This window comes from Nelumbo nucifera, chromosome 4 (genome assembly GCF_055504915.1).
Source record: "Nelumbo nucifera cultivar China Antique chromosome 4, China Antique-T2T, whole genome shotgun sequence".
In the NCBI taxonomy this organism is placed as follows: Eukaryota; Viridiplantae; Streptophyta; class Magnoliopsida; order Proteales; family Nelumbonaceae; genus Nelumbo; species Nelumbo nucifera.
In genome coordinates this window covers 35,425,246-35,486,193 of record NC_142652.1, presented here as the reverse complement: position 1 = coordinate 35,486,193, position 60,948 = coordinate 35,425,246, and the positions used below count along the sequence as shown (strand labels likewise).

The following is a 60,948-nucleotide window of genomic DNA, read 5'->3' as shown; positions in this document are numbered from 1 at the left end:
CTGTAGAATTGCTTCAATTGGAAAAAGGTCCCCTAATTGGGTCAATTAGGGGCACTCCCTAGCCAATTTTTATGTAGGAGAATGTTGTGGCAGATCAAATTGTTAATATTATAAGTTATCTTAAGTTCTTAACCATATGATTATACCCTGGATCATATTACTGACCCAATATTGGATTAATTTCCAAGTAATATGAATCATCCAAATTTTCAATATTTTAATAGGGGAAGAAAACCCAAAAAGAGGGCATATTCGGTGCACCTGGAAAATGATTTTTAAGTTGTAATAATTCCCATGAATAGAGCAAAGTGAGACTAGTTGGCTATTTAAAAAGGAGGCACGCTTTCAAGTGACTAGGAATGATTCTCCTCCAGTAGACAACACTTTCTGGTGTTTCTTCCTAAGCAGACAGGTAGGCAAGCATCGACAATAAGTTTGATCATCACCAAGAAATAAAAAAAAGATTTGCAAGAAATTCTCAACCTATACATTTTTAAGTTCAGCTGTCTATCTGAAACAAAATTATATTACTAACGCAGGGGCTGGAATGGAACCGTTGATCCGTTGACCCATTGACCTGGTCTTTGGTCAAAAACCTTTGAATTAATCAACGATTCATTGATCCGAGCGGTCGAACCATCGAGCCATTGACTCGTTCAATGGGTTTTGGATGTTTTTTTTTATATTTTTTTAATTGGTAACCATCTAGGCAACCGGTTCCATTTTACCCTAATCTCGGTCCCTGGCAAAAAATCATTGAATCGGTCAACGATTCATTGACCCAGGCGGTCGAACCGTTGACCCGTTTAATGGTTTTTGGTCATTTTTTTTATTTTTTTTAATTTTTGTTGTCATAATTGGCCATCCTTTTGAATCAAGCAGTCAAACCGTTGACCCAAATACTGGTGGCCAGGACGGTTCCACTTTTAGGTCGTATGAGTCACATGCTCGAATGACATAACACGTATGGTAGTGCTTTATGGACCTCACACACCCAATTTTTTGCCTATAATTTTTGTTGTTAGAACGGGTTGTCCGCTTTTTTATTTTTTTAATTGGAAACTGTCTAGGCAATCAGTTCCGTTTTACCCCAATCCCGGTCCCTGGCCAAAAACCGTTGAATCAGTCAATGAGCCATTGACTTGAGTGGTCGAACCATCAACATGTTGACCCGTTCAATGATTTTTGGCTTTTTTTATTTTTTAAAATTTTTGTTGTTAGAATGGGCCATCCGTTCAAACCGGATGATCAAACCGTCAACCCGAGAAACGGTGGCCAAAATGGTTTCATTTTTGGGTCGTATGAGTCACACACTCGAATGACATAACATGTATGATACTACTCAATGGACCTCACACACTCAATTTTTTGCTTGTATTTTTTGTTGTCAGAATGGGTCGTCCGTTCGAACTGGATGATCGAACCGTCAACTCGAAAACCAGTGGCCAGAACGGTTCCATAATTTTTTGCTTGTAATTTTTTGTTGTCAGAATGGGCCGTCCGTTCAAACCATTGACCCAGAAACTGGTGGCTAGAATGGTTTCGTGTGAAGTCACGTGTAATGATTCCATTGGTTCCATGATGTCATGATGTCAACTGCATGTGAAGTCACGTGTAAACTTACAGAGCAACGATGAAAACTTGGTCCAATGATTCCATTGGCAGGAGAGGTTTAATTCCTTTGAAAAAAGAAAGGGGAGGTTTTAGCATTTATCATAATCTTTAGGGAGGCTTTAAGTCTTTTATTAAAAAAAGCACTTTCAACCCACCAAAATTGAGATCGATTTCGGTCAGGGAAAGCCGATGTTCACACTGTCCCCACAGCCTCTTACAACCTTGCATTAGGAATATCTCCTTGTCAAATAAATCACATAATTATAGAAATATTCCCAATGCAAAGTTGTAAAGACTATTAGAATGGGTGTTGCCCTGACTAGACCTGTTCATGGGCCGGGTAGCCCGATGGCCCGGCTCGGCCCGGCCCGCACCTTGTCGGGCTTGGTCATATAATTAGGCCTGCGGGCCTAACCTCGGGCCTAACACAATAAGTCCGACTGTGTTTCGGGCCGAGCTCGGGATTTGTCAAAAAAGCCCAATCCGAGCCCGGCCCGGCCCAACTTAATATTATATATTTTATAAAATATATAATATGTATTTTATATATTATATAAAATATATAAATAATATAATATTTATTAAAATATATATATTTTTTATTCTTTTCTTTATAATTTCAATCTCTCTCTCTCTCTATTCAGCCGCTTCAACATTAATAATAGTAATAGTATAGGCTAAATTTCGGGCCCGGGCCCGGGCCCAGGCTCGGGCTTCAGGCTTTTTATGAGGGCTAGGCTTGGGCCCAAGTTGTAGGCCCGATGGTCGGGCCGGGCTCGGGCTCGGGTCTTAGACAAATTTATTAATACACAGTAAAAGCCCGGCCCGAACCCAACCCGGCCCCGCCCATGAACAGGTCTAGCCCTGACCAAAGCTGAATTCACCAAAACCATTCAACAACATTAGTAATTCAACTATTAAGATGAAATGGATAAACTCATGATGTGATAATTAATTAATTAATTAATAAAATATAATAAGTAGATTAAATATAGAAAATTACCTGAAAAGTATACAAAGTTTGTATAAAAAGTGTTATACTTATAATATTAGACAAAAATAAATTTGATGAATAAGAATTAGTTTTTTTAATGACAAAAAAAAGGCTAAAATGACAAAAGCAAAGAAAGAGAGTTCATATTTGAGTCATGACGTACTGAGCAGATCAAATGGTTTAGTGGTTTAATCGATTGAGTCATATGGGTGAACCTGTCATATGACGAAAGTATAAAAAATTTATAAATTTTTGTAAAATAAATTGAATATACCATAAATATTATATATTCATCATATTAAACAAAAATGTGTAATAAATAAGAATAATTTTTATAATTATGAAAATGGATAAAAAATATAATAAATAGATAAAAATACAAAAAATTATAGAAACATTGTAAAAAAAGGACATACCTCTAATATTAAATATTCATAATATTAAACAAAAATAAGCTTAATAAATAAGAAATATTTTTAATGATAAAAAGGCATACAAAAAAGGAAAGTAAATTAATATTTGACCTCTAACATGCTAGTAGGGTAAAATGGTGCATTGGTTCAACCAACAAAGCCATTGGTTTGTTGGTTGAGTCAATGGTTTTTATAGAAAGAAGTTCAATGGTGGAAAAGACCCAAAATTTTGGCCTAGTGTTAGGCCAACCAGTTTGATCAATTGGTTCAACCATGTGTTGAAAACACTATTTTGTTACGATGGCTGATGCCTCCTACTATTTTCCCTTTACAATCAGACAATGGAACATGAAAAATTTATACCCACTTTCTCTTTCTCATCCAACCCCATTCCTTCCCAAAAATATTCCAACAAATCAAATGGAAAGGGAACATCAATCACATAGAGGAAGATTATTGCAAAGACCAAAATGAGGGTTAATGTGTCCAATGATCCAATATTTGAGATGGCCACTCAACATCCTCCAAGTTTGGAGGTCAAGGATCAAACACTTGCCATCCTCACCCCCTTAAATGGAGTTCCATTGCTTGCATATGCAGTGGTAGCAGAATTGAGTGGAGATGTGAAGATGGATCAGGAACCTCTTAATTCTTGCTGCTGATAGAGGAGGGATATATTTTCACCATTTTCTGATTTTTTCTTCTTCGTTTTTTGAGAATGGCATGTAAAAAACAAAGAAACCCTATACAAGATTGGGTTCTAGAGGAGAAGAGGAAGAACATGGTAGTGCGCTTTCCTAATTGTCTCACCATTGATTAGCAAGGATTGTTGTTTGCTGCACTTTTCTCCACTGACCAGCAAGAATGCTGATTGAAGAGACAAAACAGGGTTGATCATGGGCCAGACCCTAGCAAGCTGGGTGTAGCACCTATGCTAAGGGCTTTAGTCTAGGCTTGGGCTTGGTTTTGAGCCTATGATTTCAAATGTATTATAGTCGAGGCTTGGAACATTCAGAGTCCTATATGATAATTATACCATTTCAGCTAAGAAAAATTATATAAAATAGTTGAAAGACCAGATAGATTGTATGGTGTAAAGCGCTGGGAAATTAAGAAATAATATATCCATAAAATGGGTGTTGCAAAAATGTTAATGTTTAGATGGATGAGTGGTAAAACCAAGAAGGATAGGATTATGAATGAAGTCATATGAAAGAACCTAAGAATAGCTCCAATAAGTTATAATATGAGAGGAAGTAGATAGAGATGGTTCGGGCATAGAAGACCATCTAATGCACCCGTTAGATAAAGTTATATATTACAGGCTGAAAGGGACTAGTAAAGCTAAGGATAAATAAAAAAGAACTTGGCTAGAAGTTACAAGAAATTATTGAAGTATCCATAATTTAATAATCGACTTAACATATCTTACGAAGGTTAGATTTGGGATAATCAATTGAGAGACTAATTTACCCTTCATTATGTTCAAGTTTTCAAAGAGAAACATCAAGAAAACAAAACCCCACTTTCAACTCCATCAAACTCTCCTACCATCTCTCTTAGGCAATAGAAATTTGTTTTACATTTGTAGAAGAGAGCTTAGAATGCAACGTAGTGGAAACCAAATGTAATCAACACTTGAAACAAAGAAAAGAGCTCAAACTCCAATTGTTATTTAACCACTTCCGTGCTTATTACCCACCCAACATCGGATTTCCTGTTCCCACAAATTCTGCCCACGTCTACCCACATAACATTGCAGCTACACATAGAGAGCGTCTCATCCTCCTATATAGTATTATACAGGGATAAATGTTCTCAATTCATGGGAATAGTGTGTTGTGGATAGATGTGGGCAAAAGATCTGGAGTCCCAACAAGCTCAATTTCAAGTGGGAATTCATATTCTATTCACTCAAATTCACTCCCATGACAAGATCATAATCAGACATTCCAGCCTCAGCAGCACAAACACATCGGACATGTATGTTCCCCTCTTGCCTAGAGGGATTCAATTAAAGTCAGATCTACAGTTCTGAAGGAATTGTAGAACTGTGCATTTGCAGCTAAAACTGAAACCCTACTATCCTCATGGAGAAGTAAGTCCAGCTTCTTTGCTCATCCAAAACGATGCCTTCACTACTCAAAGTTCCCTTTGAATTCTCACTTTTAAATTGGGACATTCTTCATGAATGGGAGTAAGTTCATCCTTGGAGTGCTACTTCGGCACCAACATTTGATCACAGAATGGGAGTGATTCGACTTGCACCAAAACACTACTTGAAGCATACTTATGGATTTTGTACTCGAAAACTTCAGTGTCTGTATAAGTTAATTCAAGAAACCTCAAAAGTATAACTAATGTAGAGATGGCCGAGTTGTTCTAAGGGTGTGGGTTCAAATCCCACTCTCAACAACAAAAGGAAATCTTGCGATTTTGTATTTATTTGCTTGCTAAAATGGCTCAACAACTTTTTAAGTCAAAGAATATATTTAGAAATTAAAATTTTTGGGCCGAGCCCCAAGCCGACACAGAAGTTAGGCCCAACTCTCAAGCCTAAAAATTGATCACCCCTACATAAAACCCCAGTTTCTTCGTTTCTTTCATTTTTTTAATAGAAAAAAAAGATGAGCTATACAAGCCGGGGGTAGCTCTTCCCCAAGAATCCGAAAAACAAATCTGATTAAGGTCCCAAGTCTACCAGAAAGTATGCTATGAGCGAGCCAATCCACCGCTTGATTTACTTCCTGGAATGTATGACAGAAGGTGACGATAGAGCTGAAACATGCTGAAACGCTAAGGCACTCATTGATGATGGCGACGAAATTCCACGGAGCTTTCATTCTCTTTCTGAGACAATCAACCACGAGATTTGAATTGCCCTGAGCAATGACTGGGCAAATTAATAGAGACGAAACCAATAATATACGCTTCGAAATCAAGAACTGAACCCAATCGAGCATCAACTATCCGAATTACGGGATGCATCAAAGTTAAACCTTGATTGTCCCACGTCCTGGGTTACACCTCCCAATCGTCTTCCAATCTTTATTTCATAAAAGCCTTAAATCGCTAATATTTTCTTTAAAAACCATATTTATGAAAAAAATATAATTTCACTCTTAAAAATAGATCAGATTGACAGTGAAATTATATTTAATAAACTTTTAATATGTTGACTTTTGTTTGGAGTCCAAACGAAAAATTCCTTTGATCCTGAGACCTGACTAGGCCTGATAATAAGCCATGTAGCCGGCCGGCCTTGGGTTCGGACATTTTAAATAAGCCTATCCCGTCCATCCATCCCAATAATATCATAAATAATCAAATATATATTAGCCAGTAATAGATATTAGGTAATAACTTGTATTTTGTATGATTTTATTTATATATATATATATATATATATATATAAGACAAACTTTATATTAAGACCAGCCCAGACCATGAAAAAGTTTAATCCTGACTGAAAAAGGAGGGAAATGATTTCATTTATTGAATACTTTTGAGTTGCTTAGGGGCCCTCCTATTGGTTTGAAGTTTGAGCTCTAATAATAAAAAAAAGCTTTGAAAGAAAATGCTTTGAAAATTTGTGATTTTCTGTTTTGTTTGATATTTGAATGCAAAGAATGTTGTTTTCAAATGTCAATTCTGAATTCTTTAACGGGATCATTTATCATTTTGCCCCTAAAATACTTCAGATCAACCTACAACTAGGAGTTTCAAATGGACTAGATTTTAACCAACCTCGTCCAATCCGATATGAGTCCATTAAAAGAATGCAAAGAAAATACTTTGAAAAATTTGTGATTTTCTGTTTTGTTTGATATTTGAATGCAAAGAATGCTGTTTTCAAATGTCAATTCTGAATTCTTTAAAAGGATCATTTATCATTTTACCCCTAAAATACTTCAGAACACTACGACTAGGAGTTTCAAATGGACTAGATTTCAACCAATTTGGTCCAATCCAATATGAGTCCATTAAAATGGATCAGGTCCAGTCTAATCCGAGGAATACTCTGGACCGTTTTGGAGCAGTCCAATTTAATGCCTGGACCATCCAACTGTTCAAATTGGTTGCAATTTTGATTGGTTCCAATCCAAACCTGGCCCATTGAGAATTGTATTTAGGGGTGGCAATTTTTCACCCAACGCACTAAACCCACCCAACCCACCCAGAATCTAACCCACCCAATCCGCCTATTTATTTGGTGGTTGTGTGATCAACCCGTCACCCAACTTGTCCATTTAATGGGTTGGGTTGTGGATAGCCGTTGGATTAACCAATATAGATATTAGTATTAATTCCTTAGCCTTTTTTTCTTCATTTGAATTAAATAATTTATAATTAATGCATTAATTTTCTATTAATTATTGACTAAATTTAGTTTTGTCTTGAATCAACACACTTCACCCAACATAAATCCAAATCAATTTGACCCAAGTCTGGACCAGTTCAACGCGGTTTGACCCGATCCAACATATACCAATCCGATCGACCCGAATTCGAAATAGACCTCGGATGGGATGGCTCGACACCACTTGTTTTGCCTGGTTTGGGTTGCTTGGTACAACCATTATCCACAGAGCCTGGCTTGACCCGGTACAAGCTGGTCCAGGTCAACCCTAATCCAAAACGGGTCGGACCGGGTGGAGTCCGAACCCTAAACCGCCCTGCTTGCTTTGCCCGGTTTGGATCTTCAGTTTGGCCCCAAACTTGTGCACAAACCTGATATGAGCCGACCCAAGTCAATCCACCATCTGGCTGAACCGGCCCGGTTTGGTTTGATTGGATCGAATCGGCCCATTTGGGGTTTGGTTTGATCGAACTAAACTGGTTTGGGCGGGGTCTACTCTGACCGGATTGACTCGAATATAAATGGTTCAACAACTCTTGAACTTGATGTGATTACCCTGAAGATAATCCAATTAGATAGTTCAAGTTGGTCTGACCGGTTTGAACCTATGTGGTTCATCAAATCCAAAACCCGAACATAGTTAAATGACTTTGGTGCTTGTATAAAAATAACATGCATGTAATGTGATTTGAACCTTCACCACTTGTATAAATAGCAACTACTATTACCACTAAGCTTTGACTAACTTATTTAATAAAAAGGAGTTAGTTTTTTGTTTTAAGTACATAAATATAAGATTAATGGGTTTGGGTGGGTTGGATTGGATTGGGTTAAAGTGGGTTTGGATTGAACCCAACCCATTTAATTTTATATAACTGGGTTGTTAACGGGCTGACGGGTTAAATGGGTTGGGTTGAAACTCAACCCAAACCAAACCCAACCCAACCCGCCCAATTGCCACCACTAATTGTATTCTTATCTTTTATCAATGGATTGGATATTGGATCAATCCGATGCAATCCAATATAAATCCATTATAGATGAAACATGTCCAATCCAATCCGATAAATACTTTGTACCATAAAGTCTAGAGTGGTCCAATTCAATATGTATTATTTATCTGTACAATCCGTCCAAATTGACACCTCTCCCTACAATTCCACTCTAGGTTAAAAGACAGGGTGGTGTCTTCCAACGTCATAGCATGCATGATTATAATGGTCGCTGAAAAATAATAATCCTATGCATGGCAAAGCAACCTGTCAAGGATATTTACACTGCACAAAGAACCAATTTGATTATAGTTATGGTATGAATAAATTTCTAGGTTATATTTGTTCAAATTAATGGGCTCTTAGAAGATTTGTTCAAATCTTTCAAGCGTAATTTCTGATTATAGTCGATTATCCTCATAATTGGGCCTTCATAATGACAGAATAATTGAATCAGTAATTGATTCAATTATTAAATGGATCATTTTTTTTATTGATACGGTTCCTTTAATTCCAAATGGATATTCGGATCCATGTTGTTGATTCTATATAGTTGGGACAAGATTTGGATGATGATGATGATTGGAATCTCACTTAATCAGTTTGGGTTCAAAAAAATCATAATCCAATTCATTTACAGCCCTAGTAACAATTGATGGAGGAAATGGTTTTACTGGGTGTGTATATTTTGTTAGCTAAAGAGGTCTTTTTCTCATTGTATGGATCTCTCCATCCTTTTTTAAAGATTGGTTTATATGAATTCATAAATTGCAAATGATTGCATTAATGAAATTGATTCATTTATAATTGGATCAAATATATATAAATATTGATCCACCCTATTTGATCCTATGATATATTTATATATACATGCTTTTATGTATATAAAGAATTTGTATTTTGTCAATATTTGAATGTTGTATATTTACTACTAATCGAGGGCTGGCTCGTTGATGCTTTAACTGGTTTTTTCCAACGTTGATGTGGAATCAAATTCTACAACCAGCATTTTGAAGAAAAAAGGGTCAGAGGGAAGTTATTAATGGGGTGCAAAGCACCGAATACCGAAAAAAGTCTCATTGAAGTTTTCATTTCCTTTTAATCATGATATACACTATTTGGTATTTTCTAATAATATTATGATATTATGATTATTTTTATTTTAATTTAATTTGATCTGAACATGAAAACCCAATGGATAAGATTTAATTCTGAAATTTGCAGGAAGAGTAGCCTTACCATGCCGGCTTCCATATCATTGAACTCATACAAACAAATGATAGGGTTTCATGTGAATGGAAAGAACAATTGGAACATGAATTACTACATTTAGCAATACGAGTTGTTAAGTTCCTAACTATCATGTGGAAGAACACTGATGGATGTTCATGCATAATGTATTCATGTAAGCGAATAGTTACATGTGGACCACATCAATGCTCTTAACATAACAGGCTTTATCAGTCTCACAAAAAGCCTTCATTTACCTCATACAATACAGTAATGAGAGCTTAACCTGCTAGATATAACTCAACAACATCTAGGCCACATTTTCAATTGTCTCTTGCAACCCACAAACCATGTTTGCAGGGACTGCCTTATCTATCAACCTTGACTATGGTAGGTTCAGATCTGTATGGCAATCAATTTACCCTTAAAAGTTAGCAGTTGAATGGTAGATTATCATATTGCATGTAATCTACAATAATAACATAGTGTGTCTCAGTCACAGGCTTGCAAGGTAATTGAAAACTTACTTTTCATGATTTTCTTGAATGTTTCCTGAAAGGAAAAGAAATCAAACATGGAAAATGTTTAGACATTAGATAATGGGTTAAAGTAAAGAATATGAGGAGAAGAAAAGAAAAACAAGAACTTGCAGAAGAAAAATAGCAAGGAATATCTTCCTACTAAGTGCATAAAATTATGTTCATTCTTTCTTTCTTTATTTTTCCTTTTTCTTTTTGTTTTCTGCATCATAGGCCAATGTTCCCCCTGATCATCGTAAAAGGGTTCTATGTTTCAAATTTACTCCCTTGATTTGTTTTGGTTCTTTGTAGCTATTTCTCTTAGTATTTTGTATGTTACATAAAAGAACCAATCAAAGAGAGGGGTACAAGTGACCAACTAAACTACTAGGTCATCTATAACAAAGCCATGCTTCTAGGGCCAGAGCTAGGATTGGTTTGGAGAGAGAGAGAGAGTTGGATGGGGATATTGCACACACTTGATAAATTAAACTAAAATGATTAAACAATTATGCATGCATTGTTTTCTGAGAATTGAACTAATAATTCTAATAAAAATACATGTATTGTTTTTTTTTGAAAACTTAAAAAAAAAATTAATGCATCCAATAATGCTTAGAAAACAGAACATGAAAATACAAACAACAATAAAAGTCCCAATAAAAACGCTAGGAAATAGAGATAAGTCCATCACTTGGAATAAACCAAACCATTGAAACAAAGAGACAACAAATTGAACACCAGGATAGAACCTCACGAGACCTCTACAAATATCATAAAGAAATTAGAAACACTAAAAAGGGGGTGTTGGTATTGTGTCTTATTGTACTGCAAGTGGGGTCATAAAAACCACAGATGGTTGAATTGTCCTAATGAAGGGTGAAAAGTTCAAGGGCTTGTGTCATTTGGTTGGGAGTACAACAATTCCCAAGACCTCGATAAATTGCTAGAAGCAGAACGTACAAGGTAGTGTGGTTACAGGGAGAGTCTCGTTCATAGTTAAAGCAGAGACAAAGTGCTATAAATTTTTAAGATTATAGGAAGAAAGAAAGGATTGAAGTCTCTCTCTGGAGTTAATTAAGATTATTAACTTGGGTTTAACTAGATAAATACACTGGTCATTTTTATTTGTAAAAAGTTGAGTCAGGATTAAGTTGTTTAGGTTATGTGTAGCTAGTGCTGTTTTTTCAAGGCCAATCGATGCAGCTAGTTGTCTCTAAATAGAATAAGGAAACAAGTAACACTATCCTCTAGGTTTTGCAATATGTTGAGGTAGTGACCTTAGCTTCTACTTTTTAGATAGGGGTATGGATTTAGGGCTCTATTGCTCTAAAACAAGACTAATAGGAAGGAAGAGATAAATGCCTAAAGGTAAAACTAAATCAACTTCTGTTCAAAATTATCTAAGATATGATGTCTAATACAAGGAAAACGTATCCTTTTATACTATTAAACTCAAAAATGCTACAACTTTTAGTGTCAATACGTTATTACAAAAATAGCTAAACAATAAGAAAGATAAACTATGCTGACACTTGAAAGTTAAGAATGAAAACTGAAATTTCAAGTGTTTGAAAGTTTTACTCGTATATGATTGGGTGGTTGCAGGCTGATTTGTGTTGACGATAGAAGACCAAGTCAACATTTATTATAAGCCTTGAAGTGAGGTCAGGTCACAAGGTGGAGTGAAATGATCTTGTAGTCCTAGGCCTTGTGAGATTCGTAATTTGGAGAGGTTTGATCTTGCAGTTGAGCCCCTAGCAATGTGAGTCCGTGTTGTAGGGAGCATTGCAAGACAAGAACAATCAGTGGTCTCTCCACATTTTTGACGGTATCACAACCTCATGGGATTGCTTCTTCTAGGATTCAAAGAACTTGATCTTGCTCCCTTAGAAGTTGGAACTTGCAAACTTGAGGTTGCTTTCTTGAATCTCAAAGATTGGATTTTCTTTCTCAGTTATTGTGGGAAGTAATCTTGCTCTTAACCCATGCTCCCTTATGTCTCTAGTTTTGTCTGCAATATCACAAGCTATATCATCCTCCTCGAGTTCAAAAGAGCTAAACCTTGAGTTTGAGATTTCAAATGGTTTATTTTCTCCATTATATGGATACTAATGTTTAATATCGAATGCGCTTGATATCTTAAATTGCGAGGGAAGTTCAACTCAATAGGCATTGTACAATTTGTGACATCTTTCAATAGGGAACTACTGTTGAAGAAAGAGCATAACCCAGAGTAAGCCTCCTATATCAAAGGTCACCTTTCTTCTATGCTTATTTACTTGGCTTTATAATAGGACTTAGAAAATTCCAACTAGGTCTTGACTCTAGAGTAGATATCCTTGTATTGGGGTTAGCATGTCATCCACCTTAGCAAGAGGTTTTATTGGAGTAGGCAACTTTGTAATCTCTAGGAGACTTAAAGGGTTGAACCCATAGACCATTTGATAAGGGTTTAGCTGAATGCTATGTGGGGACCCTTGTAGTAGAGTTCAACTAATGACACGATGTGTCCCATGCATGATTGGGGGAACTTTCCCAACTTTGTTTATAGAAGTTTTCCAACTCTACAATTTATTAGTTTGGTTTGGTCATCGGTTTTTAAGTGGTACGAGCTATTGAACTTGAGCTTGGTGTTTTCTTGTTTAAAGGCATCTCTACAAGTGTTCTACAAACTCACGAAATCAATCTGAGACAATGAATTTAGGAACCCCAAGTAACTTTATCACCTTCCTTAGTACAAGTTGGGTCGTGTGGGATGTGTGGTTTAGTATACTATCCATGACTAACAGTATACTATCAATGCCTCCGGAGATGCACAGTAAACCAAGGATAAAATCTAGTTCGATGCCCTCCAAGGGTGAGCTTGATGTTCTCCAATGCTTGACATATCTCTCCACACCTCTGTTTGCCTTGATCATTAGATATTTATCATGCAAATGATAGCTAGTATGTTCAACATTACCTATAAATTGAAAAATGAAAGAAAAATCAAAGTCATCAATGTACGCGCTACTAAAATAATCAAAACTGAACATCTTTAGTTGTGGCATCGTAATGAGGGATACACACCTGTTAAAAGCATTGATCACTTTATTCTATTCTTTAACCTTGCGCTTCAACAAGAACATGAACTCTTGGATGTAGTCATCCATTTGGCATGTCTTGCATTCAAATGGCTTTGTAATTTTAAGTGTTTAAAGATTCATGATCAAAGTAGAAGACATTTTGTGGAGATGAAGTATTGACACTAATGCTTAAGATATAGAACTTCACGTCATAGGTGCTTTAGCTTAGCTAAGATCCTATCGACTTTTCATCGAAGTAGGTCACATATTGCTTTAATTGCACCAAGATTTTTTTTTATTCCAACCTTGAACGTGTCACAGTAAAACTAGAACAAAATGTTGATGTTGGGGAGTGCAAGTGCAAGGACTATGTAGGAGGGATTACTAAGCTATGTGGGAGGGCACAACTTAAGTTCAAGATAGTATAATGGTTCCTCGAGATAGAGGGTTCAAATTGAGTTTAAGATTCTAATCCACTCAATGTTGAGATGGTTGTGAAGTATTTCTTATATTGAGTAGGTGTAGGTTCAAAACTAGAAGGGTAGTTTCTACATGCTATGTAATGATAAACAGACACTTTTTTAAGTTGCAGTATGTCTTGGAACTAATTGAATTTGGTTTTAAAACACAAAATATCATAAAATTGAAATACATCAAAATCTCATGTTTCAAAGCACACCAAACCTATGACATTCAATAAACATTGACTTAAAATATTTTAATAAAAATTTATGTTTTAAATCTAAATGTTTTGAATCAAACTACACCACCACAATGTCCACAACATTACTAAAAATGTTGCAATTTTCAAAATCTACCATACTAAATTCACCATAATAGGGTTCAATAGATTGCAATATATCATATTTTTGTTCTATAAGACTGAATGCCTCTTAAGTTTAACATATTACACCTAGTATTAAAATTTAGCATATTACACTTAGTATATAAATCAACAATAAAAAACACAAAGATATAATAAATATACTCAACGAGATAAATAGGCAAACGTAACAAGAGTAAAGCTTAGAAAAAATTTTAATATAAAAAATTAATCACTATAAGTTAAAAATTATGTGATTGAACACTACAAGTAATAGGATTTTTAATGATCAGAAAAATTGTCATTAGAAGTCCAAATTCGGTCATTAAAAGTCTTTAACGATGATAATATATGTTGTCACCATTCATCGTTAAAGGCCTTGCCACTAAAAGTCTAGGAGACAAGTTGAAAGTTTTAGTCGCTAAAATTTTTTAATGATAGAGATACAACCTTTCATTAAAAGTTCTACAATATTGATAAGAATAACTTGTCGCTATTAACTCAAAACCATTAACGATAACTAATATTTTCGTCGTTATTAATTCAAAACCATTAATGACAATTAATATTCTCGTCACTATTAATTCAAAACCACTAATGACAACTAATATTCTCGTTGCTATTAATTCAGAACCATTAACTACAATTCATGTTTTCGTCGTTATTAATTTAAACCATTAACGACAAGTCATGCCGTCACTATTGTAGTTGTCACTAATGATTTGAGAACTATTAGTGATAACACATTATGTCACGAAATATTATAATGATTAAAAATACCATCATCACTAGATTTAAAATGAATAACAACCAATATATATTGTTGCCATTCATTTTATTTTTGATTGTAATGCAATTATAATAATGATCACTTTATAGTGTCATAGATTAAATGGAATTTACCCAAACTACAAATAATTGACAGATATAATAGTTGAATTTGTTTTTATATAAACATGTGCAAAATTAGTAAAAAAAATCATTAATAATTATAACCTCAAGAATCACAAAATTAGAACACATTTATGATGCAGGTTCATTGGTCACCAAAAAAATTTCTTATAAATGCTAATTACTTCATTTGAGAGAAACATAAACAAGCTATGGGAGTATGGGGTTCTAGGGATCTATTATAGAAAATGCATGTCTGCAATTCCTTAAAAAGCAAATCAACCTATAAAAAATTGGTCAATTACATGATTTTGATCATATTCTAGAATGAGCTATATTATTGTTCCTGCCACTTAATAACTACTACAATTATTACAACTCCCACTATTACCACCACTATTGTTCATGTTGTTGCTGCTACTAATACTAGCATTATTACCATATTTGTAGAAGTACCATATTACTACCATTACTATGGCAGAACAGATATACTACATTCACCACCATTAGTAGCCTTATAGTATGATGTTTCCCTACTCAATTGACATCAAGACCACAAGTACTTGGTATCAATACCAACCACTTCTATTATGACAACTACTTATCATACTAGGTGAGAGATTGGATAGTTTAAGGGATTTTGTACGTTTCGATCTAGAACATTGGGGTTTGACACCAAAGGTGTGGAGATGACAAGGCATTTCTTACTAGAATCAAGGATTAAGATATCAATACGAAATTCCCGATATGGGGTGTATCGTATCCGTATCCATGATCATGGATATAGGATACGTATCCTATGAGTTGTGCCTATCGGTACGATATGCCTTTGTATCGGGCCGGGTGGGTTCTACGATTGGATACGTGTCTAGTTTGATTAAATTGTACATTGAGTGCTTTTGGATTGTTTTTCATATTTAATACAAGTTAAAAAATAGTATTATGAAAACTAAAATAAATAATTCAAGATTTAATTTTCCCAAAAAAATTAATAAAAACTAAAAATGATAAAAATAATATATTTCATCTACCTTAGATGATTTATATATTTTATTTTACACATAATTTTATGTTAAAAATGAAAACATAGTTATTATTTGAAAAAATAGAGTTATTATATAAAAATACTAAATAAATAAATTTTTCCAACAAAATTAATGGAAAACAGAAAATTAGAATTATAAAAACTAAAATGAATAATTTAAGATTTAATTTTCCTAAAAAATTAATAAAAACTGAAAATTAAATATAATTTATTTTATGTACCTTAAATGATTTATTTGTTTTATTTTACAATTATTTGTGAAATAATAACATTATATGTTAAAAACGAAAACATATTTATTGTTTAAAAAATAGTTGTTATTTAAATAAAATACTAAATTAATAAATATTTCCAAATTTAATAAAAATTGAAAACTATAATTATAAAATTGAAAGAGTGATAATTACTGCACAATGTTTGAATGTTCTAGAGTCCCGGTATTGTTAACTGTAATATTTCTCTTCATATAACCTATTGAATTATTCATTTCTCATGTGTTTATATTTTATTCATAGATAATTCAGCTTTTGGTTTAGTATGATTAATGTATTTATGTGATTTGTATGCAATTAACTAGCATATCCAAGCGTTTCTATATCTTGCATTCGTATCCATGCGTTTTCAAAGAGTATCCATATCCCTATCCGGATCTGAATTATCCGATATGGTACCTAATACCGATACTTTGATCTTTGACTAGAATGCCTTAACTACACATGTAGATACATTCTTGTTGGTTTGTTAAATATCATTCTTCAACGACTCAACTGGAGGCCTCCTAGCTACTTTGGTCGTGATGACCTTGAGTCCTTAATGGCCTTTGATTCTGCAGCTCTGACTAGATTTGGATCTCTGAGATGTTGTTGCTTGGGAAGGTTCCATCTAGCTTCACATTCACTTCAAAACAAAAATCTAATGCTTATGACCAAGCAGAAAAGGGTAACTTCTTTTTTTTTTTGGAAATTGACCAAGTAAATAATAGAGCATGAAAATGGATTTGAAAATGATGTTTAGGTGCACCTCAATTTTCATTTCCTTATATTTCAGCTTTGTGTCAATCTAGACTTTTGAGATGCTCGGTAAGCTGCTAAGCTGACATATTATGTAGGGTGAGAAATTGAAAATACTGATGGAAGGAAACAATGACTATAACCCTGTTTGGCAAATCTTTTTGAAAGATCTAATGGGCTTTTAGAAGCTCAGAAGACCAAGATCGGTCTTTTTATGTTTGGCTAGTAAAAGCCTGCTAGACTAGAAGACAAAACTCCAAAAAGACCATAAAAGCCCATAATGGTGTATATTTGATAAGCTACAAATGAGGCTTATTGTCTTTTCGGGCTTCCCAGCTTCCTAATGTGTCTGCCAAAAATTCCAAATGGTCGATTGAAACTCCTGATACTTCTGCGACACAAGTATGTTCTTCTCATTTTCTTCTTCTTCTTCTTCTTCTTCTTCTTCTTCTTCTAATTGAAACGGGTTGCAGCGACAAGAGGGAGAAGAGGAAGGAAATGGTTCGGACTTTGGAGGAAGTGATTTCTATCTAATCCGCCATTGCAACGACTTGCAGCGACAATGACAGAACAAGGGAGGGAATGTCAGAAGAAGAAGAAGAAGAAGAAGAAGAAAAGAAAAATAATAATTAGAGAGAGAGCCAAAGATCGGCAGAAGAGTCGAAGCCGGGTTCAGATCTATCGCCGCTACAAGAAGAGAGTGGGGAAGGGAGGCTGGAGGTGGAGATCGATCTGGGTTCACCGCCACTTATGGTTCAAAGGAGGCAGATAATGAATAGTGATATGAAAAATTTAAGAGTTTTATATAGGTAGGGTTAAGGGCAGTTTTGTAAATTTCGGAAAATCTAGGGTACTTTTATAATTTTGAAAAATTGGTGGCATAGTAAACTTGGTCAAACTGGGTCCAGGGGTTGAACCAAGTCTTTGGTCCAATAGTGGGTGGTTTTGGGTCAAAAAATGGAGGATTAAAATGGGTCTGACCAAAGAGTGGGTTTGTGTGTGGACCCATGAGATTGACCAAAATGGAATATTTTTAGATGAAAGGGTAAATGAGGGTATTTTTGACTGAAGTTTCACAAGGTGGGGTTTTCGGACATTCTGAATTGATTGGTAAGATCAAATTGGCTTGACTAGGCTTGGATTGGGCAGATCCAGAAAGGGCTTGATTCGGTTAATCTGGAGCCTCGAAATAGAATCTGTGTGTAATCGAGGGGCAAACAAATGTGTTTGGGCTGAAATTTTATAGGTGGGTATTTGAAGGTGTTTGGGATATGATAGTGATGCTTGATTTGTTTTAGGGGGTCAAGTTCTTAGGAATTTGGGTCAACAAGATATTTCAGAATGGAATCTTAGTTTGATAGAAGGGCAAATAGGGGAATCTGGGGTTGAAACCTTGTGGGTAGGTGTTTTAATGTACTCAAAGTTTAATGGTGCAATCTGATCGGTTCAGATGTTCTAAGATGAAGGGGATATGGGTTATGAGTGTTTAGGCTAATGAGAGGCGTTGGAATGAAATCTTCGTTTGATGAGTGGGTAAACATGGGAATCGTGAGTTGAAATTTTACGGGTAGGTGTTTGGGGAGGTTTTGGGTCTGATGGTTGTGTTTGATCTAATGGTTGAGGTATAAGTGGGGGTCGATCGTGGTCATCAAATAGGTATCGTGTAGGTTTAACGATGGATTTGAGGGTTTTCAAGGTGAAATTTGGGTTTCTTGGGTTTTTAGGTGTTTCAGAGAGATCAAAAGTGTTTGATTATGAATATGGGGTGAATTGGGGTTCAGGCGGTGAACCGAGCAAAAATCGAGTGTTGACACTTATTGGCGTGGAACACCAATTATTGTGAAAAGCAATAATTCTTCCATCTCTTTGAGACGCCCAAATAATGATGTAAGATACTATTTGATGCAATAGTTCCCTAATCAGTAAAGCAGTAGTTCATTTCCTAAACTTTGACATGTATGTTGGGGGAGTCTAGATCTGCTATCGGGTTTTTGCAAGCATGTGCAATCCTCTCAATCGCATACCTTTGTACTGTTATGTTCCCAAAGGATATACCTTCCAAGAGAGATGCCATAACAATGATGGGGGATACAAAACTTTGGAGGAAAAGTATGTGGGACCTATAACTGCTAAATGCACATTTGGATGTATCAGTGGGTCCACCCATGGCATTTCATAGGTGCATTTTCATTTAGATGTTAAACACTTGTTTGTTATGCTAGGTATGTTTACCAAATAGTCTTTTTGTCTTTTCAGCTTATAAGAAGATCTATTAAAATATTGCAACCAAATGGTCTTTGGTCTTTAAAGATCTATCCATGAAAGTTAGTAAGTCTTTTAAGGTCTTAAAATATTGCAACCAACCGGTGAAGTTTGCTTCCTTGTTCATGTAGGATACTCCTTAGTCGTACTTTCCCGTCAGATGTGGTGCTGATGTGGCTTGAGAGAGGGTGACCGCGGAGGTTGCCACATGGCATTCTTGACCAACTCAACCATGACCGGAATAGGAAAAGGACAATAAGAGGGCTAGAACTTGCTTGTTAACTTTTATGGAACCTAATATAGAGGTTGTTTTTAAGGAATATAGTAATGCTAAAGACATGTTTGAAGCCACTAAAGAAACATATGGAAAAATAACTAAAACCTATGTTCAACTTCTAATTAAGAAATATTATGGTTGTGAAATGAGAGAGGAAGATTCTGCAATGGATCATGTTAGTAAAATAAATGTGATTGCCAAAGAGTTGGTAGCCATTGGTAACCCCATTCCTAAGAAAATTCAGGTCTCCACTATCCTCAACAGCCTCCCACCTTTTTGGGATTTTGTAGTAACAACTCTAAACCTATTTGGAAGAGAAGTTAGCATAGAAAACTTACCTACTTTGCTAGGCTTAAAGGCTGAAAAAAAGAGCAAGGAATTGCCAAGTTTACCTCTATTAGAATTCTAATGTCCTTAGTTTCCTTTTTGAACTTTGAATTATGCCAACCAAATGTTAAAATTGTTTTCCTTAATGGAAAGCTGAATGAAGAAATAAATATGACTCAACCCATAAGCTATGTAATAGAGGGACAAGAAAGCAAAGTATATAAATATATAGCTTTTCAAAGTTGCTTTCCTTAAAGAAATATACAACTTTTCAAAGTTGTTTTCCTTAAAGTGTATAAACCCATTGAAATATACAACTTTTCAAAGTTGCTTTCCTTAAAGAAATCATTGTATGGTTTAAAATAGTTCTCTAGGATGTGGTACCATACTTTTCATGAAGCAATATCTAAACTTGGATTTGTTCCTAATAAATTTGATCATTGTGTTACTCTTTGAATAGTGAAGGTAGTTTTGTTGCTTTTCATTTTGTAGATGATCTTCTTATTGCTAGAAATGATGTGCCTATGACTAATGAAAATAAAGATTGGTGAAAAACCAACTTTGAAATGAAAGACATGGTAATGCTAGCTACGTAATTGATCAATCAATGTGGGGATTGTTGGATTTTAATCTCATAAGAGATTAAATCCAATGGGTTTGATTGGTCAATTACATGAGAAATTGCACTTGCACACTTGATTGAAAAATTAGTTTTTCTCTTACAAAACCCAGTTTTGAACTTGTCCCACATTGGAAAATTATAACCTTTGTTTTCAACATTTTAATAGAAGTTGATTTACACTCCTTAGAAATAGAAGATGAGAGTATGGGGGTTTGATACCGTGCAATGCACACGCACGCGTGTGTGCGGCTCAATGAGGCACTTTAGAGGTGCACTTTGCTCACACTTTGTGCACACCTGCGTTGCTCGCGAAGGACAACTTTGGTTTTGGTGCGATGCTGAGCATTGATCACTGTTGATGACATCAATGGTCACCATTCAATCTGGTGTGATCAAGATGCACAATTCAAAATTAACAGTCATTAACTGTTATCTACCTTTTAAACAATGTTCAAAGTGCCTTCTCTAAACTAGCACCTACCTTTTCATCATACATCTTCATAAACTATTTAAGGAGCATGAATTAGACTTCAAAAACACACATATTCGAAATCAACTTTCTCTTTCTCAGTCTAGTCTGCTACAGTCTCACAAAAGTTTTCTTCAGAGATTCTTCAACTTTTCTAGTTACAGATTCTCGCCCAAGGCTATGTTGTATCTTGGGAACGGATTTGCCTGTAACCCAACAGTAAACTCAGTGAAACTGAGTGGGGGCAAATAACATTCTAAGGATAGTGTCTTTAGACGTGCCTCGGAGCTTTTCCTCTAAAGTTACAGTGACCCCATTTACCAACAGATGTTAGCTGTCAAGTGTCTCTGGATGGCATCACCATGTATGATACGCTGGCATTTTCCATGAATCATTTATGCCGGTTAGTGATTGTTGGGATTTTGGTAAGCATTATCTTTTGGTGATTGATGGACTTGGCATTTTTGTTATGGAAGGAAAATGAAGCAAGTATACTAATGTTACTTTCCTTTAGTCTGGACTCTGGACTTTCTTGGGACAGCTGAAGTGGCTGAACTGAAAAGCTTATTGCTTTATCTTTTAGTGAATAAGTTTTTAAGAAGGTTGTGTGCTCCTTGTGGCTGAAGCTGAAGTTGAATAGCTTTCTATACCCTTAAATATTTTATTGTTATTTATTGGCAAAGCAATAAGTCATTCAGTTTAGCAACTTCAGTCATTCTCAAATATCCCCTTTGTATGGTATGCGTTGTTCTTTCTGCCCTTGAAAGGCCAATCGGGTGCTATTTGCCCCCAATTAATCATATATGTTATTGTCTGGTGAAATGGAGGTAGATTTTGGGGGGATCTTGATAGGGAGAAGTTTTATGGTCTGACCAGTATTGTCAGACCTGGACCAGATCGGACAGTTGAAGCAGTGAGAAATTGAGCCTTCTGATTCTTGAATTTGGGTGGTTTTGAGTCTTTTGATAGGCTGACAATTACAATATTGGTCAACCTGGTAAACCAGTGATTTTGTGAGCTTTCTGGTCTTTATGTCTGCTTCGTTGACAACGCTGTGTTTGCGAGATGCCCTGGACTTATAATTGAGGCTCTCTCTTGTATCCATTCTTTAACAAGTACGAATAAATTGAGTTATTTATCCCAAAGAATGAGGTAACATAGAATTAGTGTAAATGGCTAAAGTTCGATTTTTAATTGAAAATTATATTAACTTTTTCCTTCATTTTTAATCTCCCGATTATTCAATAAAGAATTATTAAAAATTGTATCGTTGCCTTGGAATTTGCTCGTGCTCAGCACAGGCCCTTTCTACTAGTGCACATGTAAAAGCATAGCATGATAAAATCCATGATAATGATGTATATAACATTTAACCAACTACATTTAAAAAATGGATGACATTAGGAATAGAGCAAGTACATGATCAAAATGCAATAGGTTTTGATGGAGGACGGTTTGACCCGACCTATGAAACAGTGATATGTGGACACTGACTCAGCACCAGTAACATCTCAGTATTATAGCCTAGTGTCGGGCCCATAAGGCAACTCGCTGTATCGTAGCCCACAACAGGAGAAGCTTGCCACGACGCGAGCTCCGGGTTCCCCGAGCACCCTCTGAAGGAATACCCCGAGGCAACTTTAGCTTGCGAATGAGCCGCCTGGCCAGCATCCCCTTCCCAGGGCTAAGGCACCCCGAGCTGCTTCCGAGCTCGGGGTCCCCTGACCTTTCCTAATACTCGAGCTCCTCCCAATGGACCTCGGGTCACCCCCAGACAGGAACGCACCGATCCGCCTATAAACACCCAAGGTGAAAACACCCCAGGCCAGACAGCTCGGCTCAGCTTGCCACAGGCAGCTCGCCGCTTACAAGATAGCCCAACACGGGGTAACTCGCGAAAGGATAGTCGGACATATCGTAGGAAGACCTCTTGCCCGACCGCCGTACTTGTCAAATCTGGTGATAGCAGCCATGTCCCCCGTCAGGCAGCGTCGTGCCTGCCACCTTTAGAGGGTGTCTTACACCTGACAGGCACGTACCCTGCGATGACGGCCCCGTGCGTGCCACCTCAGCCCTGCCAGTAACAGCTGCGGCAGGTTGACAGTGGCGGTTATACCCGCCCTGTCAGAGGCCAAGGGGCTAGGGGCAACCAATTTCTGCTATAAGGAGTTTAGTATCAAGGAGAACAGGTATGATCTTGATTATCTTCATCCTCAATACTTGCGCTATCTGCACTCTTAGCCTTCATCTTCTCCTTGCTTCTCCTACCGAGTACTAACTTAATCATCGGAGTGTTCCCGCCGGGTAACTCCCCCCAGGATTCTCCTTCTTCTCAGGTATCTTTCAGGAGCCACGTGAGTGCCAGCTAGGAGTGACCGGATTGCGCTACATCATTTGGCGCCGTTTGTGGGAAACTCTTCGAAAAGCCTTTCTCTAAACCTTTACAGCTCTTTCTCCTTCAAAAACTCAACACTCATGGCATCCTCAAGCAACATCAGACGAAGCATGGAGATGGATAACTCCAGGGAACAGCCCCAGCTTCCTACTATCTCCATCGGACAGTTTACCGTCCCCCTCTCAGCGGACGGGATCCCCAGTTTGAACGTGCCTCTTACAGGGGCACCCATCATTGCTCCACTCCCTACTACAGTCGGAGCCACCTTCACTGAACCCTCGGTTGTGCCCCCATTGGCCAACCCAAACCAACTGGAGGACTTGGTGCAGTGCATGCGGGCCATGCAGGCTCAAATGCAACAGTTTCAACAATTCCAGCTCTATCAGCAACAGGTGCTACACCAGGTCTCCCAGTATCAGTATTAGCAGCAATTTCCCCAACTGCCTCAACCTCAGCTTCAGCAATCGCAGCTCCCTCCTCGGCACCCAGCCTCGCAGCGAGCTAGGTCTCGCCGTTAGGAGGAGCACCTTTCTTGCCAAGGAGAGGCCCCCTAGAACCCTCCTAGGAGCCAGGCCTCCTCCCGCGGCGGACAAGAAAGACTGGCCACTCTGGTCTCACCGTGGGTGGTCAGGTTGGGAGGACCTCAGCTTGCCAGGTCCACGTCGTCTCAGCCCTCCAAGCCCGATACCCCATTCTTAGAGAACCGGTTCGAGATTCTGGCTGCAGGCTCTAAGCAGGATCCCTCTATCCGTAGTCACCACCAACGGCCCGAGCTACTTTCTACACACACCGTCATGGACAGCACAGAGGTAAGTAGTACAAACGCCGAGCCCGCCAAGAAGCAGAGACACCGCCGCCGAGCTCGCCGGTCTGCCACCCACGACCTTCCCGAGCTCGGAGGCAAAGAAGAAGTAAGCTTGGGCGAAGTCTAGGCTCCCATCCTTTCAATTCAATCCCCCTATCTCCCGAGCTCCTGGCAGTCCCAATGTCTAAAGATTTCAAGCTCCCCCCTCTTGACAAGTACGATGGGTCGTTCGACCCAAATGATCACGTAGATGCCTTCCAATCGTAGATACACCTGACGAGATCTAGCGAGTCGTGCATGTGCGTGGCCTTCTCCACCACTTTCAGGGGAGCAGCCCGCACATGTTACCGGAACCTGGCGCCCAGATCAATAAGAAGTTGGGCGCAGTTCGCGCAAGCCTTCGCGTCCCACTTCATTACCAGCAAGCGGTGACCGCGGACCGAAGAAAGCCTCCTCAACATAGTGCAGAGAGAGGGAGAGTCCATCCGGAGCTACATCAAGCGGTTCAACAATGCTTGCATGCAGATACTGGTACATGGTCGTCAACCAACTGTGCGCCTCGCAGCGGCCAAGAAAGCCGTGTGCCTCGCAGCGGCCAAGAAAGGCATGACGCATAAAGAGTTCAAGTGGTACATGGTCGTCAACCAACCGATGACCATAACCGAATTTCTTAAGCTCGCGGACAGGTTCATAGCCACCGAAGAGTAGATCAACTAGAAGGGCAAGGGCGTGCCCGAAAAGAGGAAGAGGGAAGGAGAGCCTTCCAGTCAAGGGGATAGCCGAAAGAAGAAGGATGCAGCTCGGGGGGCAAAGCCAGGTTAGTCGTTTCGAGCTCCTATAGCGGACCGAACTGATTACACCCCATTGAACGCAAAGCGGGCCAAAATCCTGACGGCAATCAAGGACGCCCCGTATGTGAAGTGGCCACCCCGTTTGAGGGGAAATCCCAGTGAGAGAAATAAGAATCTATACTACAGTTTTCACAGAGATCACGGTCATAGTATCCAAAATTGTAAAAACCTCCACGACGAGATTGAAGAGCTCATCTGTCGCGGATATCTAAGGAACTTTGTACAAAATAATAATAATAGTAATAAAACAGGTCGGCAAGGGGAGCACGGTAAGGATGCTCCCGAGTCCAGCAGCAGGCCGACCGAATAGTCGTAGAGGTAGCCTCTGGAAGAGAGGCCAGTTCGGGGCACCATCCACTTGATAGTGGGAGGTTCGATCGTCGCGGGTTGTACTTTAGCAGCAGCTCAGACATCAGTTCGTGAAGCCGCCCGGGAAAAACCGAATCCTCCGAAGCGGCCGAGGAGGGAAGAGCCAATTTTCTTCACAGAAGATGATGCGCGAGGGGTCCACTACCCCCACGATGACGCACTCGTGATAAAGCTGAGAATCAACGACTTCGAGGTCAGGTGTGTACTCGTTGACTCGGGCAGCTCGGCTGACATCCTCTTCAAAGCCGTGTTCGATCAGCTTCAATTGCAGAGAAGTGACTTGAAGCCTGCGGACACTCCTTTGGTGGGCTTCAGCGGAGAAGAAGTTCGGCCCCTTGAAAGTAACAGTACCTGTGGAAGTTGGCACATGGCCTTACGTAGTCAGACTCAGCCGCGACTTCCTGGTGGTCGCGACCCCCTCCCCATACAATGCCATAATAGGCCGACCGATCACCCATGTCTTGTGGGTGGTGGTCTCCACCTATCATCTGGCTATGAAGTTCCCGACAGACTTCGGTGTAGGGGTAGCGCGGGGCAACCAGCTTGAGTCCCGCAAGTGCTATGTCGCCGCCCTGAAGGGAAAGACCAAGGTGGCCGATGACCTCAAACTGGAGCGGCCTACGGAGCAAGGCGAAGAACGAGCCGCACCCACGGAAGAAACAATCGCAATCCCGACCTCAGTAGCAGACCCAACCCAGACACTTCAGATCGGTGCTTCCGTCCAGAAAACTCTACGATCCGAACTGGTAAGCTTCTTACTTTAAAATTTAGATATTTTTGCAAGGTCCGCGGCAGAGATGCCCGGTATAGACCCCGACCTTATAACTCACAAGCTGAATACTGATCTTGTAGTTAAGCCCGTTAGACAGAAGAAACACAACCTAGCCCCGGAGCGGTGGAAAGCGGTCGGCGAGGAGGTCGAGAAGCTCCTCGCAGCTGACTTCATAAGAGAAGTCCACTACCCTAGCTGGGTAGCCAACCCCGTCCTGTTAAAGAAGGCCAACGGCAAGTGGCGCATGTGCGTCGACTACACCGACCTAAACCGGGCTTGCCCAAAAGACTGCTTCCCGCTCCCTAGAATTGACCGCTTGGTGGATGCGACCTTAGGGCACGAGTTGCTAAGTTTCTTGGACGCCTATTTGGGCTATAACCAAATCAAGATGGACCCAACGGTCGAAGAAAAGACTGCCTTCATCACGGAGTTCGGTCTATACTGTTACAAGGTTATGCCCTTTGGGTTGAAAAACGCAGGGGCAACCTTTCAAAGACTTGTAAATAAGTTGTTTGCGCCATTCATTGGCAAAAAAGTAGAATGTTATGTAGACGACATGGTCGTCAAAACTCAATTTTCACATGAATTAATACAAGACTTGAAGTTTGTTTTCGAAATTTTGCGTAAGTTTAATATGAGATTGAACCCAAACAAGTGTGTATTCGGTGTGACCTCGGGCAAGTTCCTATGATACATCATTAACCGGCGTGGCATTGAAGCCAACCCAGATAAGGTTAAGGCCATCATAGATATAGGACCACCCTGGAAGTTGAAGGAGGTTCAGAGGTTGAATGGCCGCATAGCCGCCATGAGCCGCTTCATGTCCAAATCGGTGGACCGCTGTCTGCCGTTCTTTAAGGCAATCAAGAGCAAATGGTTCGAATGGACCCAAGACTATCAGCTCGCGTTCGACGATTTCAAGAAATACCTCGCTAGTGTGCCGATCTTAACCTGGCCCGAGGAGGGCGATGTTTTAGAACTGTACCTCTCGGCAAGCGACGAAGTGGTCAGTTCGGTACTAATAAAAGAGGTGGATCGGGTTCAACGACCCATCTATTATGTTAGTAAAGTATTGTAGGGAGTAGAGACGAGATACCCAGAGATAGAAAAGTTAGCATACGCGCTGGTAATTGCAGCTCGGAAGCTCCGCCCGTACTTCCAGGCTCACACTGTTATTGTTCTCACCGACAAACCTCTGAGGCTAGTCTTACTTAAGCCCGAGGTCTCTGGCCGGCTGATGAAGTGGGCCGTTGAGCTCAGCGAGTACGGCCTCCAGTAAAAGCCGCGAACTTCCATCAATGCCCAAGCCTTAGCAGATTTCATTGTCGAGTGCGCATTCAACTCCGAAGTCCCCAGGCCGGTTGAACACAAGGCTCCCAGCTCGGGTGACCCCGAAGCTCTCAGGCCAGTCGAGTTCGAGCCCCGTGAGGTAGCAGCCTATGTGGCATCTCTCCTAGTTCGGCCAAGCGCAAGCTGGGATGAGGAGCCCTGGATCCTTCACATAGATGGCTCCGCGAACCAACAGGGCAGCAGAGCCGGAATAGTTCTGCACGGCCCAAGTGGCACGAAACTGGAGTACACGCTACGCTTCGAGTTTGCGGCATCTAACAATGAAGCGGAGTATAAGGCATTGATAGCTGGACTAGCTTTAGCGATAGAAGTAAAAGCCAAGTACATCGTTATCTGCAGCGACTCCCAGCTCGTGGTCAACCAAGTCACCGGCGAGTACGAAGCTCGTGAGCCAACCATGATCGCCCACTTAGCCAAAGCCAGAGAGGCCCTGCTCAACTTCCAGTCACACTTTATCAGGAAAATCCCAAGGTCGGAGAACGCTGAGGCCGACGCTCTGTCTAGATTAGCCAGCGCCAGTGGCATCACCATGAGAACTGTGTACATAGAAGACTTGCCTCGGCCTAGCATTCTCGGGGGGGGGGGGGGGGGGGGGCAGAGGAGGTCGCTCCTGTCGTTTAAGCAGAGTCGAGCTGGATTGACCCGCTCGCGAGCTTCCTGCTACACGGGACCCTCCTTGCAGATCACAATGCAGCCAGAAGGGTGTAGCGCCAGGCAGCCAAATACGTCATGATAGACGAACGACTGTACTGGAGATCCAAATGCTCCCCTACCTGTGTTGCTTGCGACCTACCGAAGCCGAGCTCGTACTCTATGACACTCATGAGGGGTTGTGCGGCGGGCACTTGGGGGGCAGGGCCCTCGCCCAGAAAGCACTTCGACAGGGGTATTATTGGCCAACAATGAAGGCAGATGCTATTGAGCTTGTTAGAAAATGTGACAAATGCTAGAGACACGCCAATATTCACCACAAACCCGTTTCCGACCTCAAGTATCTCACCAACCCGTGGCCCTTTGCACAGTGGGGCATCGATCTACTCGGGCCATTCCTGCCAGCAACGGGCGGAAGGAAGTTCTTAGTAGTAGCAGTGGACTACTTCACCAAGTGGGTGGAAGCTAAACCCCTTGTAACGATCACAGCCCGGAACGTCCAAAACTTCTTTTGGAAGAACATCGTGTGTCGTTTCGGATTACCTCAGGTATTGATTTCTGACAACGGCAAGGAGTTCGAGGACATCAAATTCCAAGACTGGTGCCAAGACATGGGAATCCGACAGAATTTTACTTCAATCACACACCCTCAAGCAAACAGTCAGGCAGAAGTCACGAACAGAGCCATCCTCTACGGACTAAAGGCACGACTGGACCGAGCTAAAGGATTGTGGGTAGATGAACTACCCAGTGTTCTTTGGGCCTACTGGACCACAGAGAAGACCGCCACGGGAGAATCACCCTTAAATCTCACCTACGGCACCGAAGCTGTGATTCCCGCAGAGATCGAAGTACCTACGCTGCGACTAGAAGCATACAGTGATCAGACAAACGAAGATGAGCTACGTACCAACCTCAATCTACTCGACGAAGTAAAGGACCTCGTGTACATCAGGACCGTAGCCTACCAGGGTCAAGAAGCGGTACTATAACGCCAGGGTCAAGAAGCGGAACCTCCGCGTTGGCGACCTGATCCTTCGTAAAGTTATGGTACCTGAGCCCGGCGCTGGCAAGCTCGGGTCCAACTGGGAAGGTCCTTATCGAGTGAAACTAGTGCTCGGGGAAGGAACGTATGAGCTCGAGACCCTCGAAGGGAAACAAGTACCTCAGGCATGGAATATTGTCAACTTAAGATAATACTATCTATAAGAACTGAGTAGGCCAGGAGCCACTCCCAAAGCTTAAGGGCCAGAATACCGAGCTAACATGACCTCGACACAACAAGACCCAGTCGCCTCTATGGCATGGGCAGACTCCGAGAGTGGGCCATGAGCCACTACCCCAGCCTAAGGGCTAAAACGTCGGGCTAATGACAGGACCTCGACAGCATACAAGACTTAGTCGCCTCATCAGAATGAACTAAGTACTTGCAACGCCCAGGGTGCAGACGGTTCAGGCGCGAACCCTGTAACGAATAGCCCGCCCTAGCATGCAACAAGTTGAACCCGTTAAGGACAACTGATGTCAACTAAACCCGAGTGCAGACAGGTCAGGCATGTACCCTACTATGTCACTCGCCTCGGTGTACATAAGGCTACCCCTACTGAGTATCGGAATGCAGTACGGGACCGCGACAGCCGAGAAGTCCTACTTCGGGTACGTAGCTCTAATAGCTCGGGTGTTGTGATCGCCTTAGCAAAGATAAAGAGTGCACACCACACTTAGGAGAAAAAGAAGAACTTTCATTACCACTTCAAAAAATAAAAATAAACAAAAAAATGAGCTAAAACAACTTGGAAAGGTTCGACAAACACAGGGCACAACCGCCCAACAAAAGACCTTTGAAAGACCGGGTTTATGGCACCCGAAAGCCATCAGAAGTCCAAGAAGAACACCGCCTCCTCATCCTCATCCTCCGGGGAGTCAGGCTCCTCTTCCTCCGCTTGATCTGCCGTCTCATGAGATAGGCCCTTCATCTGCCGTCGAGGTTGAGCCCAGAGAACTTCCGCACCGACCACCGACAGACATTAAACCCGGAGCGGTATGAACTCGAGCCATACTCCACTTGAAGGTCATGGTATTCCTGGGAGTCTTTGAAGTCCCAGACCGCCTTCTCTCGTTCAGCCTCCACCATCTGGTCAAAGTTTTGAGTCTGATCTAGAAGAGTGGACTCCAAATCCCGTACTTGCTGCCGGAGAAGCTCCCTCTCCGCCGCCACCCTCGATGACTCCTCCCAGTAACGCGTGCTCTCTTCAGAAAGCCGGGCAATTTGAGCCTCCTGGTCGCGGACGAGTAGCTCCTGAGACTCACTCCCCTTGCAAGTGTGATGGAGCTCACCCCGGATCCTGTCGAGCTTGCCCTGAAGCTTCTTATTAGTAGCGCGCTAGTCGAGAGCGTCGACGCGGTGGACGCGCGTCTGGAGAGCCATGGCATGGATGGCGGTATTCACCTGCCAATAGAAAGGAAGATGAGAGAACAATAAAAAAAAGAAAAATGGGAAAGGAAGAAAGGCAAAAATCATTTACCACCATGCAGTGGAAGGAAGCGAACGCGGCGAGGTCCCCGGGCTCCATATTCCCCCAGTGAGCGACCTCGTCATTGTTGATCGCCTTCCAGCTCCTCCGACGGGCCACTTGGTAGTCGTTCACCCCCTCCCAGTTCCCCACCGGGAACGGAGGGTAAGGGTGCGGCTGGAGGGGGTTACTGGGAGCTGCCCCCTGCGGAGGGAGCTCGTCTCCCCCGACACCAGCCCCACTAGTTCCCTCAGGCGGAGGGGTCGGGATGTCAGACGGGGTGAAGGTTAAAACCGGCTCGGCGGAACCGAACTCAGTGCCCCCCGAAGGGGGAGTCTGGTCAGGGCGTGATCTCTTCACTTGGCGCCTCTGGTTGCTTGAGAGAAGACGACGCGAGTTGATACCAGACATGATGGCTACGAAGAAGAAACCAATGTTAGTTTGGTAAGAATGAATTATATATGCATGTGAACACAAATGTCGTGACAAAAACCAGGAGGCGTTAAAGGACAACCTACCTGGGCTCAGGCCAGCCTACACGAGCTTCTCCTCGGCCAAGTAGTCCAAACATAGGAAGCCTACCGACGCCCAGGATAGCATCGTTTTCCGAGTTATGGGGTCCAGCTCGGCCCCGGGGTCCTGGATGGCGCCCCTCCAAGAAGTTGGGAAGGGCCACCCCTCGGGGTTACGAACCATAAAGTAATTCCGCTTCCAGGCGGGAATCTTATTCGGTAGCCCATGCAAGAGCTTATAGCTGCGGCGGGGGGAGAGGTAGTAAAAGTGCCTCTCCGGTGGAATCCCGGGAGCGGCATTTTTTATACAAAGAATAGAAGCAAAAATATCAAGGTTCAAGGGAAGACAATACTCATGACACAAAGATATAGTCCCAACTATGTTCCGAATAGCGTTGGGATGAAGCTGGTCAATAGTGACATTGAAGTGGTTTAGCACCTCCACTATCAAGGGGTGCAGAGGGAGACACAAACCAGCATCGAGCTGTTCTTGGTAAATTACTCTGTCATTGGGGCCATGCTCCCACGGAAAGTTACAAGTGGGAAGGCAGTAGAGGAGGTCCCTAGGGAGGTGGAAGTAGCTGATCAGAGCCCTAAGTCTCCCCTCTGTCATGGAGGAAGGGCCAAAAGTATCGGGCTCCCTTCCCAGCGAAGTGGAAGCTCCTTCTCTGGAGAACTCCCTAGCCTCTGGAACCTGCTCCCAAGTTCCCCCCGAGCTTGAGGGAGCATTATCATCATCTTGGTCATTGCTGTGGTGACGGACATGGTACGAGTATCCCGACATGACTGACAATAAGCGAGACTCACCGAAAGGAGGCGGGATGAAATAAGTTGAGGAACTCGGGTAGGCTTGACAGGTGCGCGAGCTCAGAATCCAAAGACAGCAAGCTGGAGTTAGGGGAAACGAGGCCCAGAGGGCCCCCCTATTTATAGCCCTAGTGTCTCTGAAGCGACAGCCCAGATCTAAGCTGGTCCAACGGCTCGCAGGTGTGCTGACCGCTCGCCTTCTGAAGACTGAAGGTGATTGACGGTTCCCTGAAGCGACGACCCAGATTTGAGCAGATACAGTAGCTCGTGGGCGCACTGACCGCACGCTTTCTGAAAACCAAAGGCGATTAGCGGCACGCCTTGCATGATTAAGGCAATGACAGATGCACAACGCTCGAAATTGAAAGTCACTTCTGCACATTTTGGGAATCCAAAAAGTCAGAAAAGTCAAAAAATTTCTTGATTCTCGCGGACGCATTTAACGCGAGTTGTCAATCAAGTTTGAATTTTGGTAAAATCAGTCCATCACGCTTCATGAACTCCTCGCGCAAAGGCAATGCTCTCAGCACAAGGAGTGGGGGGCAATTGATGGAGGACGGTTTCACCCGACCTATGAAACAGTGACACGTGGACACTGACTCAGCAGGAGCAATAGCTCAGCATTATAGCCTAGTGCCGGGCCCATAAGGCAGCTCGCTGTATCGTAGCCCACAATAGGAGAAGCTCGCCACGACGCGAGCTCTGGGTTCACCGAGCACTCTCTGAAGGAATACCCCGAGGCAACTTTAGCTCGCGAATGAGCCGCCCGACCAGCATCCCCTTCCCAGGGCTAAGGCACCCCGAGCTGCTTCCGAGCTCGGGGTCCCCTGTCCTTTCCTAATACCCGAGCTCCTCCCAATGGACCTCGGGTCACCCCCAGACAGGAATGCACCGATCCGCCTATAAACACCCGAGGTGAAAACACCCCGGGCCAGACAGCTCGGCTCAGGTTGCCACAGGAAGCTCGCCGCTTACAAGATAGCCCAGCACAAGGTAACTCGCGAAAGGATAGTCCTGCATATCGTAGGAAGACCTCCTGCCCGACCGCCATACCCGACAAATCTGGTGACAGCAGCCATGTCCCCCGTCAGGCAGCATCGTGCCTACCACCTTTAGAGGGTGTCTTACACCTGACAGGCACGTACCCTATGGTGATGGCCCCGTGCGTGCCACCTCATCCCTGCCAATAACGACTGCGGTAGGTTGACAGTGGCGGTTATACCCACCTTGTCAGAGGCCAAGGGGCCAGGGGCAACCGATTTCTGCTATAAGGAGTTTAGTATCAAGGAGAACAGGTATGATCTTGATTATCTTCATCCTCAATACTTGCGCTATCTGCACTCTTAGCCTTCATCTTCTGCTTGCTTCTCTTACCGAGTACTAACTTAATCATCGGAGTGTTCCCGCCGGGTAAATCTCCCCGAATTCTCCTTCTTCTCAGGTATCTTTCAGGAGGCACGTAAGTACCAAATAGGAGTGACCGGATTGTGCTACATTAGGTTTCAATATAAATATTAATCTGACTGAAAAACCAAAACCAATAAAACACATTTCATGTAATTTTCAAAGTTGGTCTGTCAATCAGAGAAGCTTCCTCCAGGTTTATGACGATGATCAGAATACATCAAGTCATCACCTGTATTCAAGGATTCCAATCTGCTAACGCCTATGAAATACAAACATGGGATCCTTTGCTCAGCAACAAAAGGATTGAATATTTCTTACATATTCCATGTGGCAATGCATAATGACTGGGAATTTCACAGTTGTGCCAAATCATGAACATGGGCATGCATCCCACAAACAGGATCTCAAATGCCTTGGATTCGGGACGAAAATCCCCAGTCATGAACACATATTCCTTGGCAGATGAAAATCCCCATCTTCATCTCTAATTAATAGGAATTGCACATTTTCACTGGAATTTGCAATTATAAAATGTTAGCAGATGGCCAAAAATAAGAGAACAAAATTTTCAGTGGAGCTCCTAGTTCTAGAAAGCTGACAAGTATTCAAGAACTAGCATCCTATTTAGCAAAACAGAAGGTGTCAACAGAAAAAACTGCAAGGACCCATTTGATTAACCATGCTGGTTGATGAAGGATTTAGCTCCCTATAGAAATGCAAAATTGCAATGTTTCCGCTCCTTCTGTTGATCCCAAGCATTTTGACCCTTGAGTGTAGTTAATTAAACACTCCAAAGTGTGTATGGGAAGGATATTGCAGTAAAGCATTAAAATCAGAGTATCATATTCTTATTTTATTTATTTTTTGGTATTATTCTCTTTGACCCCTTTTTCCCCAAAGTGCAGGATGTAGGATTCGATTCTACATAACACTGGAATTCATGGATTCTTGAATTCATCAGAATGTAAACTCCATAACCACTTATGTATGAAAAACCTTATTCATGTTTTGTGCACTTGTGATCTCAAGAGTACTCTCCCCTAATGCTATAACTGCTCTAATATGGAATGCCGATGAAAGTAATTAAAATGAAGCCAGCAAGTTGTTTAGAGTGCTTGAAACCATGCATCTACAGATGAAATCCTCTTATTCAAGTGTATTTAGTAATTCCAACCATATATTTTAGCCTCAACAACACAGTACGGCTGTCCCGTAAGGGAAAATTCTTAATTAACAACTAGTCTCTGTAATAAATATTTTTATACACAACACAGTATAAAAATAATTGATTCATGATAAAAGGATGCACTTTGGCTACTAATTAATTACAGAAAACTGGAAAGAAAAAGGAAATGATATCTTACCTCCTGGCTTTCCCAATCTGAGCATATATGCGTAGTGAAAATGAGTAGGGAAACACCAGAAACATGAGCTGGGGAAGACAAGCAACAAGCTTTTCTGTGATGGGTGTTTACTGGGTTTGACAGGGTCACATGATTGATGAGGTTGAATGCTAGCTCCATACGTGTGTTCATATCAACAGCCAGCAAATTCAATGCAACTGAAGTTGGGCCCTGTTTCAAATGAAAAGCAATCAATAAATTGTGGGGACTTGTTTTAATAAAAAACAGTCAAAATCCACATTTAAATTTGCTTTGTTTATGATAGATTGAAAGTAATTAAGGTGTTACTAGGATTTCAACGTTGTGTATAAATTGATTGATGGGTGTGAACGTGTGAAGTTAAAGGTTTATCCAATCAATTCCCACATAAAGATTATATAAGATGATTAGGATTATAATTTGCAAAGTATTAGCAGTGTAGTAAAATAATGATGACATTCAAATAGATCCAAGGTGATAATGATGAAACAATACAGAAACCAATTGGTTTAAAGGTTCTCTTATTTTTATTTATTTATACGCATCTGCAATAAATCCCCTTGCAAAAAAAATTCAAAATAATGCGACAGCAGTGGTGTTTACTGTTAGACAGTTTTGTATGCCCTTAGCTTCAATCATTTTGATGTACTTTTGTTATCTAGTGGAAATAAATAAAGTGCATGTTTGATTCATGTTGTTTGGTTTAATTCTGTGTAAAACCCTAAAACTGGACATTTGTAGAGACTCATGTTAGTTTTAAATGTTCACAGCCGTTGGATAAGTCTGGGGAGATTTATCCTTCCAAGGCTGATACTGGTGTGCCACCAAGTGTTGGGATGGCCTGTCTCAGCCATCAGGGTAAGACCCGAGGCACATACAGCATGGGATTACTTGAATCCTTGAACCGGACCAGATTTCCAGTCTTGCCCTGGACCTTGGAGATAGATGGGCAAAACTGGAAAGTTACACCTGACCCCTAGACTCGATTATGACACTTCACTAGGTGCTGGATCAGCCTGCCTTTGATATGCCAATCAGTGAGATCCTTAGTGGGGATCAAAACCTGGGTATGTAGGGGCAGTTTGAGAATTCATCTGAGTGGGTGGTCATAGTGACAGAATCAGCCACTTTGTCGGACAAAGGGTAATGATCGGGAATGCACTCTCTTTGATGGAAATCAAACTGCCGGCAGTTGATTTCAATCGTTGGAATTTTGTTTTTGCAAGATTAATATATTTACATATATTTGTACGGTTTCAAAATGTTTGCAAATGGTTTTAATTCCCGGGATCCATGTAAGAGAAGAGTGCGGCACTGTTCCTTGCAGCCGAGGGAGAGGTCCTCTCTTGTCGGGCAGTGCTTGATCATTAAGGGCTGAGAGGTTAAGTGTAAGACCATTTAGGAGAATACCTGATGGGTTAATCTTGCACCTGCACACAGTCCCTGGGTTTTTATAAGATGGCTTGGCCCAGGGATCACTTAATGTAAGTGTTGGGCCCATAGGGTTCATACGATGGACTCAAGGGGTTCATTGAGTTTTTCAGTGAATTCGGCTGGGCCTTGTATTAAAGGCTGGGCTGAACCCATGTGGCTGGTGTGTAGATCAATGCTTGGGTCCCACGCCATACAAAGAAGCCCAACTGGGCAGCAGATTGGAAACTAATTAAACACTGAATACTTAATGGGCCAAAAGCCCATTTTGAGGTGGGCTGATATGATCACCCATCAATGGGGCGAATTTGAGATTGAAGTTAGCAAAAAGGATTGGGCTCTTAGCCTTATCCACTCTTAGAGACCAAATTCAAATCAGATTTGAATCTGGTAACCTCCTGATAAGATCAGGAGTAAGCTAACTCTATCTGGGAAAGGGATTAAGATTATCCCCTATCCAAATACTGATTTGGATTGGGATAACTCCTAATTAGGAGATTTTTCTTAATCAAGAAGAAAAGGGAGGAGATTTTCGAATGAACCAAGAGAGAAATAAGATTTCGATCCAAGAGGTTTTGGTAAGCAAGAAGGGTTCCTGCGAATTGAGATTAGATCTCATTCTCTCCAGAAAAGAAAATAGTTCAGCCTTTTCGTTTCTGGAAATCTCCTCCTGCCGCCGCCATCTGCATTGTTGCAAGATTTGATCTTTGCAGAAAAGAAAGTCAAGAAACCAGTTCTTGACATCAGTCTTGCAAGAAAGACTGAAAGAATTAGGTGTTTAGTACATCCAGGGGATTCTTGTGAAGGATCCAGTGTGTAGGACGCACCCTGCTGGTTCTGTTCCATCCACAGCTGTGTCATCTTCAGCGGGGACAGATCTTGGAGCATTCTTTGGGCGTGAACACCAACTTTGGGAGATACTGCTTCTCCGGATCAGGTATAATCCTCCCATTTATCTTTTGGTACAGATCTGATTTGATTAGGGTTCAAGTAGATCCTTGAATATTGTATTCTAAATTCAGGGAATATGATTCCCAGTTGGGAGAACGTAGGAAATTTTTGAAATTCGCCCCACCCATTCCGCAACCTTTATGGCGTCCATTAGATGGATCCTACCATTCTTTCATTTACATCTTACCCATACCCAACTAATTTCAATTTGCATGTAGATGATGTCTATATAAAATAAAAACCGTTGGAAATCTGCCACCAACCAATTAATAAGAACAACATCAATATTAATACTATTGGAGCAACTCCAAGGATCGATGGATTGGAGGAGCTACCAGTGATACATAAATAGTTTAATGGAATTGAAAACATATATACAGGGTCTCGGAGAAGCGAAGAGTCACGCATACCTATTCTGCCAGCTTCAGGTTCAGGTTCACGGCCGATGGGCAGCTCATCATCCTTGCAACTCTGGCAATGATTGAAGCATAAGACAATTGGTGATTTCCAAATCCTCAAGAGATGCAAGACCTTGTAACTCTGGCAATGATTGAAGCATAGGACAATTGGTGATTTCCAAATACTTAAGAGATGCAAGACCTTGTAACTCTGGCAATGATTGAAGCATAGGACAATTGGTGATTTTCAATTTCCTAAGAGATGCAAGACCTTGTAACTCTGGCAATGATTGAGGCATAGGACAATTGGTGATTTCCAAATCCTCAAGAGATGCAAGACCTTGTAACTCTGGCAATGATTGAAGCATAGGACAATTGGTGATTCCCAAATACTTAAGAGATGCAAGACCTTGTAACTCTAGCAATGATTGAAGCATAGGACAATTGGTGATTTTCAGATATGCAAGACCTTGTAACTGTGGCAATGATTGAAGCATAGGACAATCATTGATTTCCAAATAGTCAAGGGATGTAAGACCTTGTAACTCTGGCAATGATTGAAGCATAGGACAATTGGTGATTTCCAATTCCCAAAGAGATGCAAGACCTTGTAACTCTGGCAATGATTGAAGCATAGGACAATTGGTGATTTCCAAATCCTCAGGAGATGCAAGACCTTGTAACTCTGGCAATGATTGAAGCATAGGACAATTGGTGATTCCCAAATACTTAAGAGATGCAAGACCTTGTAACTCTGGCAATGATTGAAGCATTGGACAATTGGTGATTCCCAAATACTTAAGAGATGCAAGACCTTGTAACTCTAGCAATGATTGAAGCATAGGACAATTGGTGATTTCCAAATCCTCAAGAGATGCAAGACCTTGTAACTCTGGCAATGATTGAAGCATAGGACAATTTGTGATTCCCAAATACCAAAGAGATGCAAGACCTTGTAACTCTGGCAATGATGGAAGCATAGGACAATTTGTGATTTCCAATTCCCAAAGAGATGCAAGACCTTGTAACTCTGGCAATGATGGAAGCATAGGACAATTTGTGATTTCCAATTCCCAAAGAGATGCAAGACCTTGTAACTCTGGCAATGATTGAAGCATAGGACAATTGGTGATTTTCAATTTCCACAGAGATGCAAGACCTTGTAACTCTGGCAATGATTGAAGCATAGGACAATTGGTGATTTTCAATTTCCAAAGAGATGCAAGACCTTGTAACTCTGGCAATGATTGAAGCATAGGACAATTTGTGATTTCCAAATACTTAAGAGATGCAAGACCTTGTAACTCTGGCAATGATTGAAGCATAGGACAATTGGTGATTTTCAATTTCCAAAGAGATGCAAGACCTTGTAACTCTGGCAATGATTGAGGCATAGGACAATTGGTGATTTCCAAATCCTCAAGAGATGCAAGACCTTGTAACTCTGGCAATGATTGAAGCATAGGACAATTGGTGATTTTCAATTTCCAAAGAGATGCAAGACCTTGTAACTCCGGCAATGATTGAAGCATAGGACAATTGGTGATTTCCAAATCCTTAAGAGATGCAAGACCTTGTAACTCTGGCAATGATTGAAGCTTAGGACAATCATTGATTTCCAAATACTGAAGGGATGTAAGACCTTGTAACTCTGGCAATGATTGAAGCATAGGACAATCATTGATTTCCAAATAGTCAAGGGATGTAAGACCTTGTAACTCTGGCAATGATTGAAGCATAGGACAATTGGTGATTTTCAAATTCTCAAGAGATGTAAGACCTTGTAACTCTGGCAATGATTGAAGCATAGGACAATCATTGATTATCAAAGTCTCAAGAGATGCAAGACCATGTAACTCTGACAATGATTGAAGCATAGGACAATTTGTGACTTTCCGAAGAAGTCTTGGAAAAGAAGTCACCATATCACATTCTTTGATTTCTACTAGTTTCACGGTAGGAAAGAGAGGGGGCAATTTGATCAATTTGGGACAATCATAGATGCGAAGGTTTTCAAGGCAAGGAAATTCACCTTCTTCTCCCCACCATTCCTTCAAACCACTCATACATGAGAGAGAGAAAATCTCCAGCTTTGGAAATCCCAGCTTCTTATTGTTGTTATCACCATATCCATAAAATTCTTTTCCTATATGTTCCACTTCCTTCATTTCAGATATATGCAATACTTTGAGCGAGGGTAGATTTCCAAAAGGAGGGAGCAATTTGCACTTGTTGCAATTCCTTAGTTGTATTGTGGTCAACATATCATAGCACGCGATCATCATCATCATCCATTTTGGAAAACTTATGCCACCATAATTAACTATTTGGAGTTCCTTCAACCCCATGTGTGGTTTCAAGCCCTCTAGTACACCCTCCATGCTACCTCTTTCATTATTACACCCTCCATAATTAACTATTTGGAGTTCCTTCAACCCCATGTGTGGTTTCAAGCCCTCTACTACACCCTCCATGCTACCTCTTTCATTTTTATCATTCCATTCCAACTCCAACCTATCAATCCGATGCTTATCGAAGAGGTTAGCCTCCTTGGCCTCCTCAAAGTCAGCCACCTTCTCTAGCCCCCTAATACGAATACATCCTTGGAGATGACGTAATTCTTTTAGCTCTCCTATTGTACTTTTGTTGCCATTGCTCTTTTGCATGATCACCTCAAACTTACTTAATGTCCTCAAAAAATGTAATCTCCCAATTCCTCTTATTGGTTTGAAAACATACCACCTGTCATCTCCCATCACTATGTATTGGAGGTTGATTAGGTTTCCCATGTGTATAGGAAATTCAATGAGACGTCTACAATTTTCAAGCATCAAAACTTGCAAATGGTAGAGGTTGCACAATGACTCAGGTAACACTTTAATGCCTGTCCTGTTGAGGTTAAGCAACCGTAGATGTTTTAAGTTGCCAATTGAATTTGGCAAATTGACCAATTCATAATTTTCACTCAAATCCAGTACACGTAGGCATCGGTTTTGTTCAAATAAGTCACCTAGGATATGCCCATCCCTTGTTGACGGCAAAATCAACAACAAAGTTGACAATTCCTTGAATTTACATAATTCCTTCTCCATTGCGTACTGATCTGGTTGGAAGTGAAACATTGATACGTAATGAACCATTTTAAGATTGCCACTGTTGTTGTGATGCGATTTGCCCTCCTCCATCCTAAAATACATGCCTGCCGAAACCGACTCTGCTAAGTCATGCATCAGATCATGTATAACAAATCTGTTTACAGATTTAGAGTACTTTTGAAAAAAGGACCGATTGAACAAGTCATCAAAGTATTCGCCTCCAAGGTCTTCTTCCAGAATGTTAATTCTCTTAGATGAAACAAAACCTTCTGCTATCCAAAGCTGGACTAGAGTTTCCTTATCAAATTCATGGTCTTTAGGAAACAAAGAGCAATATGCAAAGCATAATTTTAAATGTGCTGGCAAGTAATAATAACTCAAACGTAGAGCTGACATTGTTGTCTCCTCTGCTTCAACCTCCCACATCTTACTTTCTAAGACAGATTTCCACCTTTTCGCATCCAGATCATCGTATAGAAGTCCTCCTATTGATTTCACTGCTAGTGGCATTCCTCTGCATTTTTTAACAATTTCCTGTCCAATTTCTTTCAAGCTTGGATGTTTATCACAGATTTTGTCATCAACAAAAGCCTTCCTTTTGAATAATTTCCAGCAATGTTCATCTGGCAAGGTTTCCAAATCAATTTTTTTTATGGAGCTCATAATAGAGGAAACTCTATTAATCCGAGTGGTCACTATTATTCTGCTTCCTTTTTCTGCTGCAACATTAATTGGGACCCTTACCGCATCCCACGTTCTGCGGTCATCGCTCCATATATCATCAAGAACAAGTAGAAATTTCTTTCCCTGTAACCATTTCTTGAGTTCTTGTTGAAGTGGTTCCAGTCGTTCCAATGGTGGTTGTCCATTGGATATCGACTCAAGAATTGATGTAGTTATTTTTGTAACATCAGAATCTTGGGAAACACATACCCATGCTCTCGCATCAAAATGCTTAACTACGTTTTCATCATTGTAAATGAGTTGAGCCAGAGTGGTCTTGCCAATACCCCCAGTACCAACTATTGAAACAACAGGAACTTTTTCCTCATAGTTTTTATCAGATAATAATAGCTCTTTTATATCATTTGCCTCTACCCTCCTACCAAAAATTCTACCATCAACTAAGGAAACATTCTGAGGGCGTGAATCTAGTGATGAAACTATGTTGAGTTTCTTTCCCTTTTCATTGGGATTCCTTCCAACGGATGAGACTGAACTCGCATAGTCGTGGTTCATCTTTTGCTGAATCTCATGCATCTCATTTATGATGCCAGTTATGACAGAAGGAATCTCATGGCGATGTAAAATTTCTCTCATTGAGAGAATAGGAGAAGTATTCGCAGCGTACCTTTTTGATAGCAGCCCTCGAAGTGCAGATCTGTTTACTTTCATCATCATCCTCCTCCTCCTCAAGAATTTTCCGTTGAACAGCTTCGTAGATGAACTCGTCCAATATACAAGTGGCTTTGTGAACAACTTCTCTCATGTGTTTGAGTAGGAATTTCAAGCGTGGATCACTGATTTGCATATCCTCTGTAGAACTGGCCATTGCATATGCGCCCTGGAGTGTTATACAGAGGTTATCCCGCTCTTGGTCAACACCCCAGTCAGATCCGAATTTGATCATCCAAGAGGAGTTCAGTTTATTGAGCAACGCCTGAAGCAAAGGGGATACCACCACATCTTCTGTTGTTGCCATATCTTAGTTGCCTTGAAATTTGGTGGATGAAGAAAATGAAGATTACCGGCTGCTGGTTGCTTTTGAGACGATAAGTATGCAGTTGAAAATTGAAAGGATTACCCCTTTAATTTTAAGGTTCATATTAATCTCACACAACAATACAATTCATTCCTCGAAGTTTCCCTTTGTTTAACAATTAAAGAATCCCCAATCGTTGAATTGTCAAAGCAAGATCAAAACTATGACTTGTTAGTTTTGCAATATAGTTACTGTCTGAAAAGTAAAAGTTAAGAAGTAACATTAGTCCAAAATCAAGCCCAAGGCTAAAAGCAAAATATAAGAAGTTAAATTTGCTTTTAAGTCTTTACTTTTTGATATTTGACAGTCATTATTGGGCAACAACTTTCCATTATAATGAGAAAGATTGGGCTGCTCAAAGGCCCACCATGTGCTGTTGATACTGATAGATTGAATTTCGGTGAGCTTCTTCCTTTCACACCACACATTTCCTGAATTCCTGATAGACAATCAAACCGTATGGAACCTAGAATTACATACCCAGATGAATTTTTCCAAGTGTACACACTAGTTAAAGCACATTAATAGTGGGAATTAATGACCATGTGAGACTGTGTAAACCCAACTCTACTATTTTTTTTAGAAAGAAGAAATAGGTGGTCAATTAATGACCATGTGACTCTGATACCTTCACATGCTTCACAAGCTCCGAGTCATATATTTATTTTTTTCAATGTCCAATGGTACGACATATATGGCTAGCTTCACCTTTACATCTAAGGCTTGATTCTCACCCTCGCTGGAATGTTCATGACTGGATTGATTGTTGGTTCTCCATTGATACACCTAATTCTACTGGGCCTAATCTATCTAAATGTGTCATTATCGTTTGGGTGATTTGGAAGAATATATGTAAATTGGTAATGGAGGGTTGTACTTTTGATCCATATTGGATTTTACTTACCATTCAAGCTTCTTTGCAAGATTTGGATATGCTAACAGATCAAAGACCTCCACGTCCATTGCACCTATCCCAGTCAAAGTTGGAGCAAACCCCCTAGCGGTTGGCTTAAGGTAAATTTTGGTGGTAAGGGGTGTTTATGGGTCAGGTTGGGTCGGTTTGAGTCGTTTTCTTCAACTGATCCGATATAGTCAGTTTACTTATTGACTAAACTGAAATCGACTGACCCTAAATCAAAACTAACCCAAACATGAAGGGTTGATTTATCGGTTTAGTCGACTTTTATATATATTTTACTAAAATATCTATTTATATTTAATTTTATTTTTTTAGTTTTTATGCAAAATCAGAATATATATTGAAATCAATTAGTTTTTTATACAAAACTGATTTTTTTGTTAATATATATTTAAATTTATACAAAACTGAATTAAATATCGTACCATTGTATTATATTTGTATTGGCTTTACGTTTTAGTTTTTGTCATAAATAACCAATTTTTTTCAAAGTTCAAACAAAACATAAATAAAATATATCAACATTTAACATATAGGGTAAGGGACTAATTAATAATTACTTAAACATATAAGATCAGTTCGGTTCGGTTTGGCTTCAGTTTTAATGTATGAAAACTGAAACCGAACTAAATTGTCAGTTTATTTTCTCATACAAACTGAAACTGACCGGTGGTTTTGAAAAACTGACCAACTCAAGTTGGGTCGGGCCAGTTTGGTCATTTTGGCATTTAATGTGAACACCCTAGGTGCCTCTTCAACTCATAAGTCCGTAGTAGATCAAATATCTCATAATGATAGCACATCAGAAAATCAGATATCTCAGAAGGTAAATTAACTTCCAATTTTCGGCCCCATCTAGTTTAAGTTGTTCTCTCTTGCGTCTTGTGTGAGGGATTGGTGTCCTGGATCCTATTTTGTGTGGCTGCAATTATTTTCTCTTTATTTGCAGGTTTGGAGCGCCCAAGTATCAGCTGTCCATCTCTGCATCTCCATGTGCCATCATTGGTATCAAAGCGAGGTTAATTGAGTATTTGGTATAGTTGTGCCACATTGAATTGCATCCCATCTTTTAAGCTTTAGAAAGGGAGAGGAGAGAGAAAACAACCCAGTTGGACGGTTTCCTCCTATCCCCATTGAAACTCTATTCAACAATCTCTCTACAACTGCATAGCCACTGAATCCATTGTTCTTCTTCTTGGAGTAATCAGAAGAGCTTGATCTGTGTTTCTATAAACACCAATGCCTACTTCATGCAAGAAGCCCTTGTTTAACAATTTCCTCGCAAAGTCCATTCGAGCCGCAGACCACAACTTCTTCCGCCCTCTTTTTTCATTCAAGAACCGACGTTGACTTCAATCCAACTAGGGCTATCTGCAATGCCATCATTCACATGCATTCGGTTCCAATCATTTAATCACTGCAAAAAAAAACATATATTGGTGATTTGCTTCGGCCAAGGATACAACCAAGGTTTAAAATATCGTAATGTATCAGTCGTATCGGCTGATACGTACCGTTCCGATAAGAACCCAATACACAAAACGTGTATAAATCATCTGTTTCATTTTTTTTTGTATGTATCGGCCGATACAGGCCCGTATCGGGCTATTTTGGATATGTATCAGTCAATACAAACCCGAAACAGGTTGATACAAACCTAATCATTTCAGTTCCCCTTCTTCCATTAATTTGGTTAATTTCTATTTAATACCAAATCTCTTTCATTAATGTAGTTTCTTACTCCTATATTTATGTCTAACTTCTCCTTCATTAATTATTTCTATATTTAAAGAAGATTTAAATTCAAATTTTAATTTTAGTGCCTAATTCCAATTCGATTAATTAATGATCTTCTCTCTCATTAATTCCGTTTGCTTAGTATAAAAACTACAAATGTTAACAATAGCAAGACTTAAACCTTGGTCACTAGATTTTAAGGCCCATAACTTCGCCACTAAGCCACTACGATTTATTTGTTACAATTATATACATTTTTAGTTTTAAGTAAATTTCATCATTTCCTAGTGGTGCTTATTAATAAATGCTGAAATTAATTATTAAAATTTATATACTTATAAATATTAAGATAAATTATATTGATTATTTGAAAATTGATGTATATACATTCACATTTTAGTTTTTTTTTTCTTTTATCACATTGTAGTTATTCCATCACTTTTCAACGTTTATTAATTATATATTGATATGTTACATTTTATATAAACATTAAATTATGGCTTTTTACATTTAAATGACTTATTTACAATCATATAAAACTTGTAAGTATTGTTACTGATATATTTTTTTGATTTATTTGAATTTCCTATCATATTTATGCGTATCTTGATTTTTCGTCCATATCCATGCGTATCTAAAACGTATCTCGATACATTTCTTAAAATTGTCTTTCCGATACACCTTGCGTTTCTGATACTTTGAACCTTGGAGGCTTGGATACAACTACAACTCATTCACAAATCTGAATTTTAGGTAAAGAAACCCTAAGTAAATCTGGGTTTTTGATCCTATACACATCTAATAGTAAGATTTAGTCATCCTGGAGATTTGATTGCTGGAAATCAGCTCTAAATCCAAATCGGGTCAAACCCTACCCAAAGCTGAGAGCTAGTCAATACATGTCTGCTATCGGCCAGCACTTCGAGTAAGTCGATTAGAAGGAGCAATGGGAGTTGGATAGATTAAATTTGCTTGTTGGTGACAATATTTAAGATGAATTGAATAACTTGAGCAGCAGAGAATCAATTAGCAATTTTTTTGAGCATAAACAGCTAAGTGCTCTCTTCATTTACTTTGTTTTTTTATATAGCCTCCGAACTTGAACAACAGCCTCGTAAATACAACCATTTGCTATCTTCATTTACTTTTGCAATACTCTTTTCCATGTTTGCTACTGCCTTGTCCCACGAGCTTAGCAATACTAAGAAATTGAATGGCACCAATTATGCTCTTTGCAAATGTAGGATATTAGGAGGATATTAGAAGAAGAGAATGTTGATTATATATTAGATATGTCTGTTCTTACTAAACCTACTAATGATGATGCATTAACTATAATTTGTGAATATCAAAAATGGGAAAAGGACGATCTCGGACCAAGTTGGGACCATGTTTGCGGACTTCTCCCCTTTTGGGATTGCAGGCCAATTTCAGACCAAGCTGGATTTGGCTATTAAGGTTGGCAGCTATTGCAGACATTGGCCAAGTCATTCTTTTGCTGGCACTTAGGTGGAGTGATGGATGTACTGTGGGCATCATGTGCATGAGGCCAGGCTGGGGAGTCAGATCTTCAAGATGGATGCAGTCGTTCATAGTCAGACTGGGCCCTATGACTGTCTGCATGGCGCCTTTTGGGGTCCTCAATGTGAGGATCAATGATAGTAGGTGCTTGTGTGGCAAGGCGAACGGCTTGGTGCGTGAGCTTGTTTCCCTAACATCCTTATCATGGCTAGGTTGCAGTCAACTTTTTGCTGCATGGCTTGGAATTGCATGATGTCGACTACAACTTGATGCTGGGGCTCTCGAGGTGGAGAGCTGCGAAGCGAGCGGGATCCCCAAGATGGGGAACCGACTCCAAAGCGGTCGTATGTGTTTTTGGGCATGGTTGCTTCAAGTGCATGGAAGGGTGTTAGGGAAATGACTTTTTGTACATTTCCCGTAGATGACGCCAATCTAATGTTGTTCGATCCGATGTGTTTCAAACCGAGGACACAATCAGATAATCTTGCCAACTAGACAAGGCCGAGGTGGAAGGACGAAGCTACGCATTGAGATCTGCAACCAAGAGAAAGGTCAACGGCTCGAGGAGTTAATGCCTGGAAGGTACTCCGACGCTCAAGTCAATTGGGAAGAGAAAGAGGTGGCCGGGATGAGCAAGTTAAAATAATGTTGGTCCAGGCCGAAGAGATAGCGCAGAGATATTCAAAGAGTGCTCCTCCAAAAATCCCTTACCTCAAGCAAGGAATACCTATTTATAGTTGGGTGTTTGTGTTCCGGATGGATAGGGCATCCGGGGTTGTCCAGATGAGGTCATCTACTGAGGTTAAAAAATTAGCATAGAAAACTCTAAACCCATTTGGAAGACAAGTTAGCATAGAAAACTTACCTACTTTACTAGGCTTTAAGGCTGAAATAAAGAGGAAGGAATCCCAATCTTCAACCTTAATGGTTACTCCCAAACCAAATTATACTTCTTAAATGACTGAAAAGCCTAAGGGAAAAAATTTCAAAAATAATAATAGAAAGAAATTCAATAAAAAGTTTAAATTTTCAAAAGGATTCAAGAAGACTAAAGGAAAACATTACTTTTGTTGTGGAAAACAAGGCTACACAAAATATAATTGCCCTGAATGCAAGAAGAGCAAGTTAAATAATGAAAAGAACAAAACTAAAAAGATGTCGTTTGTGTAGTCTCTGAATATTATTTTACTGATTCCAATTTTTTTTATTGGTGCATAGATTCTGGCTCCTCTAAGCACTTTTGCAAAACTAAAGAGATGTTGTTGGAATTGAAGGAAATGAAGACAAAAGAACACAAATTTTTATGGGAAACAACACCTACACTGATGTACTTGGAACTAGAAAAGTAAAGATCCCCATAAATAAAAACAGGAATTTAATCCTTATTGATGTATTGTATGCACCTAATTTTAGGAGAAATTTATTATCTATACCTCTTTTAGATGAAAAAGGTTTTGATGTACATTTTAGGGAAAGAAAAGTGACCATTGGGAAGCATGGTAGAGTGTTAAAGTTTGGGAATAATTCTGATGGATTTTAACGTTTGACTGTTAATAAAGTAAATGCTCATTCTAGTTATGTTGATTGTGTTTATCATGTGGATGAAAATGCATATATATGGCACATGAAACTTTGCCACGTAAATAAGGATAAAATGATGAGAGTGAGCTCTAGTGGATTAATTCCCAAAATTGAAATAAATTTCAAATACTATGAACCATGCCTTGGTAGAAAAATGACTAGACTCCCTTTTAAGAAAAGAAAGAAATTAGAGGAATTATTAGTAATAATACACTCTGATGTATGTGGCCCTTTGAATGCTAAAACACATAGGGGTATGGAATACTTTGTGACCTTTATAGATGATTTCTCTAGATTTGATGTTGTGTACTTGGTCAAGAGAAAATTAGAAGCATTAGAAAAAATTAAAGAATAAAAAACACTTGTAGAGACCTGTTAGGAAGAAATTAAGATAAAAACTCTTAGGAGTGATAGATTTGGAGAATATATCTCCTACCTATTCAATGACTTTTGTACACAAAATGGAATCATACACCAACTAACCATGTCCTTCACACCACAACAATATGGAGTGACTGAATGGAGAAATAGAACTTTGTTGGATATGGTGAGATCAATATTATCTCACTCAAATCTAGGAACACACTTTTAGGGAGAAACCTTAGATATTGTTGTATATATTCTAAACAAAGTTCCAACTAAAATTAATAGCTTAACACCCAATGAAATATGGACTAGTAGAAAACTAGATCTAACTGATATCAAAATTTGGGGGGTTAGTGCAAATGTAAGAGTGCCAAGTCAGCAAGGAAGCAAGTTAGATAACAAGAGTCTTAGCTGTACATTCATAGGGTATAGTGAAAATAGCAAAGGGTATAGATTTATAAATCACAAATCTGATGGAACAATTGAATTAATAAAAAGTAGAGATGTTATGTTTCTAGAAGACCAAATTGAGGATAATAAAGAACTACCTAGCCTATTTGAAATAAACAAAGGAATTATAGAATTTGAAAATGCACATGAAAGATTGGTATCATCTAATAATGACACCCTAGGAAGAATTCAAAGAGAAAGATTTCCTTTATCAAGATTAAAAGACTATTATACCTACTTGAATGAGGAATCTATTGATGATCCAATTGATTTTGAAGATGCTATGGAAGCACCTGATAAGGAAAAGTGGTGTGAAGCCATAAAAGAAAAGTTAGACTCAATAAACAAAAATCGGGTTTGGGAATTAGTTGATTTTCCCAAAAATAGGAAGCCCATAGGGTGTAAATGGACACTAAAAAGAAAATTCAATGTTAATGAGTCTATAGAAAAGTATAAGGCAAGGCTATTGCCAAAACGGTACACCCAAGTGGAAGGAATTGATTATGTAGAAACTTATTCTCCAATTGCCAAGTTACCTCTATTAGAATTCTAATGTCCTTAGTTGCTTTTTTGAACTTAGAATTATGCCAACTAAATGTTAAAATAGCTTTCCTTAAGGGAAAGCTGAATGAAGAAATATACATGACTCAACCCATAAGCTATGTAATAGAGGGACAAGAAAGCAAAGTTTATAAATTAAAGAAATCATTGTATGATTTAAAACATTTCTCTAGGATGTGGTACCATACTTTTCATGAAGCAATCTCTAAACTTGGATTTGTTCCTAGTAAATTTGATCATTGTGTTACTCTTTGAATAGTGAAAGTAGTTTTGTTGCTCTTTCATTTTATGTAGATGATCTTCTTTTTGCTAGAAATGATGTGTCTATGACTAATGAAATAAAGATTGGTTAAAAACCAACTTTGAAATGAAAGACATGGGTAATGCTAGCTATGTGCTTGGAATTGTAATAGAAAGAGATAGGAGAACTAAAACCTTAACTCTTTCACAAGAGCATTACCTAGAGAAAATCGTAAGGAAATTTAATATGAAAGATTGTAATGGAGTTGAAACTGCAATTTGTAAAGGAACCAAACTATGTAGAGATATGACTCCCACTAATGGTGAAGAAATGGGGAAAATGAAGTATAGACCCTATGCTCAACCCATTGGTAGCTTGATGTATTCAATGCTATGCATGAGACCAAATATTTCATATGCAGTTGGTTTTGCAAGCAGATAACATAGTAACCTAAGTAAAACACATTAGAAAATTGTTAAAAGAATATTTAGGTATTTGCAATTGACAAAACACTTCAAATTAACCTATCATGCAAATGACTTAGATTTACTACGTCTCTACGATGTTGACTTTGCAGGAGACCCAGATGATAGAAAATCCACAACTGGGTACCTATTCCTATTAGGAGGATGTCCTGTCTCATGGACAAGCAAAAAAACAAAGTTGCGTAGCTAAATTCACCATAGAAGTTGATTTTATCGCATGTAGCTTCGTGGCATCTGAAGCAATTTGGATTAAGAGATTCTTGGAAGAACTTTGAATTCCTGATGTGCTAGTAGAAATTGTGAAGATCTTCAATGATAACCAAGCTGTTATCAAAACAATTGAAAATGGTGAGATCGGTCCTAAAGGGAAACACATAGATCTCAAATACCAGTATTTATATGATGTCTGCCAACGGAATGAGATCTTAGTAGAATACGTGCCTACCAAACAAATGATTTCTGATCCATTAACTAAACCCGTTGCAATAATAGATTATGTAAGGCACATGAAATCAATGGGATTAGTTGGCACTTATTCATATCGGGCCTAATTGGCCAAGTGGGAGATGTGCTAAAGTGGACATAGGCCCTCGTTTGATCGTCAACATGTCTGAATATCCATTGGCCATGTGACAAGCCATTGGTTGATGGATGATGTCTTTTCATGGTTATCTCTATGCAACACTTTCACACACAATCATTCACTTTTTTTTCTTAAATTATTATCTATTTATTTATTTTATATAAAAATAAATCTATTTGATTGTTTACTTGAAAATTTTTTATTTATAGAGATACCAATACTATTGGATTACTTTGGATCCTAGTTTTAGTCCTTATTGGGTCAGTGGATATCCATTTGACTTGGTCTAGGTTGGATGACCAAGTGATTAGATCATTGGCTAATGCGACACTTGTCACAATCTGGAAAGGCCTTGACTTGGTCTTCTCCCCAAACGTTCAAGTTGATTAAGTTACCTCCTTAAAACAAGAAAGTGAAGTTGGGTTGATAATACTTTGAATATCAGTGTATGGTTTCCCATACACTTGGGTCTATGATAACTAACTGGCTACATGGCAGTCCTGCAAGAATTTCCAAATCACTTGGTTTATTATATACAACTAGGAATAAGAACAGAGTAGCTTACTCTGTCCCGATTAGTCTCCAAGGGTCTATTTGGTTCATAGTTGAAATTAGAATTAAAGTTCATTAGAATCAGAATGGTCTATTTCTTTGACCTGTTTGGTTCAGAGGATAATTGAATTGGAATCAAAATGGTCTATTCTTTCAGTCTGTTTGGTTCAAATGAACCAGAATCATCTAGAATGGATTCTCATTCCCAAAGGAGGGAGAGGAGATTGCCATTCCCTCAAATGGGAGAATGCCATTCTGCCAGAAATGAAAATGATACTCCAATTCTGTTGAACCAAATGGTTGAAATCAGAATGGACCACTCCAATTCCAGAGCCCTATTCTTGTCAACCAAACAGACCCTAAGACTATCAATGCAAATCTTAATAAGGTGCTCATTTTTTATTACCAGGCCTTGATCTTTTTTGGCATTTTTTTAAAGCTAAAAGAAAATTTTCATTAAACAAGACCACAACCCCAGAAAAAGAGTTTACAAAGAAAAAAAAAAGTCTTAAGAACAAAGAGCAACATAAAAAAAAAAATGCCAAAAACTAAGGCTCGGGGGCAACAAAATTAGTCTGAATTGCTATCTGCTTGAACAGCAAATGTATAGCAGAGCATTCCATGTGTCCATTCACATCAACATACACAATGTAGCCAAAGTTGGACCCTGTTTCAATTGGAAAGAGTCAATAATCCTACATTTATCCATAGAACAGAATATATATATACATACGTAGGAGTGTTAAAAAAATTAAAATAAAAGTAGAAATTGGTGGATACATAAATAAATCTAGTTCTGTTTATAGGAGTAAGGCATTATTAGTACGTAGGAGTGTTAAAAAAATTAAAGTAAAAGTAGAAATTGGTGGATACATAAATAAATCTAGTTCTGTTTATAGGAGTAAGGCATTATTAGTATTGGAATGTTGCATATGGATTGATTGGTCCGGGGGGAACTAGGGAAAATTATCAAAACCAAGGGGCTTGACGGCTTGTACACGTCCATATATAGGACAAACACACAAGTTGGACACCACAACTGTTCTGGGCAAATTCCTTTATATAAGTCTCTTGCCACTTCTTTCCACTTTTATCTCTTTTCAATGTATGACACCACCCACTCACATGTGCATTTCAACAATTTGGTGCATTTAGGTTCACTATATCATCCAATCAATTCCCTAGAAATTAAAGAGAAGAAGAACAATATAATCAAAATCCAATGGCTCTAAGGGTAGAGATCTGGCCATTCTTTTGAATGCTTCCTTCAGCTGGATTCTCAGAGAACTAAACATAGTTGCAGATAACTTGGCAAAATCTAGTGTAGTAAAAACTGAATTGTACTAGATGAACACAGTGCCCTGCTTTTGTTTTTGGCACTCTCCTCATCTGATGTAAATTCTTTTTTTTTTCTAATTTGATTATTCTAAAATGCTAGTTAGAAAACAGATAAAGAATATAATCAACTTTGGGGCTTAGGGCTTCTTGTTCTAAAGAAGCTAGAGCTTTATAATCTGGGAAAATTCTAAAGAATGTAGAATTTAATTGGACTTTTTTTTCAATAACGGAAACTCATATTATTAATAAACAAAACTTACTTACAGCACTTCTGGGGAAAGATAAAATGACTTAACTCTCCCCAAGAGAACAAGAAAGAAGAAATTAAAAAGTAGCTCAGAACATTTGTTCCTTTCCCACCCCTTTCTTCACCAAAGTAAAAAGCATTTGCAGTTCTCTTAACCCAATGAGGAAATTAACGGAGCTTTAGTTCTTGATTTATTGCAATTTAAATTATACAAAAGAGTGTAGTGTGTAGATAGGTTTGGATGTAGTAGGCACGTTAGCTAATCACAATGAGTGAGCACATAAAAGCTGTGTGACATATGCACCTTTCATCCAAACGTTTTTGGCTCTGGGGGTGTCAATTGGACTGGATTTGGTCCAATCCGATCCAGTCCAATGTGAAACCATTACAAATGGTCCTGGTCCAATCTAATCGAATGAATATTTGGACCATTTTGGACTGGTCCAGAGACTGTCTAATCTGTTCAAATTCTTATTAATTTAGATTGGCTTCAACTCAAACCTGATCCATTGACACCTATGCTCTTCTCTTCTATCAATGGACCAGATATTGATTCAATCCAATATAAATTCATTATGGACAGACCAGGTCCAATCCAATATATCATATTAGTCCGTCCAGTCCATTCAAATTCGATATGTCTTATTAGTCCATCCAATGCATCCAATGGATTTTAATTTAAACGGAATTCAATCCAAAATCGGTCCATTGATACTCCTACTTATATCCATTAAATAAAAATTATCCATTATTTTATTATTTTTATCAAAATAATTAAAAATAAAAAAAACAAAACCTAAACGTATTGGGAATTGGAATCATTTACGTTATCCGACCTCAACTTATAAATTATTGGTTGTTAATTGTAATGTTTACTAAAGATCCATTGTGCGCGTAGACCCCAAAACCTTGACTTTGGGGTAATAGACCAAGTTTGACTTTCTTAATAATTTAAGTGAACCTGATAATGCTGCAATCTTATCCCTTGTAGCACCAGACCAGATGAATTTCAGATTGTTCATTAAATATTTCCTGGATCCATGTTGGATCCTTGTTCTATATTACATTTTTGACATGGATTGAATCCTTAATTTCATCAGGAGCATTTTTTTCTGTTTTTATCGGATCAAGCCCAATTATGTGAAACTAATCGATACGTTTGTCGGCTTAAAATATAGAGGAGTAAAGAAGAAAAAGAAAACCAAATTATGATTAGCTGTAGTTGCACTATCAAACCAACCTCCATTATTATTACTATAAATTGGTCACTTGTGTTACCCAATAAAAAAAATAGTAAACAATGTGAACCCCATAAGGCTAATTCGTTTATTGGTTTAAAATATAGAGCAAAGAAGAAAAATAAAACCCAATTGTCATTAGTTGTTGAGTTATCAAATCATCATCCATTATTATTACCATAAATTGGTCACATCTTGGATTGTCCAACCCAACAACTAATACAGTAAACGATGTAAACCCCAGAAGACTCCCATATGTTTAGTGGTTTAAAATATAGGGGAAAGAAGAAAAATAAAATTCAATAGGTATGGATATGGAGCATTCATTCTTAAGAAGAGAGTTTTTATCAATTAAAGGTGAAGTCCTAATTGAAATTTGATTTGGAGCTCTTAATTTGATTTAGAGCTCTTTTTCCTTGTCTCCTAGAAACTAATTTGACCCAATTGTTATGGGGGTTGATTTCCATCAGTCCTCTACTATGTTTTTGCAAGAAAAACATCAGAGAATATTAGGCTTACATACTCAGTTAGATTTAAATAAATTTGAGATTGGTTTTGCTGAATTAATTTCTCGTCCACATTGCATCATCTTCAATTGGAGGCCAATTTTGAGATTGATATTGGGTGTGAATTATCATTTTTGGAGCTACATATTGTGGTCTCCATACCGAGTATAATCAGTTTTCAATTTAGTTTCAAATCTAGTCTAATTCAGTGTAAGATCGACTTTGGAATTTCAGATTTTAGAATTATTAGGAAATCGGTTCCTACGTGGAGTTGGAAAAATTTCAAATTCAACCAACCACTAAACCTAATTCAGCCTTGTCTATTTTGATTTTTAACCCTTCCAACACTAGTTTTCTGCAAACATGGCAAATGATCAAGGAACCCTTTCCACAGCCACCATTATTGGGGTTATAGCACTAAATGGAATTAGATTGTTGTCCACGTCCCTGACCACATCCTCGGCCATTATTTATTTTATTGAGAGCCAATGTTGTTTTTGGTTTTCACATTGGCCAACTGAGCAGCAGGAAATATAGTGGAATCAAATACAGGTTGTGGAGAAAAGTTTCTCTTGCAATTTTTTCCTCTTTACACATTTTCTATTAAACTTAGAAGGGTAAATACTAAAAGCTCAGCTTTTCCATTGCAAACCCAAGTAGAAGGGAAAATACTAAAAGCTCTGCCTCTTCACACAATCTAGTTATCCATAAAATATGCATAACTTTCTTTAGTATAGAGAAAAAAGAAAGAATAACGGTTCAGCGCAGGGTCAGAGGCCCAAAGTACAGTTTGGATAAATGTCAGTCCGGAATTGATATCAATTTATGGGCGGACAAATGATGTATGAAGTGGGGGTTTTTGACATTTTGACTGTTTAAAGCTCTACAGTGAAATTCAGAAATCTGTATTGAGCCTGTTACTTTTCTGAAAAAAAAAATCGAGAATCAAAAAATCCAATAGAAGATTGTTAATATAGAAATCTGAAGTACATTTTTTCTTGCTTTTTATCATTTCATTTTAAAACAGGGGAGGATGAACTATATGGAGTTTTAAGTGGGTAATCCGGTGGGTTAGGCGGTGTAGAGTCCCCAAGTAGGCGATTCCCAGAGTGACATCTTGATTAGGCCGGATGCGAGAGCTTTGATTTGGTGAGGAAATCATTGGTAAAGAGAACAAGGGTTTTCACCTTGGCAAAGAGGAGGCTGATTAACTGCTGCCGTTCATGCTTAGTTTATGAAAAATTTTAGAAACAAAACTGCAGATGCAGAACTAGTCCAATCCACAATCCACCAGAGGTCAAAGGAGATGAGGAGGAGAAAAATAAATAGAAGAAGAAAGAAGGAGAGAGAGATGGGGAAACAGTTTCTTTGCTCTCTGGTTCGGTGTTCGTTGGAGAATATGAACAGTAGATCACCTCCACAATGAACAGAACAGAAAAGAGCGATTAAACGGTAGTTTTGGTCATTACAAATGTTTAACGGCCTAGTCAGACTGCAGACAGCTATGGTTAGTGGTCAGTAACGGGACATAATGGAAGGTGAGTTTTAGATAATAAAAATTCTCTGACAAAGGTTATTTAGAGATTTTGAAAAGTCAAGGTGAGATTAAGAGAAATGAAAAAAGTGGAGGGGAGTTTTTAGACAATAACCCTTGGCAAAACGGAAAACCCACCCATTCAAGTATAGAAACTCAACGTTTTTAAAACTAAATTGGACTGGGAGGGACTGGTTCCCAGATTGATGGCCCGACTGTTCAAACCGAATAGATGACTTGTTTTGACAAAAAAATGAAAAATAATTAAAAAAAGTAAAAAAGCCCAAAAAACTGTTATCTGGGTCAATGGTTTGACGGTCTGATCACCTGGGTTAGTGGTTTATTGATCAAATCAACGGTTTTTGGCTAAAAAGCGGTTCTGGAGTGAAACGGAATCAAGGTTCAAAGTATTGACATATATCGGTCGATACATATCATTCTGGGACCCCTTCGATACGCCCCTATAATGGGTGTATCGGGGGTCTGACCGGTTCAAGGGATGGAGGAGACCTAAACTGCCCCCTTGAACAGGTTTCAGAAAAAAATAAAAAAACTAAAAAAATAGTATCGATTTGCCCGATATGCCCATACCAACGTATTGGGCGTATCGATATATTTTGAACCTTGAATGAAACTGGTCAGGTAACTGATTCCCGGTTTTTCCATTCCAATCATCTGGTCTGATCCAGTTTTGAAAACATTATAAGAAAAAAAATCTGCAACTTAAGTATTTGTATAGATTACAAAGTTTATATTTTTCCCTAACCCAAATAAAACCTCAAATCCCAGCCCTTAATTAATGAAGCCAAATTAACCTCGTCTCCTTCTCAATCCATTATTCTTCCTTGCACCTCTTTGATAATGTCCTTTATTGTATTTCTATTCTATAATGGTCTGAGATGCCTTTCCCTCTCTTTTCTCCCACTTTTTTTTTGTTTTGCAACTTCACCCCTTTTTATCCCCAAAGTACTGATTGCGGGATTTGATATCACGTCAACGTTGGAGCAAACCAGCTGACATATTTTGATGGTATATTGGTGGCCCTTTATTTGAATACTAATTCTGGTTTTTCCTCATCTGAATCTCTTGGATTTTTATAAACTTGATTTTGCTTGGAAAGCTTAATCTTTGTATTCAGTTTACTCTATATTCGTACTTGGTAGCTTATGTGCTTTTTATGTACCAATGATCATATGAATATCTTGATGTCCTCTCTACAAGTATTGATGCATAATTTGATAAGTTCGTCTTTGACAACGAACTGAATATCTATTTCCATACCTATGTGGAGTGATTTATGCTCTTGCATTTAAGCAATATTTGTGAAAAATAATTTTTGTATCTATATCATTTGAGAAAATTATCTTTGCAAGATTCTCTTTGTACATTTGCTAAATTTGGATACATCATATGTGATAAAGTGCTTACATCTTTAATAGACCCTGTATCAATTTGTTTAATTAATTGTGTCATATCATGAACTGAATATCTTGTATAGATAATAGCACCTAATTGGCTGGATTGTTGGAAGATGCAATGAGTTATGGCACCATACAACTCTACTTATTTTTTGTCTTATCTCTTTAGTATAGTCTATTATATTGAAGTATGGCAAAATAATGGTCAAATTAGGGTTTAGTGGACTACCCGCTCACAAACTTAAAAGGATTAGTCTGAATTAAATACTTAAAGGAGCTTCTTTGTCTAAACAGACTGAATAATCTTTAGATCGCCTGTTTACTTAGAATTGAAGGGTGGAAATAGTCCCATGAATTTCTATCGGGCTATTTCTTCATAAGACGGTCCTCATGTGTGAAAATTTTTATACCAAATAGCTTACATCCAGTTTGCACTAAGTGATTCTTCTCCAAATAGAGGATATATTGCATTTAGAAGGATAAATGACTAAGAAAAATAGTTAGATTACATGTGTGCCAGGACATTGGAAATGCAAATATGTTTACAGGATATAAGTGGGTCTTATCTTCACTTGAAAGAAAAATGGATATATGCACGACGTACCTTCCTCTTTTATTTGCATCTCCTCTGCAACTCTAGCCATCTCGAAAATCAGTTGGAATGTTTTAGAGAGGTCGTTCAGCTCATTCGCAACGCCCCACTTCAACCCAAAATCGTTCAACACATTAGAGTCCTATTTGTCAACCAACGCCTGAACCAGGGGAGAAACCACTACGTCTGCTCCTGTCGCCATACTTTTTTTGCCTTGTAAAACGGAAGAACAAAAGGAAATAAGATTGGGAAATGGGAAGAAGCAGCTGAGTGAGGAAACTATGGCGATGTAAGCGTATTGCTACTGAATTTACAAATTCTACAAAACTTATTCAACTGCCCAGTACCCGCCTGCAAAAGGTTTATTATCTCTGATAATAGACCAAGATTGACTTTCTTAATAATGCCCAGCCTGAAGCTTCATAATAAGACCCAGCTCATTAAAAAGCTCGGGTTGGGTTGGGTCCACCCAAGTTGCACCACAGTAAACAACATGGTATGGGAAGAGTTTTGACCAATCAAAACCCAATCATGAATTTTGATAAATAATAGTAGAACATCAAACTTTTTCAGATATCGTATCTTTTCCATATAATAGTCCAACCATCAGTCTTATCATGGTTTTCAAAGCTAGACCAGACTGGAGGGTTGGATCAAAAAAACTGGGAACTGGTTATTTTATTGGTTCTGTTTTCTCAAAAATCAGATTTCTCCCCAAAACTATTGATTTTGGTCAGCGAACCACTGAATCGGGTGATTAACCGTTCGAAGGTTTTAACCGTTTTTTATTTTTTAAAATTTTTTTATTTTTTTGTTAGAACAGACTGAACGTTCAAATTGAACGATCAGACCATTCCAACTGATAACCAAACCCCTGACTGATTCGATCACCGGTTAGTTTTTAAAAACCACGAATCTTACATCCATATATCGTAGCTTAACCTGTATCACTTCACAGCCATTGGGTGGCATTTGAATCCAAGCACTGAAGGGAATATGATTCAGCCATGCTGCGTCAAGTCCATATTATTGGCAGTTAACGGTGGTGGCAATGAAGAACATCAAATATATATTATGGTGTCATATGAGGGTTCTTATTCTTTTGTTTTAAAACAAAACCTTTAAAAATAATATTAAGACCTAATGAGACAAATGTTATTTTTATCAAGTTAATCGGTGTGATATAAAAAGAGATGAGACATGTATTCTCTCGTCTCTACTTGCTATAGCCATCTTAAGATGTGTATCTTTTTTTAAAAAATGAAAAAACAAAAATTTACAAAATTATAATTTGTAGCTTCATGAGGGGGCTGAAAAGGAGAAAAGGAAAAAAAGACCTGGGTTCGGGGCATTCCTCTCTCTCTAGATATAGATATAGATATATATAGTATAAATTATAATATTAAATGCCAACCAATTGGTTGGTGAGGTCTCCTGTTAATCGTAGTGGAGATTAGGGATTGAATCCCGCCTACACTTAAGTTCGGGGATGAACTACCCTTTCTCCCATTGATTAACCCTTCAAAAGAAATAATATATATAATATAAATTACAATTGACGAAGGTGAATGTGTTTTCTCGACCAATAAAGTCTATTGGCTGAAAGAAGAAGCTGCAATATTGGAAAAACTGAAAAAGGATATTAAGATTGACCTACATGGAAGACCTATTTTATAGCCCACATAAACCAATTGTGCCATGTCAATATACACTCGACCAGGAATCAATTTATAGTTGTTCTTTTCTTTATGTTTAATTTTCTTAATTAATAATTTTGTCTTGATTAATAATTGGGTTGGTTTGTGTTGTTTGTTTGTTCCAAACCAATTCATGCCCAAATTGATTATTTTATTTATAACATATAAAAGTTTTCTACTTTTCTTGTTATTTCTATTACATTTTATGTATAAATTTTTAAAAGATAAATTTGGTGGAAAATATATAAGGTAATTTTGGTTAAAATCAATTGATTTATAATATATAAATAACTTCCTATTACTGTCATTTTTATAAGATTATATTGTAGAAAATCCAATTCTAAATTGTTATTTACATAATTAATTGTATAAGTCAGTATAGTCATGTCTAATTGGGTCAGTTCCAATTATATCAATTATTAATCAATACAGTTTTAGGTTTATGGTTTTGTCTCGAGTAATAATCAATTCAGGATTGGTAGGCTGTCTCAAAGACCCTGACAGCCCTAAACTTTTCTTGATATGATATTCCTCTTCATTCTTTCTAAAGCGTGGTTTTCAAAACCGAACCGGATTGGATGGTTAGACCAGAAAAATCAGAACCATTTTTTCGCCAAAATTGGATTTTTCTCCAAAACTGTTGATTTTGATTAGCAAACAGATGACCTGGGCAGTTAACTATTCGAACCGTTCGACTCGTTCAATCCGGGAACCGGACCCCTGACTGGTTCATTCTCTGGGTCGGTTTTAAAGACCTTGTTCTAAAGTAATTAAGGTCTTGTTTGGTTCATGGGAATAGGGGTATGGAATCGGAATTGGAATGGGCTATTCCAATTCCAACTGTTTAATTGAGTGGAATCGGAATCCCATTCTCATTCTTGGAGGAATGGCATTCCCCATTTGAGGGAATGGCCTAAACTTTGGGACCTAGGCATAGATCTATCTCGAGGACCAAAAATTTAAGGCAATTCGTCTAAAATTGCAAACTGGGCTGGTCTACTCCAATTTGCACCCAT

General features: G+C 39.0%; 1 protein-coding gene across 6 annotated transcripts; it reads right to left on the bottom strand.

Moving 5' to 3' along the window:
* Positions 1 to 9,776: 9,776 nt before the first annotated feature.
* LOC104607443 (putative disease resistance protein RGA4) lies at positions 9,777 to 42,789 on the bottom strand. 6 transcript variants are annotated; one of them, XR_016085222.1, is made up of 4 exons: positions 37,522 to 41,949; positions 34,712 to 34,921; positions 10,131 to 10,155; positions 9,777 to 10,005 (listed from the first exon to the last, which is right to left on the bottom strand). XR_016085222.1 is itself a non-coding variant. In XM_088902622.1 (3 exons), the coding sequence occupies exons 1-2, from the start codon at positions 41,922 to 41,924 to the stop codon at positions 37,569 to 37,571; spliced, it is 4,263 nt and encodes a 1,420-aa protein (XP_088758748.1). In that variant the 5' UTR covers positions 41,925 to 41,949; the 3' UTR covers positions 34,566 to 34,921; positions 37,522 to 37,568. The 6 variants fall into 6 exon arrangements, 2 of the variants coding, with proteins under 2 accessions (XP_088758748.1, XP_088758747.1); XR_016085223.1 differs by lacking the exons at positions 9,777 to 10,005; positions 10,131 to 10,155 and adding an exon at positions 33,466 to 33,858; XR_016085221.1 differs by lacking the exons at positions 9,777 to 10,005; positions 10,131 to 10,155 and adding an exon at positions 34,199 to 34,552.
* Between the last annotated feature and the right edge of the window lie 18,159 nt (positions 42,790 to 60,948).

What these genes read in the sequence shown, in the direction of transcription:
- LOC104607443 (XM_088902621.1), bottom strand. Translation starts at nt 41,924, where the DNA reads ATGAGAGAAATTTTACATCGCCATGAGATTCCTTCTGTCATAACTGGC.